The sequence below is a fragment of the Indicator indicator genome, chromosome 1, assembly GCF_027791375.1.
Source record: "Indicator indicator isolate 239-I01 chromosome 1, UM_Iind_1.1, whole genome shotgun sequence".
Taxonomy (NCBI): domain Eukaryota; kingdom Metazoa; phylum Chordata; class Aves; order Piciformes; family Indicatoridae; genus Indicator; species Indicator indicator.
This window is the reverse complement of record NC_072010.1, coordinates 91550889-91622977: the sequence shown is the minus strand read 5'-3', so window position 1 is coordinate 91622977 and position 72089 is coordinate 91550889. Positions and strand designations below refer to the sequence as shown.

General features: G+C 41.6%; 1 protein-coding gene across 1 annotated transcript; it reads right to left on the bottom strand.

The window, feature by feature from the left end:
• Window positions 1-11504: 11504 nt before the first annotated feature.
• Window positions 11505-55129, bottom strand: SLC22A15 (solute carrier family 22 member 15). Its single transcript, XM_054384278.1, has 12 exons — window positions 55043-55129; window positions 41697-41909; window positions 37654-37786; window positions 36293-36457; window positions 35136-35265; window positions 33094-33309; window positions 31115-31255; window positions 30208-30293; window positions 23736-23856; window positions 22720-22792; window positions 19305-19493; window positions 11505-11591 (listed from the first exon to the last, which is right to left on the bottom strand). The coding sequence occupies exons 1-12, from the start codon at window positions 55127-55129 to the stop codon at window positions 11505-11507; spliced, it is 1641 nt and encodes a 546-aa protein (XP_054240253.1).
• Window positions 55130-72089: the final 16960 nt, after the last annotated feature.

The window sequence follows — 72089 nt, the reverse complement described above, 5'->3', positions numbered from 1 at the left end:
TAAGATGGCTTCATTTTTCTTCACTGGTAAGCAATAGAAGAGCAAAGGATGACCTTTGCAGTGCTCTGTACCCAGGAAGTGTGAATAGGGAGTCTGGCTGGGCTATTGTTCTTACCTCCAATGCTGAAGAATAAAATCCAACACAACACAAGATCAGAGAATCACAAAACATTAGTCCTTCTGGAAGGGACTTCCAGAGATCACCGAGTCTGATGCCCCTGCCAAAGCAGGATCACTTAGGGCAGGCCACATAGGAACACATCCAGGTTGGCTTTGAAAATCTTCAGAGGAGACTCCACAACCTCTCTGGGCAGCCTGCTCCAGCGGTTCATCACTCTCACTGTAAAATAAGTTTCTCCTCATGTTGAGGTGGAACTTCCTTTGTTCTGGTACTACTGTCTATCATATGGACCAGCTACCTTCCTTAGTATGTACACTTCAAAAGCCCACAGTCACTTCCCCCAACCCCCCTCCCCCCAGATTCAGACAATATTTTGTCACTGGACAGGGGAGAGGAAATACAGTCTATATACTTACCACCTCACTTCCAGGTTAATGAAGACAAGCATTCAGATACTGCCATTCCCTGCCAAGGTGTTTCTGCAGAAGCCTTGAGGACAGTGACTATGTTTTTGTGTATTTGTATAGCACTTTAAAGAGAGGGGTGTTAAGTGCCAGGCTCATGCTGGTGGGAACTCCCCCAGTACAAATGTTACCAACACCACCACAGACATTTTGCTGTGCTAAACCCCTTAGAGTGTTTCCAGTCTTTCAACATCAATCAGTACAACTGAAGCCAGTAGTAAATTGATTCTCACATTCCACTGGTGCCGTTTTTTGTTAGAAATGATTTGTGATAGATATGGTGGAATATATTGATTAGTACTGACAGTCCCAGTTTCCCAGGCGCTTTGTAACACTGCCATTCCAAAATGACCTGCTTTCCACCTTGTCAATTTTCTTCTGCAGAGCCCGTTATAAATATCTATTCTATTATGAGAGCTTCAGCCCCCTCCAGGAAACAAAACAAAAGGGTCAGGCAAGTAAAAAAAACCAACAAAAAAAACAAACCACAAATTAAAATTATATTTAAAAAAAAAAAAATCAGTCCAATAAAATAGTGTTGCAGTGTTGCAAAAGAGCTTGCTTTTATTGAGAGATTGTGTCAGGGGAAGAAAAGGCACAAAATAAGTTACAAAGACATTGTAGGAACTGTATGAGTCAGAGGCAGTATCAGAGCTGTTACAAATCACCTAAAGGCTGGCTTTTTAACATAGGTTAGCTCCTACAGAAATCTTAAAAAAAAAAAACCCAACATATTTCAAATGATCAAGAATATTTCAAAACTAAGTGAGAATGTGAAGACCACCAATATGAACTTTGGATTAAATTCACCTGGGCTTACCACCATCACCCTCTCTCAGAAGACAGATATCACTGGAAAATAGGTAGCACTACAGAATTATTTTAAAAATTCATTCACATTTTATAAATTAAAGAACCTTTTGTACCTCCAGTGAAGTAGAAGCACGTACAGGTAAGGCAGTAAGTGTAGGAAATACAGTAGGAAAACAGAACAGGTAAGTGCAATTATTCAGAATATTTCACCATTTGTTAGCCCCCCAGACACACACCTATGGCAAAGAACATCTTAAAGAGATGGATCCAACAGCTGTTCACAGAACATATGAACATAACATATACCACCATAAAAGGGCTACTGCAGAAAAGCTTATGCTGTCTTCGTTTCTGACTTCTCAGATCAAGTATTCTAAAAGCAGACTTTTCAGCAGCACAGGAACACAATTCAAGAAGAGAAAGTACCGAAATATATTGGTCCTCATTTTAACATAGGAAGGCTCATAACACTCAGTATTCAAGTAATCCAAACGAAACATTTAAAAACGCACATACAAATTGCTTTGTTTGAAATAGTGAATCTGTTCTCCCCCCTTCCCCATTTCCCACTTGCCTGTTACTCAACTCTCCACTGGCAAGGACTTTGTTGGTTCAAATTAAAACTGGCGTAAGGAAATAATACAAAGTCTACAGCACAGAGACTATACAAAGATTTGTTTTCATGATGAAGGGTTGAGCAGAATGAAAGTAGTTTACCCCTTTGGCTGCTCCTCTGGTCAAGTGGAGATCTAAGTTCTGTCTCCTGAAATCAGCAAGGATGCAAATGTAACCAGACACAGAACTCAGCTGTAAATGTCTGATTATATCCTTAGGAGTTTCATTTACTTGACCCAAGACAACAGTACCACAAAGAAGGAACATGGGACCAACCACCACTAACAACAACTGCCAGCATGGACTGTAAGGGCTTGATTTGCAAGCAAATCCTGTACAGCTTAACTGTCAGGGCTTTGGCAGTGAGGGGGGCTGTAGGGTGCCTTCTGCAAGAAGAGGCCAGAGATGGCTCTGTGCTGGCCCCAGCCAGTTCAGCAACAGGCAGCACAGAAATCTTGGAATAGCTGAGGTCGGAATGAAGCTCTGGAGGTCATCTGGTCCAATCCCCTGGTTCACAGAATGTGAGAGGTTGGAAGGGACCTCCAGAGATCATCAAGTTCACCACCCCCTGCCAAAGCAGGATCACCTAGGGTAGTCAATACAGGAATGCATCCAGGTGGGTTTTGAAAGTCTCCTAAGGAGACTTCACAACCTCTCTGGGCAGCTGTTCCAGGGCTCTGTCACCCTCACTGTAAAGACATTTCTCCTCGTGTGAAAACCTTCTATGTTCAAGTTTGTAGCCACTGAAAAGAGATTGGCCCCCTCCACTTTTTTTTTTTTTGTTTGAGCAGGACCACCTGCTTAGACTGCCTAAGACTACATCCAGATAACTTTTCAGTATTTCCACACATGGAGACTCCACAATCTCTAAAAGAAACCTGTGCTAGTGCTTGATCACCCTCACAGTAAAAAAGTGCTTCCCTATGTTCAGGTGGATCCTACTGTGTGTTTCACTATCCATTGCCTCTGGAGCAAAGTGTGGGCACTGACCTGCTGCGCTCCAACACCATCTGAACTTTCTGGCACCTTAACCAAAAGCATGGTTAAGAAAAGGCAGTAAATGCCAAGAAAAAGATTACAGTGCTATAGCAGTAGGAGGGAAAAAAAAAAAAAAAGAAAAAAAAGGGTAAGACCGTGCCAGCACAAGAGGAGCTGAGAGACAGCTGAGTAGGAGGATGCCAAATGAAAATCATAGCCTGAGCAGAGGCTGAGAGTAGACTCAGGAGGAGCTACAACTCTAAAGGTACTGTGGCTGGTGAAGAAACCCACGTAAGAGCAGCTGAGCAAGAAACAAGGAGAGTGAAACAACAGCAAAACACAACAGACTGATCCCAATCTCTTGTGCTGCCTGCTGCCTTGCTGAAGGGACTGAGCATAACATACAGGCAAGGAATTGAAGACCACTGTGAGATGAAGAATGGCATGGAGGGGACAAAGGGAAAAAAGAAGCAGTGTTTTCCCTAAGTGTTTTATTTACTTTTAATACCAAACCCAGTAACTAAAAGCTCTTTAATTGACAATAAATTAAATAGATTAAAAACTCCCCAACTCAAAACTGGAAACATCACATCCTCAACCCCTCAAAGGTTTCTGGCTCTTCTAAAAGCAAACAGTACATCCAAGAGAACCCATGGTCTAAGTGTGCAATTATTCTCCTCCTTCAAAAGCTTAAGTCATTACTAAATTTAAAAGGCTTTTAAGAAAAACTTTATAAAGAAGGAGGATCAAGTCACAGATTCCTACATAAACAAAAGGAAACCTTTTTCAGTTTCTTAAAAAAAAAATGAAATATAAAAGTGATAGAAGTCTCAACATAAAGAGGCAGCTTAAAAAATATCCAAGTATTAGACTCAAGAAAGACAAGTAGTGCAATAAACGTATCCATATGAAAATCATACTTCAAATTCCTAAATGACTTACCCAAAAGTTAACAGGAACAAAATAAAAATTGTTAGACTTCGGAGAGTGACAAGAATCAAATACTCAAAAGCAGACTTTTAGAAGCATACTTGAAATCACAGCAACCTCATTGAATTCTTTTCTCATAAATCACCCAGTGGTTGTCTGCTGTATAACAATTTTCATCACTGTCTGCAGTGCTGATATACCAAGTTTTTCTCCCTACAAATGAAGATCAAAAAGCCCATCTCCCAATCAAGTTTCCATAATTCAAAACCGTTTTGCTTGAAAAGCGATGTGCCAGATACCTCTCATGGGACATCTCAAAATAAATAGAACTATCAATATTGGCAAAGTTTCTCTTACTGCAATACTTTTTGCCTGCCTCCCGATAAAGCAGGTATAAAGGAGCACCTCAGAGATGTTGGTGGGAAGTAGTAACATGTGCTCTACAAATCTTTTGTAAATGAGGGTAGGAAAGAACTTATTTTAACATATTCCATTCTGCAAGGTTGCTGTATACGAGAGGACCCTGACATTCCAAGTCCCATTTCTTTCTCCATACCTGCCTGGAGAAAGATTATTTCTTCTCAGAAGTCCTTTTAAACCATTCTTCTGGGGGCAGCCAGCTCTTGCTGCACAAACTTTTAGCCACTTGCCTATTTCCTAGCAAGCAAGCAGCTATGACAGCACTGACTTGCAGTGAGCTGTAGTGCAATAGGGATTTAAACTCCAGACATTATTATTTAACAATCCCTCAGACTGCATTTCATATAGAAATATGCCATATCCCACAAAGCTGCAAGGCAAGCTGTTGTTAGCAATGCCAGTTTGTAAGGCTGATGAATGAACTGAAATTCTGACGTGGGAGTTTCCAGCCAGGTTTTATCAGTCTTAGAGTAAGCTTTGATATTTGCAACACAAAAGCAAACAAGCCCTTCAGATTCCTCCACATTGGCTACATGGTATGCATTCTCTGTGGTCTATAAAACCTGCACTTTCTATTAAATCCTTCTTTTAATTTCTTTGGTTTCTCATAAACAAAAGGTACTTAAGTGAACTGAGCAATGAAAGACAAGCAAAAGTAACTCTTTCTGTTCCCTAAAGCTTTGGAGATGTTTCTAAATACCAGTTTTAGCAGGTTGCATGGAAGAATTCCAAATGAATGCAGCTAGAACCAGTTTTTGACTACTGCTTTCCAGCGAAAACTGTCTTTGGCACTTACATAACCTAATTTTATGATGTTACTTTACACACAGTCCCATATCACACTGACTGAGGAAATTAAAAGACAACACTTGCACAAAACAGGCACTTCAAATTAAAACAGAAAAAACTGCTCCCCACTGGGCAACACAGGAGCTTTCCTTTTTCTTTCCTGGAATGACAGAAATAGCGAGTAGCACCAAAAACAACATGAGAAATTTCAGCAGATTCAGTCAGGGTCAACAATTTACTCAGCTCTGTTAAGACTTAAATGACAGCAGGACCTGGAAAACCTGAAGGATACAATAGACATGCACAAGGCATAGAAAAAATGTCTACAAATCTGCTCACCCTCAGATTCTACATTTAGATCTATCACAGAATTTTTCTTATGTAGAATAGAATCATAGAATAGAATCAAGAAGGTTGGAAGAGACCTCAAAGATGTAGGTGTCTTTCTTCCACTTAGTACTTCTTGTATTATGATACAAGCAATAAGACTCAAAATACAGCTATAAACTAAGTCTCCTGTTTGGTAAATGGTTGAATACAGACATTTTTGACAGAGACATGAAGTGTGTCAGGCCAGACTCACTTCTATCATCAAATGACAGCACTGCTTTTGGGCTTTTCTGACATCTTTACTGCAAGGCTCACAACTTGCATACACAGATGTCTAGAATGAGCTATGTCAAAGAGCATGATCAAAAAACTTTAACAGACTGGGAAAAAAGCACAACATCCTTCAGCTACAACAAAACAATACTGACCAAATCTGCAGTCAGAGATTATGCAGACAACTTGAGAACAAAAGACTTATCTCAAATGTTTCTATTACCACACTCCACGAGAAGTAAGTTTTTGCCTCAAATTCCCCCTTTCCTCAGTACAACAAAAACATTCTCCTGCAAACTGCATTTATCTGCTTTGGTGAAATAGGCTGGAAAGCATATGGCTCCACTCTATGCCCCACAGTTCTGCAAAGGCTCTTCTGCTATCATCAGTTCATCCATACAGACTGGAAACTCTGTCATGGAATGTGCACTGTGAGCAGAGAAGCATGTAGCTGCAATCCCTAGAGCCTTGACTGTAACAAAGGTGGCAACTAGTTACAACCTGCTCCATGTTAATGAGATTCTCTAGAAAGGTGTGGACATGTTCTTCACTTGGCACCCTGACCTGAACAGGGAGCCACCTGTGGCCTTCATTTTAACACAGAGATTCTAAGTTTCTGGTATGTTGGGGAGTGTCTGTACAGCACATTCGCAATCCCTAAATGGAAAGCACTGTCTTTGTTTTTAGAGAAAGTAGTTTTAAAAAAATAAACTTGTAAAATTACTTCCCTATTCTATATTAAAATTAGCCAGGTAGTAAAATCCCTCTAGAAGGAAGGCTGAAGTTCCTTAACTTCATCAAACAAGAAGTTCTGTAGCCAAAATGCATCGAGTAATTATGATCTCTTTCTAAAGGGAAATTGGTAAATTAAGTGACGAGCAGTTACACAGCACTCTCCAAAAGAAGGCTTTACAAACTGTAATGATTCCAGTGACATAGAGAAGCTGAGACCAAAAGAAAACTGAAGCATGCCATACTTAGTACTGATTCAAAGAAATGTTTCATCACTAAAGCCACAGAGCTGAACAAAGCTGACATGAAAAAGGAAATCATGAAAAAGGGAATCATGAAACTAGTGTCCCCATTCGCACGTTCTGAAACCAATGCTAGCTCTGAAAAGAGAAGCTTCAAGTCAACAAAAGCAGCAAGAAGCGTATTTCCACCCAATGGCCCTAAAACATTTGAACCCTCTATTCCTTCAACTTCCATCAGGTAATTCTCTCCCATGCTTTCTCACATGACCAGTAACTGTCTTTCAATCCCAGATGTATTGAAGTATCAAGCTGTATTCTGCCATCAAGACAGCGTAAGCCAAAACATACCTCACATGAGACCTCATTGCTGTCTACAACTACCTGACGGGAGGTTGTAGCCAGGAGGGGTTTGGTCTCTTCTCCCAGGCAATCAGTACCAGAACAAGAGGACACAGTCTCAAGCTGTCCCAGGGGAGGTTTAGGCTAGAGGTGAGGAGAAAGTTCTTCACAGAGAGAGTTGTTGGCCGTTGGAATGTGCTGCCCAGGGAGGTGGTAGAGTCGCCATCCCTGGAGGTGTTCAAGAGGGGATTGGACGTGGCACTTGGTGACATGATTTAGAAGTCATGAGGTCTTGGGTGACAGGTTGGACTTAGATGATCCTTGAGGTCTTTTCCAACCTTGTTGATTCTGTGATTCTGTGAATATTAAGATCTGACTAATAAGCACCATGGGACATAATGTGTCTTAGCACAGATGTAGTGCTGAGGGACGTGGTTTAGCACCGCGCTTGGTAGAGCTAGATAATGGTTGGGACTCAATGATCTTAAAGGTCTTTTCCAACCAAAACAATTCTATGGTTCTATGATAACCCCACAAAGTAAGCTGTCTGAAAAAAGTGAGCACTACAAAACCAAAGGATTACAAGAAAGGAATTCCTGTCTTGGGACAGATATCCTAGTGCGGGCAGAACACAAAAACCAGTTAAGAGTGCAGGCTGCTTACTATACAAAGATACTCTAACAAAACATGTAGGGTAAGGATGTCACACTTCACTCAGCTATAATAAGAATACTTGGCCTGAGACTCTTAGTGTTACAATATCATAGAACCATTAAGGTTGGAAAAGACCTCTCAAATGAAGTCCAACTGTTAACCCAACATCACCATGCCCAGTGCCATGTTGTCCCAGTTTAGGCTGGGTGCCTGTAAAAAGAAACCACAAAGCATATCTAGTTCAATGCCTGACTACTCCTTCAGTAAATATTTTCTTCCTAATACCCAAACTAAACCTCCCGTGGTGCAACTTGAGGCCACTTCCTCTTGTCCTCCAGGTTACTTGGGAGAAGAGACCAACCCCTACCTCACTACGGCCATCTTTCAGGTAGCTGTAGAGAACAATAAGGTCTCTCCTCAACCTCCTTTTCTCCAGAGTAACCAATACCCTCAGCCACTCCTCATACATCTTGTTCTCTAGACACTTCACCAGCTTCATTGTCTTTCTCTGAACATGCTCCAGCAGCTCAATATGATTATCTATTTTTGTATCAGACGCTGCTCTTCAAGTAGCTACTCAGGGCAGACTTTCTGCCCACACATTGAGATTTATTAATTGAGCCTATCCAGACTGCTTACACATAACTTCAAAGTTAGAAGTTCTCTCTGACCTTCTGACTTGGACTTTCAATGAACATGGTTGTGAGACTTATAACAGCAGGCACTGTTCAACTGAAGAATCTGTGCTTAGCAATAATCATAGAATAACGCTTCATCTAGATACAGAAAAATGCTGACCACAGAGGCTACAAAGCACTGTGCAGCATCCCTCCCCAGTGAATGCTACTTATATCACAAGTATCTCAATATTATTAAGCACTATACTCTGAGTAAAAAAAAAAAAAAAACGTGATCCTACAGGTTTCTGTACATGAAGCAAACCTCTCTTGAAAGAAACAATGCACCCAATGAATTCAGATTTCAAAATACAAAGAAGGACAGCAAGTAATTGTAAGAAGCCTGGTACTCCATTGCTGAGTACCTCACCAATCATCCTGAAGAGATTCTTTTCTGTAAAACTTCTTGATTAACTGGCCAAGGAAAGTAACAATAGACAGTTCCTATGGTTGACACAAAAAAAAAAAAAAAGATGCTGTCCTTTAAAATACCAAAGGTGCAAACACAGGATAGATTTAAGGTTAAAAGAGAACAGCAACTTTCAGAGAAAAAACCCCAGCACACACACAAAAAAACCAACAAAAAACCAAAACGAACAATCCCAGACGAAAAACAACCTGCTGGTGTTTTCTTTACTCTTGGTTTTTTGTTTTTTTTTTTTTTTTTTTTTTTAATTACTTTTACATGTATATACTTATCAAAAGTGCATGCATGGAAAGGTAAGTTTAATTGTAAGTTAAGGACCATCTCAAACTTCAGTTCAGGTCCTACAAAGCAGGAATCTCCTCCACCTGAACCATTACAGCATCCTACTCTTGTAATAAAAATTATGTTGAGGTGTCCTGAGGCATGACCCAGGTTGCCAGTAGCAGATAATGACAGTAAAACTATGGGAGGAAGAAGGCTAACAGTTCCTTTCTGCCTCTCAGGTGACTTACTCCATCTACTGTCCAAAGAGGGATAGAGGCAGCCAAACACCTAAAAAGGAAGTTGTGGGGTCTTGGCAGGTTTACTGTTTGCTTCCAAGTAAGCAAATTTTATTTATTTACAACCCATCGGCAACAAAGTCATTTTTTTCAGCTGTCCATAAACACCAAATGTGAATGTAAAACAAAAAAAATACTTGAACAAACAGATTCAAGCTTTCCAAGTATTTCCAAGTGCCGTTTTTGGAGCAATTTTCTTGCATACAAAAAGCCCAATAAAGCAGAAAGCCTGTCCAGCTGTGGTTAAAGGTGTCCTGCCATATGTACAACAACTATTCAATGGTTTGGAAAACAACAAAGCCAAGCCTGCAGGCTGGATTTCTTCTAGTGAAGCTCATGACACAGGCAAAACCCACAACCCTGACACATGGTCCACAGGGACTAAAGTTCCCAACTTCACTCTCAGTCAGTGTCTGGATCAAGTTCAGGCCAAGTGGGAGCACTGCCTGAGTAAACCCACAAACTCTGAGCTGCCCTCTGCACCAAGCAGAGTAGCTGTACTTTGCTTAGTGTTAAGAGTTCCTAGTGATCGAAGTTCAAGCAGCTAAGCTACAAACTTCAAATGCTCTTTATTTTCACTTCCTTTCAGAATAAGGGAGCTTACTAATTTAACCAGGAAATATTTTGTAGTCAGCTTTTTGATTTCTTGAAATCCTTTTTTTTTTTTTCAGTCTAATATCCACAAAAAACAGCTAGCAAGCCTGACAACATACTTGCTGCCATTGTGTGACACCTTGCTATGAACTCCAAATATAAAGACTAACAAAAATTTTACAGAAATCAACCTTAATAGGAAAGCCACAGCTTAGAAGATGAAGATGACAGTGTAATCAAGAAAACTGAATCCTTGTAAGGCCTCATCCTTGTAGCTGGAACATTTTGTATGTTCATGTTTCTTATTACAAGATTCCATACCCTTCTAATGAAGCACTTACACAAAGTTCAGTGTAAACAGGAGACTAAAATTGTCTTCCTTAACAAGGTCAAGTAACTAAATGCTTGAGCAAGCATCTGTTTAAGAAACAACATCAAGTAACTAAAACCAAAGAGGTTTGGCACCACCCCCTTTTTTTTTTTTTCTCCCCTCTTTTAATAAATAAGAACTTTATCTACACACAAGATTTTAAAATAAATACTAGCAGCTTCCTGGCAATAATCCTCAAAATGTAACAGCAACTCATAGTTCCTCTTACCATTTAAGTTTCTTCCAGAAATAAGATAGGTCCACAAAAATTAGCTATATGTTCTAACATGTACCTCAGACTCACAGTAGGCGATAAAGACCTCATTTATGTCCCACCCATGAAATGATATCCTTCACAGAATTATTTCCTTCATAGAGGAGTTGCTCTTCTTTGATATTTGTGGCAAAGTGAAGACAAGGAGAAAGTAGGCAAAGCTATAAACAGCAGTGCTGAACATGTGGCAAAGACAGCCCAAAACACTTGGGTGGTAGATGAAAAGTAAAAAAAAAAAAAAAAGTCACTAATGTCTTTTACTTCTGCAGACTTTGTGGTTGCTCTTTTCTGCAGTTTTTTTCTCTTGGCCTTCCATTATCATTAAGTTAGTGCACAGCTCATGACCAACCAGCTGCACCCTCCAACTCTCTACCAGGTTTCCATGTCCAGAGATAGAAACCCGTTCACCGTTTCCTCTCCCCTATTCAATATGCAGAAGGCGTTTTAACATACAATGGAGTAGCACACAGCAGCACATCCTGTGACCACTTCCAGCCTACAGAAAACAGTGAATTTTTTCAAGTTTATCAATTTATACTGAATCAAAATTGACCACCTGGAAAATAAAATACAAACATGTGCGCTGATGAGCTGTCCACATTTGCCCAAGTCTAGGTAATTTCCTAGGGTTCAGAAACACATCATTCCATCCTTGCTCTCTCACCTGCTTCCATGCGTTGTCCCTCTGAACCACAAGAATTTGAACAGCTGTCTCATACAGAAAGCATCAGTGGTGTAATTAGTCCACACAGTACTCAAACCCCTCTCCCCTAGTCAGGAAAAACACAGGCATTTGCCCAATTACATTCCCTGACGTGTGAAGTCCACGGTACTCATCTTACAGATGGATTGACTGTACAAGTAATAAAAGGCATAAAATAGGCCAGTGTTTCTTCTTTTCATTATTTGATCATATGAGTCTCTTCATCAGCATCATAAAACTCTTCATCTTCACTTCCACTCCCCGCAGAACTGTCTTTGTCTCCAGACTAGAAACAAAAACGAAACTGGTTAGCACAGAAGCCACTGGAGCAATCCCAAAATACATCAGCAGGAACATCTCTTATAAAGGTGGCAGGGTGGGAAAGAGAGACATGTCAAGTGACTGTATTAAAACCCTGTGAAAGACTTTATTCACAGATTCATGGATTGCATCAGGTCGGAAGGGACCCTCAAAGGTCATTTTGTCCTATCCCTTTGCAGTGAGCAGGGACATCTCCAATTAGATCAGGCTGCCCAGGGCCAACACTGAATCTGATTTTAAATGTCTTCAGGGATGGGGCCTCAACTTTATCTCTGGGTAATCTGTGCCAGTATTTTACCACTCTCATTGTAAAGAACTTCTTCCTTATGTCCAACCTAAATCTACCCTGCTCCAGTTTCCAACCATTGCCCCTCATCCTATTGCTACAAGCCTTTTAGAACAGTCCTTCCCCAGCCTTCCCGTAGGTCCCCTTCAGATACTGAAACATAGTTGAAGTATTAAACTCTGGGGAGACCTTACAAGTACAAAGAGTCTGACTTGATATGGGGATTTCTATTGTTCTTCTGAGGAATGATTTTTTTTGTGGGTTCACTAATACCTCTTTAAAAGTGATGGGCTTCTAATGGATGGGCTTTCTCTGCTTCATCAGTACACTAGTGAGTATGTGCAGGTGGGAGGATGGCTAGAATGGTTCTGAAGGAATAATCTACTCAGCCTTCTTAAATCTGAGGTCCCTGCTCTGTGTTGAGGTACTGGAAACAGAGACTTAGAACACACAGATTACTTGATTAGGCAAGAGCTTCTCCATCCCAGATTATTCAATGTGCAGCATGGGCATTTTTCTACGCAAGTTTAATTAAAAAGATTCCCCTGCAGCACTAACTAAAGGTCTTATGGAAAAGGAAAAAAGCATTACCACTTCATACATTCTGAAAGAAAACTCCAGCCACAGTCCTTTTAACAACAGGATTTATGTCACATACCCAAGCTAAACTCAGCTACTACAGCGAATTGATTTTTATCTGGCCAGTGTTGTATTTTTCCACAGAACTGATACAAATTATATCAGTTGAAAAAAGGTTCTCTTGCTAGTATAAACTCCACCCAGATAAAAGATTTAGAATATTTTTCCCCACAGTATGCTTGCAGGCACCCTAAGACTTCTGCCTGCCTAGTCATATGCAGTGAAGGGTGAGAGAGAGGGTGAAAAAGAGAAACGAAAATCATGTTCCTGACAGTACCATGCAAGAAAAATCTGTAGCTTTAGATCTGTCTTCAGAGGAGTTTTGCTACAGCAATGTGCGTTAACTGCAAAGGAATTTCAAGCAGTTTGAGCACTAAGACCTGTCAGAAGACATAAAGGGAATCATGTTATGCCTTTTTTCTAGATTTCTAGAATTATTTGAGAAAAGTCAGGCTCTTATTGGATGCTGTCCAACTTGAATATCACATTCTTGTACGTTAACAGGGACAAAACCTCCATTCTGGGCAACGAGAACACGTTATCTTCAAAGTGGTACAAAAGGACAATGGATTTCACAGGAGGAATTCAGGGTATGCCAAATAAATTTTATGTCTTTCTTACAGAAGCTTCGTAAGACCTCTCCATGGCCTTTTCAAATAGGAGTACAACAATGTGCCCTGGAACAACAATGTGATCTTGTGGTCAAGAGAGCAAATGGGATCCATCAAGAAAGGTGTGTCCAACAGGTCTAGGGAAGTTCTACCTCTCTACTCTGCCCTGGTGAGACCACACCTGCAATGCTGTGTCCAGTTTTGGGCTCCCCAGTTCAAGAGAGCCAGAGAACTGCTGGAGAGAATCCAACAGAGAGCCACAAGGATGATTAGGGGACTTGAGCATCTCCTCTATGAAGGGAGACTGAGATCCCTGGGGCTGTTTAGTCTTTAGAAGACTGAGAGGGGATCCATCAATGTGTATAGATATCTGAGGGGTGGGTGTCAAGTGGAGGGGACCAGGCTCCTTTTCAGTGGTTCACAGTGGTAAGACAAGGAACAATGGGTTCAAACTTGAACATAGAAGATTTCACCTCAATATGAGGAGAAACTTCCTTATGGTGAGGGTGACGGAGCACTGGAACAGGCTGCCCAGGGGGTTGTGGAATCTCCTTCTCTGGAGACTTTCAAAACCCACCTGGATGCGTTCCTGTGTGGACTACCCTAAGTGATCCTGCTCTGGCAGGGGGATTGGACCTGATGATCTCTTGAGGTCCCTTCCAACCTCCGATATACTGTGATACTGGGTAACGTTTATCAGCTTTCCATTTTATCAGTGCTTTCTTTGTGAGCTTTAAAATAAACCCATAAGGTGTCCATAATCATTCTGGATACAACCTCACTGAAGTTACAGTATTACCTCAGGCTTGAACAAACAACTTGTTTTGGTTTGGGTTTTTCTTTTTTTGTTTGGTTGGGGGTGGGGTGGTGTTTGTTCGGTGGTTTGTTTTTTAGGATTCATTAGTTTTCATCCACCTGGGGCAAGGTGTTCTTGAAGAAAGTTCTCTAATTTATCTTTTTCGTGGATCCATTTCAGGTTAGGATTTTAACGAAACCTGCAGAAATGCAAGCAGGGAAGATTTAAACCTAAGAAGACTGCTTGAAGTAAGTGAACCAAGTTATGAAAATACTGATGGACAGATAATACTCATCGTCCCAATGGGCAATACTGGTCTTACCTGGGTTAGAAAGGAAAACAAAAATGTGACTTCCTGACTTTCTCCCCCATTAAGCTGTACCACCTGCACTGTTTGCTACAATTGGCTTTTGTTAGGAAGCCATCTGCACAGCTAAGATGTAATAATGTTGTAATTATCAAAATAACAGCTGGCATAAACTTGATGTATATGATGGAATTGTGTAATAGAAGATATGTGGTGCTGTAACGTGTTACCCAGTATGGTTAAAAACGTTTATAAAGTCTGCATGTAACAGAACTGTTGCAAGGCTGCCTCTTTCAAGCCTTCTTCAAGGGTGCTTTTGTCACCTATGCTGTCTTCTCAAGAATTATTACAGCTAAAATTGGTAGACAAGGAAATATGTTGAAGCCTTTGAAAGAAAGTAACTGTTCTCCCCGTAGCCATAAACGTTACCCTGCCTCCTGATTGCTGTGAAATTAAGTTTGACTACCTGTGAATCTCAGGTAGTCAATTTTGCTTGACCAAAAATTAACCAAATTAAAGTAAAAGGTGTTAAAAGGATCCCATCTTATCTCAGCCTAAAGGGAGAACTAACACTTTCTTATGAGCAGCCCTCCAAGTCTTCTGATCACTTACCCAATTTTTATTAGTCCATCAATAACTTCAAATGTGGGGGTTTAAACATAACACCTTAATCAAAATCAAACACTCTCCTCCAGCTCTTTATCTGGTTCTCTCTAATCCAACCCTGCTCACAGAGGAGCAGACACAAAAAAACCCAAACCCACACAGCACTGGCAGATGTGCAGATCAAGAGGTGTTCAATAGGTTGACAAAAATGAAGTAAAAATTGGTATGGAAAAACAACATTGAATGAAACCTCACTGAAAAAACTGGTATTAACAAACAAAGAAGGACTGGTTGTAGATGTTGGGGGTAATCTTGGTTGCAGAGACCATGACATGTTAGAGTTCAATATCAACAGATAAAGAAGCAGGGTGGTAAGTGCCCTGAAGGGTCAAACCCCCAAGCATGCCCTAGCCCAGACAATGAGCTAAGCACCTGCAAATGTGCAAACGTGGACACTTCCTGGGGTCCAGATGGTCAAGGTAAAAGTATAGCACATGTGATTAACATTGTAAGCACCTGTGAATGTAGGTGCCCCTGGACAGGTTGGGATATGCCCCATCCCATAGGTCCAGTTATCAGGGTTCTGTGTTACCAAAGGGCATTAATTGTCTTGGGATAGTATTTAAACCAGCCAAGAAGTCAGGCAAATTTTGCCTTGTTCTCACCCAGACAGCAACAAGAGCCAAGTGCTGCCCGAGTAGCAGCTGACAGATCTGCTCTAGCAGACCAACAACTTCACCCAGGCCTTGCAGACCAAGGCAGAAAGAGGAAAAGCTCCAAGGGAATTGAATCTCAGAAGAGGCTGCAGCCCAGTGAGGGAGCACACAAGAGAGGCCCCCCAGCCCTCTCTGAGCCAAGGACTGCTCGAATTACAGCCACGGCATCTGGGAAGATACCAAACAGAGGAGCAAGCCAAATTTGTGAGAACCCCACAGATCACAGCACCTGTATTTCCAAATTTGAATTGCTGTATTGGAAATGTTAGATCTGTGCTTAAATCATTTAACTGCCTTTATATGCAGAGTGTAAAACCCATGACCGAATAACTGAACCTGTGAATACATTCTGTAAATAAGTTATGGCTGTATTGTACCACTGCCCAAGATATTAATTATAAAATATATAAAAATAATATTTTTATCACAATAAGTCAAATTTCAACCCTGGACTTTCAGAGGGCCAACTTTCACCTCTTCAAGACTCTACTTAGAAACATCCAGTGGATTAGGGCTCTGGAAGGAAGGGGGCCCCAAGAGAGCTGGTTAATATTCCTCCAACCTCAAGAGAAATGTATTCCCTTGAAAACAAAAAAACAAAAAAAATCCAAGTAAGGCAAGCAGAAGACCTGCATGGATAACAAGGAACTCTTAGTAAAACTCAAAAAGAAAAAGGTTTACAATATGTGGATGAAAGGACTAGTTAATTGGGAGGATTATAGAGATACAGCCAGAGAATGTAGAGATGCAACAAGGAAGGCCAAGGCCCACCTGGAACTAAATCTCGCCAGAGAGGTGAAGGTGAATAAGAAGAGTTTTTTCAAATACATCAATGATAAAAGGAAGAGCAGGCAAAAGGTGGGCCCACTGCTGAATGAGATGGGAGATATGGGAATTGATGATGCAGAGATGGCAGAGTTGCTGAATGCCTTGTCTCAGACTATACTCCTAAGACCAGCTCTCAGGAACCTCAGTCTCTAGAAGCAAGGAGCAGAACTGGAGAGATGTGGACATTCCACTGGTCGGTCAGGACTGGATTAGAGATCTCTTCTACCAACTAAAGACAAACAAGTCCATGGGCCCTGATGGGATGCATCCACGAGTGCTGAGAGAGCTGGCTGATAGTGTTGCTGAAGCTCTCTCCATCATCTTTGAAAAGTCCTGGAGAACAGGACTGGAAGAAAGCAAATGTCACTCCAGTCTTCAAAAAACGCAAAAAGGAGGACCCAGGCAACTACAGACCAGGCAGCCTCACCTCCATCCATGGAAAGATGATGGAGCAGCTCATTCTGGAGGTCATCTCTAACCACATGGAAGACAAGAAGGTTATCAGGAGTAGCCAGCATGGATTTACCAAGGGGAGATCCTGTCTGACTAATCTGATAGCCTTCTATGAAGTTATGATCAAGTGGGTAGATGAGGGAAGAGCAGTGGATGTCATATACCTTGACTTCAGTAAAGCTTTTGATACTCTCTCCCATAACATCCTCATAGAAAAGCTCAGGAGATATGGCATAGATGGCTGGTCAGTGACGTAGATTGCAAACTGGCTCCACAACAGAGTTCAGAGGGTCATCATCAGTGGCACAGAGTCAACTTGGAGGCCTGTGGCCAGTGGTGTTCCCCAGGGATCAGTGCTGGGTCCAGTTTTGTTCAATGTCTTTATCAACAACCTGGATGAGGGGATTGAGAGTACCCTCAGCAAGTTCACTGATGATACAAAACTGGGGGGGTTGGCTGACACCCCATCAGGCTGTGCTGCCATCCAACATGACCTGGAGAGGCTGGAGAGCTGGGTGCAGGCAAACCTCATGAAATTTAATGAGGACAAGCACAGGATCCTGCACCTGGAGAGGAATAACAGCAGGCACCAGTACAGGTTAGGGGTTGCCCTGCTGGAAAGCAGCTCCACAGAGAAAGACCTTGGAGTGCTGGTGGACAGCAAGTTCTCCATAGAACAACAATGTGCCCTTGTGGCCAAGACAGCCTAGGATGCATCAAGAAAAGTGTGTCCAGCAGGTCTAGGGAAGTTCTTCTACCTACCTACTCTGCCCTGATGAGACCACACCTGGAATACTGCATCCAGTGTTGGGCTCCCCAGTTTAAGACAGACAACTGCTGGAGAGAATCCAACGGAGAGCCACAAGCTTGTTTAGGGGACTTGAGTATCTCCCCTGTGAAGAGAGACTGAGATCCCTGGGGCTGTTTGGTCTTGAGAAGACTTAGAGGGGATCCATCAATGTGTATAGATATCTGAGGGTGGGTGTCAAGTGGAGGGGACCAGGCTCTTTTTGGTGGTGCACAGTGTTAAGACAAGGAACAATGGGTTCAAACTAACACAGAAGATTCCACCTCAACATGAGGAGAAACTTCTTAACAGTGAGAGTGGCAGAGCACTGAACAGGCTGCCCAGGGAGGTTGTGGAGTCTCCTTCTCTGGGTGCATTCCTGTGCAGACTACCCTAAGTGGTCCTGCTTTGACAGGGAGGTTGGACCTGATGATCTCTTGAGGTTCCTTCCTACCTCTAATATACTGTGATGCTGTGAAAAACCTCTGCCACATTTATGGCTATGATTGGGAATTTTGTAGTTCCAATGTTTCCAACAAATCTCATTTCACAGAATCAGTGGGACAGATCCCAGAGGCTGGTCTAGCTTTATCCCATTTAAAGACTGAGATAGACTTATGTGGCAGTTTAGGCTGGGTGCCCCCTGCCACTGCTACATGAGATACACCTCTGGTGTCCCAGGTGCCCACACATAGGGGTGGACACAGGAAACGACGTATTTCTACCCATAAGTCCTGCGCCCTATAAGGCCATCTGCAGAGTCATTCTCTTCCTCTTTCTTCCTTCTCTGCTCCCCTGGGAGATGTCCTCTCTTATCGGGTAATGCCGGGAGGGTATCCTCAAGGCCTCTTAGGCCTGTCTAGGCCTAATGCCAGAAGGAGAAGGGGGGGGGGGGGGGGGGGGGCAGTCTCACACCTGGCCAGCCTGAGACTTGCCTAGCAGCGGGAGGGGGAAGAAAGAGCCCTGGGGGGTTTGGGTTTACCCTCAGGTAGGAAGAAGGGAAGAACTGGGAAGCTTTGGGAATTATGTGAGGGGTTCTGTACGCTTTGGGATACTCTCTGTCACTATGCTTTGTAGTTCTCTGTAGCTTCACCAATTGCTTTTCCATTTAAACTTTCCATCACTCTCCAATCCGTTTGTGTGAGTCTCATTCTTTTGTCCCTTTCGGGGCAAGAGACGATCTGTCTGGCGCCAAACCAGCACAACTTAACAATTGACACTGCAGGACAGAGAGCGCAGGTCAGGGCAGGAGTACAGCGTGCTGCCTTCAAGAACAGCCCTTCACAAACAGCCTTCTGTTTTCTTTAATATCTAAGGCTTCTGAGACTCTGCTTTGCATGAAGCATACTGCAGCAATCTGTCTCTCAGATTACAGAGGCACAGACACCATCAAGTCCTCTATCCCAAAGGAAAAGACTGCAAGCTTTTGGCCTTGAAGGGATGAATTAACCTAGCTATATTTCAGCCTGCATTTCGAGACAACATTTCAGACACGATGGTAAGGTTACTAAACTATCTTCTGTATCTCCTTAGGGCCTATCCTCCACAAGCCAAGAATTACTATCCTGATCTGCTTAGAGCGCATATTTAAGCTGACAGCTGAAATAAACCCAACAGAAAAGTATTAGGAAAATAGAAAAAGAATATACCTGTGAGCCATCTAGGGCTTGCAATGACATAGCTTCATCACCCAGCCTCCAGTACGAGCATACCTGCAGGTCTGAAATAGTTTCTAGCAAAGGGCTGTTTAAGGTCTCTGGCAACAACAAACTTAAAAGCCCAGACAAAAGACCTGTTGCTCCGAACACAATGTAAGGCAGAGACCACTGTACAGATTTCTAGGAAAAAAAAAAAAAAAGAACAATGAACAGAGAGAGTTAGGTTAAACTGGTTTCCTCTAGCTCATAACACAGATTAAAACACTTACCCTTCACCACCATTCTCACCTGGCAAGTCTTTGTTTTCATAATCAGCATGGAAGTTACCAATCCTACTGTTTGGGGATGTTTTTAACCAATATTGACAATTGTGTCTTGTCAATACTATTTGATCCACACAAATTTTAGCATGGACTCTAAAAGAATGTCTTACTGCTGAATTTATATTTGTTCTTCTCCATAACATATGTACTTCTTGATAAACATTACTTTGTAGTCAGGAAGAGATCAGAGAATCACAGACATTGTGGTTGGAAGGGATGTCTTAGGGTCATCTAGGCCAACCACCTACTCTAAGCATGACTACAGCCAGCATTAGACCAGGTCAATATTAGCTTTGTGTAACCAAGTATTGAAAAAACTCCAAGGATGTAGATTCCTCCTCCAGTTTGACTGTTCCAGAGCTACATAAAAGCCTCCCAGATTTTTCAAAATTTTTATTTAATCCCCATCCCACTTGCAGCCATTGAACCCCTTCTCAAACATTCCATGCTGCTGGGAAGATCAAAGGTGCAATATTCACACAAGCTTTCATTCCAAGCCAGGTGTTCTAGGCTCCTGACCATCTTGGTTACCCTTTAATAGACTCTTCCTGTATTTTTCAACATCCCTTTGGAACTGGGAGGGAACTTAATCTGCAGGCCACATACTGAGTTAAGACTGATGTAGCTCAGTGTGAACTTTGCCTGTTTATGACAAGAGAGCACTGCTAGGTCCCTTTTAATTTGTCATCTATTGTTGTACCCAGGTCTTTTCCAGCAAGTTGCTACTCAGCCAGTTGGTTCCCAGCCTGTAGTGACCATGTCCACACCATAAACGTCATTTTATATTCTTCTTGTTGGCCTCCATGAGATTTTTATTGGCTCAAAAGGTTTCACTGGACTCAAGAACTACTACTTCCTATGCAAATCACTCCTTCTTATTTTGCATCCTCTAAAAATAAGAGGATGTATTGTTTTATCTTTCACTTGTCACCAGCCATCAAATATCAAGCCTGTCACTATCCTGGTGGTACATGCAGCATTCAAGCCTAATATTCTTCTCATCCAGGACTCACTTCCACAGCTTCCAAACACAAATGCTGTGGGACAGTGTCAAAAGCCACACAAAAAGCCTTCCTTGCTCTCCTCCCTTTCTTCATCCATATTGCCTTCTGTGATGAAATGACCAATAATCAAACTGCCTGAGAATGAACTGTCCTTAGTAAAGCCAAGTTCAGCAACCTTGATTATCTTCTTGGCCTCCACATGCTCAGAAAGACTGTAAGAGGTAATGACCCATGACTTTCCCAGAGACTGAGAACTGGATCCCTGGATCCATTTTTTGATCCTAAAGATGAACATAGCATTAACTTTTTTCCCCCAACTGTTATCAGCAACCTTTCTTTACAGCAATTGTTTACCACAGATGATGGACAGTTGCCTCACTATCACAGCCAGGTCTTTCACCATCTCTTAGGGATTCTTATCCCATAGAATGGAAAGCTTTCAACTTGAACCTACTGCTCCTCCACTGTTTGCTGGCCCTCTGCTTCCTCAAGTGTGCTGATATGCACAGAGTCTTAGGGTCAGGCTTTGCCTATGAAGACTAAAGCATAAGTATGAAGAATTTGAGCTTATTCCATCTTATCCACCAACAGGATGTCCATCCCATTCAATAACAGGATAAACGTTTTCTCTAAATTTCTTTACCTGATGGAGTTCCTATTTATGCTACTTGCTCTGTACTCCTCCTTCGATACTGTCTCTGTTTTCACATGGCTTGTTACAAGTCCAACTACACTGGGAAAGGTGTGCACAAAAATGACCAGAAAAGTAGGCTCATTAAAAAAAAAAAAAGGCATGAGTTTAGCTGTTTGTTTCAAAACCTCACTTTGTACGGCAAAGAGCAATTCTAAATTGAGAAAAGGCTGTGATCAAATATTAGAGCAACAGTTAATTCTTTACCTCAGCAATGAAATTTTTCATTCCCCTCTTTTTTGTAAGTTCCCCAGACAAAGAATACTGACAACGCATCAAAATAGTCAAGGCAATTTCAAACCACAAAATCCCTTAATTTGTTCCTCAACCCAGTATTCACTTGTTATTTAAAGAGAGCTATTTTCACTTTCATGGGACCCCTTCAAACTTGATTATCCAAGCTTTGTCTCCTGCAGTGCCAAATCTCTGCTAGACAGACTACAGTGGATCTCCCAGTTGTTACCTTAAAGCTGCCTATTAAATCTACATGGGAGACCTGCACCAGTCTTGGCTTTGCCTGCTGTACCCTAGAGGTGCTCAAGCTCTCACCTATCCAGTGTTTCATTCTGCAGATTAAAAGGCTTGCTGTGCGTATCTGCCCTTTTGCTAGCCTTCTGCCTGACATAACAAGATGGCAAATGGCAGAGAGGGGAGGTTATTCCAGATGAAATCTGTCACATTAAAGACATTGTCACTTGCCCTCAGCAAGCAGTTTGTGTGGAAAAACTGGCACGCTCCTTAACCTGCATACACAGAAGACTATGAACACAGAAGAAAATAACAGTATCATCCTCACATTTTGTTCTTCATAATTTTTCTTTGCTGTGACACACTGCTGTGAAGTGTGTGCTTAAAAGCTTTGCCAGTATATCAGGCCTCTATACCATCATAATCATCATCATCTTCATTTATTGAAAGAGACCACTTTGCTGATAATTATACTCCATGGATATTCTGTGCATGGATTAGTAAGTGCACTGAATTTATTCTCAAAATTATGAGTTATTGAGCCCATATATTTTATATTGGATGCAGCAGAGATTTTACCTATCTGGTAAAATAGGTTTTGCTATTGCTTGCTTAAGGTTTGAAATGGAGTATTCACCATCTTGGTATTTTGAAATCAGTATATTGCTAAAGTCCACTTGCTAAGTCTTAGAGTTCTTACAGGGCTAAAATATTTTCTGAACTAAACGTTGAGGGTTTGTTCTCAACCCACAGGTTGTATTGCAATGCTCTTGGTTTACCCAATACTGTTAAAGACACACAACCTACGTGTCTTAGCTAATGTACATCATTTACCTAAAATATTCCCACATCTCTAAGCCTCTGATACATCAGAGCCACACAAAGAAAAATATACATAACAGTGAGAAGTTCAGACAAACCAATGAAGGGACGAAAGGAGCAATGATTCCACCAACACGGGAAAACATGGAGCAGGCACCCATTCCAACATTTCTACAAAGAAAACAAAAGTCATTCATCAGTGACATTTGCATAGAAGAAATTATGACTTTTGAAACAGTGCCAGAGAAGGAGAAAAACAGCCTCAGCCATGACTGACAAAAGTGTAACTGAATGCATCCCAAGATAGGGATTAGAACGTGCTTTGTGCTTAAGAGAAGCAAAAATCCCCTGCATGTTCAGCACACATATAGAGAGGTGAAGCAAAAAAAAGTGTGATTTCACTTAATACATCTTGTTCCTGCTCTAAACTTTAGCTAAATTCCTTTATCCAAATGCTATTTTACCAGCAGACTTTGCCCATCCACGAAAAACACCACGGTATATTTTCACTAGTTGTTGACCATCAATAATAACACCTGGTTAAAATATCTATTTAAAATTGCATCCGTATGAGAGATGCTTTTGTATGCTCTGTCAGCACAAACACAGGGTACTTCTGCCTCTACTGAGTGAAAAACTTTACTGTTGCTTACAGATAGCCCATGGAGCATCAAGTTACTTTTGCAAAATTTACTGACCAGTCAACTTCAGTCTTGCTAGTTAAGCAAGTATGAACATTTAATAGAGTTGTCTGGTCCATAAAGCACTGAAAAAGTTACAGATATCACTCATTAAAAAGATCAACAGTACTATTGTGATCCTCGTCAGTGGAGAGAGGGCTGTGGCCATAACAAGCAGCTATTTTACCAAGGACTATTTTACTTTTATATAAATAATATGGTTAGTCTAAAGTAACCACTGCAAATTTCAGGGAAGAAGTAGTGAAAAGGAGATAAGAGAACAAGTTTAGCATATAAAGCTATAGTCGGTTACTGTATGCAACTGAAAATCTCAAACAAAAAGGTACAGTTAATAGAAAAAAGTAATAGAGAAGTAAAAAGTGCTCAGGAAAAAGAACCAGGAAAACTAAGAGCTTAACATTAACTTGTGTTACCTTATCACTGTGGGGTAAAGTTCTGATGTGTAGATGTAGACAATGTTAAATGCAGCACTGATTGTCAGTTTCCCCAACAAAGACAGAGAGCGACTGTTCACCACTGAAAACACTCCAGTATCTGACAGAGAAAACATGACCCTGGTAAGGCTTTCAAGCACTCAAATTCACTTCTGTAAATCATTTCAATCACAAACCAGTATGGAGCGAAAAATCAATCCACTCAAGAATTTGCTATGACAGCCAAGTGTTTTTCTGTCAAAGGAAACAATATGTACCTTCAGGAGAGCTCTCAAAACTCAAGAGAATTTAAGGAGCTTTCTTCTAGGCAGCAATGGCGTAAACCATGCAACGTAATTTACATCTTTTTGTGTACTCATTTATTACCTTCATCTGTGCAATGCAATTTGTACAAGGAGGAAAACTCTCCAGTCCTATAAATACTGGAAAAAAAAAAAACAACCCTGAAAAAGGAGAATTTCAATCTCATGGCATACTTGCTACTAGCCCCAAATAATTTCCATTCTATTAAATAAAACAGACTATCAGAAGACTAGATTACATGATTGAACAGTCCCAATAGGTACAGAATGGAACTACTGCTCAGTAACTGAAAAAGGGAATATGAGTTTTCCTTTCCTTGTCCTCAGTGTTAGAATAGGTGATGTATTTAAAGCACTGAAATCTTGCATCAGGGCTCTACCTGAGCACCAGATTTTACAAATGTAAGATAAAATCCTGTAACATAGTAAAAGCAGAAACCAAAATTCAACATTTTCTCTGTCTACCACTAATAAAATGCTATTCTGTCAGTAAGTTGATGAAAAGAATAATGGATGTATTTTTCAAAAGTGAGCAAGTTTTTTTAGTTAAAAATGTCCTATTCAGTGCCAATTCCATAGCATAATAATACGCTTCTAACTTTTATCACTTTGTAAGTAAAACAAAAGATAGGAAGATCATAAAACAATTTGGGTGGGAAGGGACCCTAAAGATCACGTTGTTCCCACCACCCTGCCACGGGCAAGGACACCTTCCACTAGGCCAGGTTGTTCAAGGCCTTGTCTAACCTGTCCTTGAACATCTCCAGGAAGGGGACATCTGAAGGAATTGATTTAGGGACCAGAACCCCAGACACTGTCTTATTGATAGAAGGAGATGCTTTAACCCTGATGGGTGGCAAACCCTGGGAACAGAGTGCAGCTAGAAAGGAAAACATAGATAGGTTGACTCCCAGTAGTCACTGTGACCTAGGGAGTTATGCAGGGACCTGATAACAAGAACAAAGCAAAACTTAGGACAGAATTATGGAGTCCCCTTATCTCTTGCTTGACAGTTGCTTAAGCCTTGGAAAAAATACATGCATTCGTGTGATACTTTCTCTCTGTAACCAATCATGAATTTACAACTGTAGTATGGACATACCAATGACCAATTACAAGGTGCCTACTGATGTTATGTTAACCTATATAAAGAAAAAGCTTTGTACAATAAATCGACACTTGGCTTGCATCAGGCCTTGTCCCATCTCTCACAACGCAGCATAATGGTGACCCTTGATGTGATGAGGAGATAACCACTACACAGTGGCCTGCTGCGACATCCCACAGAACTTAAGTGAGCTGCTGAAAGGAAGCAGGACGCCGGCCAGCAACATATCATCCCCCCAGGAAGTGAGGTGAGCTGTGGGAAACTAAATGGGGAATCAAGAGTTGTCCCCAGTATATGAACTAATTAATGCACTCCTTAAAAAGCATGGCAAAGTTATTTCTGGCCATGATCTTGGAGTAGCACTAAAGTGGGTGCAAGAAAAAAATCCCCACAGTTACAGCACGGACAGCGGTATGGGGCAGCGGGAGCAGGAGGAGATGGCCCCTGGCTGGGCCATCACGAGTCTCAGAGCGGCGGTGCCAGCCACAGCAGGGAGCCAAGCGGCGACCCCCGCGCTGGCTCTGGCTTGTCCCGTGGAGGAGGCGGCGGCTGCGGCTCCCATCGCTCTCGTCTATCAGCAGCGGCAATAGCGTTCACAGACCTTGATTCCTTAAAGAAACGTCACAGTTTTTTCATCAAGAAATTAGCGAAAAAGCAACTTTGGAGCTGAAGGCAGTGCTCATGCAGTCAGAACCTTCACTTCAAAGCTGGAAAATCTGCACATTTCTGAAGACAACAGCATGTGAACAATGAACAGAAAAAAAGAAAAAAGTGTCTTCTCTACTGCTGTTTGCCACCCCCCCCTCTTACCCCCCTTCCTTCTCCCTCCTTATCTCACTCCCTTGTTTCACTCCCTGTTGAAGGTCTGCAGAAACCTGTGTTCTGATTTTAAAGTAACAGTGTTAAGTTTTGTTAAGAAAGGTATTTCACCATTTCATGAATGCAACTGATATCTATGTATTGCTTTTATCATTACTTCTGATTGTAAGTGATTTGAGCTTATAAGTTTTTAGTGATTATGTTAAAGTATTTTTCCTAATCAACAAGCATACACACCGTGTAAGTGCTACTGGTTTTATGAGTTTATAGGTTAAGGTTTCTTTTTTCCTTTTTTTCTGGTTCGAACCTCTTTTTTTTTTTTGAGTGTGCTGGCAATTTCAAAAAGAGCTCTATATACATATGGTAAATAAGTTTTCATTTTGAAAAGTGCGCTTTACATAATATAACATCTTTTCTGTTGTTTTCTTTCACATTACTTTGATAATTTAATTTTCACATAGTTCTTTACGTTTTTAGGATGCCTTTTTGGCAGGATTTAAGAGCTCATTTTAGAAACATTATAGAATGTTGTTTTGGTCTTTGTGTTTATAAAGGTTTTAAGATAACGTTGTATTTCTGATGCCAGCATGGCAGAACACCAGACTCAACGGATAGGACAAACAGCAGTGTCTGTGAAGCTGACAATCAGCTGACCACTGAGTCTGACCACAGTGCCTGTTTAACTGAGATCAGAAGCACCGATCTGAAGATGACTGCATGAGTGTCCCTGGAGGAAACATTTCATTTGGGACTGAATGTTTCAATGCCTTAATGTTATGTAATTAGGGAATATGTTTATGTAGATTTATATGTTAACTCACCAGAATGTTATAGTTAAACAGTGGTTACCCAAGAATAGACAAATAGCCCAGCCTATGTAACTGGTAAAATTAATTCATTCTTGCAGTTGTGGGGTATCGCTCATGTTCCCTGTATTCCTTATTCCCTCACACAGTACACTGAAGTGACTTTTGCAAAAACTAAAGAGGGGGAATGGTCATTTCAATTCTTTGACTACCATCAGTGCATTAATAACCTCGGGTGGAGGATATGCTTATGTCTAAACAGGTTTTGGACCATATTGGGTCCCAGTGCTTTCATCATCCTTTGGATGCTGACTGCAGCAGCAGCCTTGCAGATCCCAAAGCAACCACATCAAAATGTGTGGATCACGCTTGCCAAGGCCATAGGACGAGACATGCTGTGCCTCTCCATATCAACAACTGCCAATCCCTTCAGCACCTGTCTGGTGGGCATATCAGTGAATGGGTGAAAGGATATCAGTGAAAAAACTGAACCACTGAACTTGTAAAGATCATTCTACATGTGCTTCCTGGCACACTTAAAAGCTTTCATAGTTTTGGGTGTAAAGGATTTGAAAAGACAAATCTGACTAGCCTCAAGAGATAAGTATGTTAGGATTGGTAAGAATGGATTACTGTGTTGTGTTTAATTCTACATCAGACAAGGCCACAGATATTCAGGATGTTACTCCAGCAGGGAAGAGGTACAGAAATTATACTGCATGGTGCAATCGAACTGAATTCATAGAAGTGAAAAGACATTCCCATCCTCCTTATCTGCCTGCAGGTGTTTTCCTTGTTTGTGGGGATAGAGCCTGGCCAGCTCTGCCCTCACAAATCAGAGGAAGACTTTGCAGTCTCGGTCATTTAACCATTTCTGGATGACTTCATAGTCTTGCTAAAACAATCATTTATGCTTTTGCTGTTTTGCTTTTTTTATTGCTTTTTTACCCTGTATATTGCAATGTTTGTAAGGTTTAATTAATCGATCACTCAAGAGAGTCCCTTATCGTTCAACAGGGAGGGGGCATCTGAAGGAATTGATTTAGGGTCCAGAACCCCAGACACTGTCTTATTGATAGAAGGAGATGCTTTAACCCTGATGGGTGGCAAACCCTGGGAACAGAGTGCAGCTAGAAAGGAAAACATAGATAGGTTGACTCCCAGTAGTCACTGTGACCTAGGGAGTTATGCAGGGACCTGATAACAAGAACAAAGCAAAACTTAGGACAGAATTATGGAGTCCCCTTATCTCTTGCTTGACAGTTGCTTAAGCCTTGGAAAAAACATATGCGTTCGTGTGATACTTTCTCTCTGTAACCAATCATGAATTTACAACTGTAGTATGGACATACCAATGACCAATTACAAGGTGCCTACTGATGTTATGTTAACCTATATAAAGAAAAAGCTTTGTACAATAAATCGACACTTGGCTTGCATCAGGCCTTGTCCCATCTCTCACATCGCAGCAGGCATCCACAACCTCCCTGGGCAAGCTGTTCCAGACTCTCACCACCCTCACTGTAATGAATGTCTTTACAATATCCAGTCTAAATCTCCCCTCCTCAAGCTTCAATCCATTCCCTCTCATCCTATCACAACAAGCCCTTGTAAAAAGTCCCTTCCCAGATTTCTTGTAGGCCCCCTTCAGGTACTAGAAAGCTGCTATGTTGCCTCTCTAGAACCTTCTCCAGGCTGAACAGCCCCAACTCTTGCAGCCTGTCCCCATAGGGGAGGTGCTCCAGCCCTCTGATCATCTTTGTGGCCCTCCTCTGGACCAACTCCAGCAGCTTGATGTCCTTCTCGTGCTGACAGGCACCAGAATTGGATGCAGCACTCCATGTGGGGGTCTCACAAGAGCAGAGTAGAGGGGAATAGAGTCACTTCACTGATTCTGCTAGTCATGCTTCTTTTGATGCAGCCCAGGACACTGTTACCTTGTGTGCCGCAAGCACACATTTCTGGCTCATGTTGAGTTTGTCAATGGAAACCCTGCCAAGTCCTTCTCCTCAAGACCGCTCTCAAGCCACTCCTTGCTCAGCCTATATTTGTGCTTGAGATTGCCCTGACCCAGATGTAGGACCTTGCACTTGGCCTCGTTGAACTTCATGAGGCTGGCTTGGGCCCACCTCTCAAACCTGTCCAAGTCACTCTGGATGGCATCCCTTCCCCACAGCATGTCAGCCAGACCACACAGCTTGGTGTCATCTGCAAACTTGCTGAGGGTGCACTCAATTCCACTGTAAAGAACCATACCATACAACCCACCCAAGCTTGATTCTGTCAGAACAGCCACAGCTCATTAGCTTATACCAAGCATATCAGAACACACTGAAATGCCTACTAAGGAAGGCTACAGCATAAGCCGTTACTGCTTTGCACAGATCATGCTCATTAGAGACGGGTGCTTGCTTCTGGCCAGTTAGCCATTCCACTTCGTAAAGCTCCTGGATGACTTTGGCAGTTCAGCACACAGACGATTTCCCAGGGCACTGCAGTTCTATTCTCTAAAAATCTCTCTTTTCACATGTTACACTTGGACTGACATGCAAAAACCAACTGATGACTGGTACCAGCCTAAGTGAGTATCCAGGCTCTAGCATCTGCAACACTTCTGGAAACTTGAGTTGGAAAAAAAACCCAACTAAAAAAAACAAAACCAAAACAAACAAACAAAAAAACAGAAGCGCTTTTTTTTGTCTCCTTACTACAGGTGTTGCACATGCACAAATCTTACAAACTGTGATGAATTTATGTACCTAGCTTTAAAAAGAAAATTTGTTCACTGTACAGTATTATTTTTATCATTTTGAAAAGCATACAGAAATGAAGAAGTTAATGTTAGAACATGTTTACAAGAAAAAAAAAAAAAACAAACCAGGCATTTCACATTTCTTGAAAAGCCTTTGCTTCACAATATTTTCAGATTGCTCTCTGAAGTGAAAGTTATCTGGCCACATTAGAAATACCCCAATTACAACAGTCTTGAAGAACACAGAGCAGGAAGAAGATGAACGTTTGCCCCAAGACTCAGTTCTTAGGCACCAGTCTTTCACTTTGAGACACACATACAAGTTGCATGAGTATTACTTACACTGACATATTATTTGATTAACAGAGAGAATCCCAAAGAACAATGCTTCTTGGGGTAAGCCAGAAATATTAGAAAGGCATAACTGATGTGATCAGAAGGGCTGAAACCTACAAAGGTTCAAATCCAAGTATTTCCAACAAGCTTTCCTTCAGGTTCTAAGAAGGTTGATGTTTAACATTTTTGCAAGTTAGTGTCTCTGACTTCAAAACTTGAGACTTGTGTGTGGTACGAGTCTAATCTGCTGGCAAAAAATTCTTAGGCTGTAGGATGCTGCAACTACCTATTCTTACCACATACTTCAGAGAGAAAAGGAAATATTTACCTTTCTTTTTAGGAAGAAACATGACAATAAGACAAGCCAGTCCTCCCAGGAACAGAAACGCACTCAGTGTCCGCTTCCGACCAAACCTGATGCACAAGGATAACAAAGCTTTATTCTGCATTAGATCTGTAGTTCAGAGCAATGAGTCCTCTACATTTACATTTTTCCTATTTGCAGCTGGAAATTCTGAATGCCATCTCCCACAAACACTTCCTCTCACACCGTTTTTTGTACAAGCTTCTGCTACACTCTTAATAAAAGGATCATCATGAAGTCTTTGTGCAGTGGCTGACAATTTCTAGTACTTATTGCTTCCCCCTGCATGTGCATGTTTGCAAAGCTCCTCAGGAGATGTGCAGAGAAGAAATTTGAGATGTGAATTCTATAAAAACAGAGTATTTTGGCTAGAAAAAGTCTAAATACCTGAATCAACATCTCTGCTCACATACTAGTGCACACAGCAACTCCCACACGAAACCACACATCGGCTTCACCTGAGTTTAGTTGAAATGGCTTTGACATAACAGAGAAAATGAAAAAGACAGAGGTGGGATGACTGCCACCTCGTGTTAGCACACAGTCAGCACACCTAGGCTCGACCAAGCTAGGGCATCAGCCTCACCGCCAAGCCAAATTGAGATAGCTCATTAAGTCATCAGCTACAGTACAGTGGTCAAACTTACCAGAAATAAAGCTGTATCAACAGCACTTTCAAAATGAAATGAGAATCCCCACAGAGCAGATATAATAGGAGATGCATATATATGCAGATATAGAGGAGATGCAATGCACATGTATGCAATATATATATGCAGATATATAGGAGATACAATGCACATGTAATCTATCTTTGAGAAAAACCGTAATCAAAAAACCTCTGGAACCGGTTAAATAATGTCATACTTACCATTTTTGGTTAATCAAGTAAATACAGATTGGGTATGCTGGGATTTCTATCAACCCTGAAAGGGCTAAATTGGCATAAATGCTTCCACCTAAGTCACCCACATTAAGGGTAAGACCATAGTAAACCAAGCTGCACACAAACCTGCAAAAGACAGAAAGAGTAAAATCAGAACTGTCATTTTGCCTGTGAATTCAAAGCACTGGTCTAGCACAAAACACTAAACTCCAGTGTTTCAGCAGGTAGGTCTAAAATGTTTCTCTATAAACGTATGATGCTCTTCAGGTAAAGAAAACATTTTGTGCCTGTACAGACACAGTTCTTAACTTATGAGTCAGTTAAACTTAAGGCTTCACTTAAAAGAAAAATGCACATAAACCAAAATAAAGTTAAGATATAATAATGATTACATTATTTGACTTCAGAAATTATGTCTCTGTCCTTTTTGATTTTATCAGGTTTTACTTCTGGCCATACTTTTCCAACTGCATTTAAACGCTTTCCCAAACAGTTCAGATCACAGAATGGTAGGGGTTGAATGGGACCTCTGGAGATCATCTGGTCCAACCCCCTGCCAAAGCAGGTTCACCTAGGGTAGGCCACATTGGCATATGGCCAGGTGGGTTTTGAAAGTCTCGAGAGAAGGAGACTCCACACCCTCTCTGGGTAGCCTATTCCAGTGCTCTGGCACCTTCAAAGGAAAGATTCCTCCACACAGCCCTCCACTGGACCCTCACCAGTAGCTCCGTCTCTCTTGAACTGGGGAGCCCAGAACTGGACACAGTATGACATTTCCATCTTCTTTTAATTTCTCCACCCTGGCCCAGTATTATTCATTCTCCAATTCTGGTTTGTTTTTTTTTTTTTTTTTTCAGTTTTCTTTTGTCAACATAACTGGCTGTCATTTTTACAGAGAGGAAAGGAATAGGCCACTAATTTGTTCTGCAAGAAACCAGTAATTTTTCATTTAAGGAACAGAAAACCCAACTACGCTGAAATAAGTATTTGGGAGAGTAACAGCAATACAGCTCTGTGTTATCTGCTAACAAGATAATTCTATTTAAGTTTTTTCTTAATCAATAATTCTTCACCAAATACATGCATTATAAAAGCAACTCTATGAAGACTTACACCAGAGGACTCACATGCCATATCAGACATAAGGTTTACTTTGAAGACAAGGCAGGCTACCCACCTGCTGATGGGCTCCTTACACACAAAACAAAGAAAAATCCATGTGATTTAAAGTACTGACACAACTCTGGGCCAAAGAGGAATATAGTATGCCAAAGCTCAGCAGCCTTTGAGGGTCAGACAGGAAGAGGTAGTTCTCAACTATTTCAAGGCTCAAAACACATGACAAGAATGCAAAGACAGAAACACCTCAGAACCAGACTGCGAAAATGGCTTCATGTTAGAACTATGCTAAGGAAACGTGCTCAGTGCTGGTGAGGCCACACCTTGAGTACCAGGTTTGCTTTTGGGGCTCTCGCTACAAAGAAGACATTGAGGTGCTGGAGTGGATCCAAAGAAGGGCAATGAAGCTGGTGAAGGGTCTGGAGAATAGGTCTTGTGAGAAGCAGATGAAGGAACTGGGGTTGTTTAGGGTGAGGGTTGGGTATTAGAAGGAACTGCTTGACTGAAAAGGTTATCAAAGACTGGAACAGGCTCCTCAGGAAGGTAGTTAAATCCCCATCCCTGGAGGTGTTTAAAAAAGGCAGATATGGTGCTAAGGGCTATGGTTTAGCACTAGATTTGCTAAAGTTAGATAATGGTTGGACTCAATCTTAAAGGTCTTTTCCAAGAGAAATGACTCTATGAAATACTGTAACACAGAGATCCTTCTTAGGCACAGCATCCCTAGTGATACAGGCTGAGACGAAGTACAGTCTGAAGGATGAGCTAATTCTCAGCAGTGTGTCCTCTGAAAGACCTAAAGAGAGAACAAGAGCCCACCCAGGTATACAAAGTATTTCAGGTACCAGGTAAACATCATGATCAAGGTGCGTCCCAAGAGAATCTTGTATCGGAACAGATCGAGGAAGCTGCCAGCCTCTCTGGAGCTCCTCTCTGCTGGGAGCTTTAATGAAAAAGTGCACTTCTGCTTGCGGTTCCTCTTCGCAATGAGGTAGAGGGCATCTTCTGCTTCGTTCAGCCGGCCTTGGGAATAGAGCCAGCGGGGAGACTCTGGAATGAATCTGAAACACACACACACACACACATATATATATACACACACAGAGAGAAAGCTTTAGGGCTTTTCTTTTCTACAAGGCTGGACTTGTCTATGGAAATAAGGCTGAAATACATTTCAGTATAACAACGAATTTTTATAACAACCCTGAAGGTTTAAACCCTGCTTTTTGAAAGAGAGACAAAGCATGTTTAAAGAGAACAGAATATAAGTCATATGTGACTTGGATACCAAGTACTTTTATTTGGCATACACATACACTCATACACACACACAATACTGCGAATCTCAGCGTCATTAGAACCCTATCTAATTAAGAAGGCATCACCTTACTACAAGTAGCACAGGATGTTTGTGTAACACCAACCAGTTGTCCTCCAGTCCTCATTTGCCAACTTTTTCCAAAATTCTCTCCTGTAGACAGCAGCAGAGGCTTGTACAAAGGTCATGCTCTTGCTCCTCATGTGTACTGTTCACCCCAAAGTTCTGTAACTCTTAACACAGCCTACAAAACAAATCTTCCTCCGTTATGTTCCAATTCCCAGAACTAATTCAAACTCTAGTCTTTTGCGAGAAGCTGTTTAAGATTTTTGCCTCTGACCGGAAGTGACAATTTTCCTTTAAATTTAAAAGGAAAGTGATTCTGTGCTTTTATAAAAGAACTTTAAAAAGGAACATATTTTCTTCCCCATAATAAAAATAAAAATTAAAAAAAAAAAAATCTACTAGTGTTTTCTGCACAGAGTAACTTTTAAGCAATGTGGGAGGGAGACTGTGAAATCTGGCATAACAAAATATAAATCCTTTCTTATAGTAAGGTAGGCCTCTGACCACAGCTCTGAAGTCCCAAGGAAAAAGCACTTCCAAAAAACTGTACATATTAGTCTGAAAGTTTGTGGGTTTGTCTGTTAGTTTTTCTCCTTTCTTTTTTTTTCCCCAATGATCCCAGACATCACTATGTTTTGAAGTATCAAGTGTCATCTCTGCCTTTCACCTCATGAACAGTCTAGAAGACCTTTCCCTGAGCTCTCCTGCTCACCTTTGAAAGGGGGTGTTGACTTTTTAGGAAAGAGTTTTAATAAAAAAGTTAGTTACTGAAGTTAAATTGATGTTGAAAAGAAAAAAATTCAGTTTAAACAGCAGCTAAAGTTATTTCTTCTTTCAGTTATGGAGATTCTGCTGTCAGTAAGTATATCTAAGAAGAGTACACTGCATGATACAGCTTTCAGTACTGAAGTCCACAAACACAAACCCCCTACTATCTTAATAAAGCCACCTTCTTTCTATTCTTTCCTAATCCCCTTCAATAAATACAAGGAAGCTGTTCGTTTTTACTTTTGCATGTCTTTAAGAGTGCATGTGCAAGCAATTTTGATGCTGTTCTTCCCGTGCAAACATAAGAAGAGAAACATCATGTTACCACACACCCACAAAAACATTTCTCTATCTTTTAACATGTGCCTGTAGTGTCCTGTGGCATACCAAACAAATACCAGTTAAAGAATAGGATGAGATGCGCTTCTACACCAGTCTAGAGACCATTCCCATCTACAGTGATAATGTATCTACAACAAACACATCTCTAAACAAGAGAGCTGTAGTATTTGAAGAAAGCACAGAATAAGGGGTGGTAAAGCTTGAGAGAAATAGCTTAGTTACCCTATTTTATGCTATCCTAGAAAGGTGCTTTGATTTAGTTGTTCGGTTTGTTCTTTGGGTTTGTGTGTTGGCTTTTTTGTTGTTTTGTTTCTTTGTTTTTGGAGTTTTTTTTGGTTGTTGTTATTTTTTGACATCTTTCCTGATGAAAATCAGTTTGAAAAAATAACTTACAGAGAGAGAAGAAAGACGACTGTTCCTTCCAGGTTAACCACAACAGCCAGAGTCCTCCAGGAACGAATGAAGTACCCTAACAAAGCATACTGGGCAATTCCCACAGCAAAGAACAAGCCACCAATAGATCCTAATGTACAATTAAAAGATACAAAACAAAACGTTATGACTCCCTTAAAGGAACATTAACAACTCTCAACACATAGGACCAGACAAACTAACACTTCATTACAAAAAACTCACTCAGCAATACAGGCAAAACCACAGCTATTTAACCAAAGAATAGCCTCGTCCTTCACACACGTAGAAGTATTAGATCTAATTGCAAAGACAAATACAAGTACAAAAAGCACTCTTTTACATCCTTCTCATCCAACAAACTCCCATAAGCAACTAAGTCTTGTAATAACCTATGTTTCCACTATCTACGTCTAGAAATAAGTATTACAAACCATTGAAATACTGATCTTTTTAGGAATGCATAGTATTCACTTGTAGCTCTCATGATTTGTAAGACATCCTGTTTTAGAACAGTCTCATCATAGCACTTCTTTGGCACTTGTCACAGACTAGGTCAGGCCCCAGAGCTGTAATGGTACAATTTATATACATCATAGCTGAAGGACAGCGTCAACAGAAGACAGTTAAGGGTCTCTGTATCTTTTGTTCTAAATTCAAGGTTGATTGTCACATAGGACAACACTTTTTTTTTTTTTTAACATATAAACATTTGTCTCAACTTCCCATTATATAAAATATACTTCTGATTTCTTTTTGAGAATTTCCAGGAGCAAAATAAGTGATCTTTAGTATATTGAGCATATAGACATTAAGCTCATTATAGCAGAGTTCAAAATTACGATGGATTGAGATCAGGTATCATGAACATTGGATGCATATTTAGCTGTGTAACGTTCATAGGGGATGTTTCAGATGGACCTTTGTCTACTTGAGCGAAGCAGAAATCTGAATGGCCCCAAGTCATCTATTGTGCTTGTCTAAGGTTTGTACTAAACAAAGCAGAGCTCAGGACTGTGGTCACACAGATGCTCAAGTGGAGCTAAATTTGTCACTGCTATGATGCTAGCATTGCAAACAGTCTGCAAGACTGCAATCTGTAAGTTCTATCAATAAAGACATTGGCACTCAAACTGTACCTGCTAATGCCCAGTAGGCAGTACCCACACACTCATTCAGCAGAACAAAGGCCACCAGTGACATCCCACCATTCATCATTCCTACCAAGAAGCGAGAGATGGCAAAGAATTCATATGAGGGTGAGAATCCATTTGCAATGGCAAACAAGATGTCAAGAGCAAAACCTGGAAAACAAGGCAAAAGGTTTAATTTCAGAAGAGTACCTAAAGCAAAACAGAAGCACTTATCAGCGTCTTTTCTTGATGTTCAGTGGCATCTGTCCCAAGTAATCAGTCAACAACAGCACCATTACAGGTAGAAATTTAAGGACCTAAAGTCACCATCATGAAAGGAGGGAAAGACAGGAGAAGGAGGATGTAGTTTCTGATACAAAAAAAAAAAAAAAAAAAAAAAAAATCAGTATCATAAAAGGAGGGAAGGACAGGACAAAAAGGAATGGTTCCTGATGCACAATTTGCAGTATTACACCTTCAAATTGAGTTCACGGAAAACAATTTTTTCATATACTCAGAACTACTTCCCGGCTCCAGTTAAGATAGGTTGACATTTATCCCCACAGACAAGCCACTGTTCAAGTATCTCCCCTCATTCTTGGAAAGTAGTGCTCAGAAACTAGAGAAATGTTACCACGGGGCAGTATTATGGGGAGTTTGCATTAAACAGGTTAACTTTTATTTACTTTGAGTGAAGCTCTTCTTTTTAAAATAAAAATCTAGTTTTCAATTCTACAATCTTATCCATTGACACAACACTTCATATCTACACACACAAGACATGAAATTTTAAATGCTGCTTGATCAGGGGGCACTATAAAAGCTCATGAGCTTTAAAACATGACGACGATCACAAATACATAAAAAATTACATCATGCAGACAGAAGAGAAAACGTTCAGATTCCTAGAACATTATATATATGTTAAGAACATTGCTAGCCAATTAATAAAAATGTTAGCTGAAGCCTGTGGAGATCCCATGAGAGTGACACGCATGAGTATGAGCCCTTACGATTTCTAAATCCAGAACATCTCCCAAATATTCAGATGGTGATTGAATAATCAAATATTAATTTCTTGTCCTTACTTATATTCATGAAGTACACTGGAAGGGCAAACAAAAAAAATAACCACAGCACAAAATTCACTGCTGCCTGTCAATGCAAAGATGTGCTGAAGAACATGGTTCAGCACCAGACTTGGTAGTTAGCTAATGGTTGGGCTTGATGATCTAAAGGTCTCCTCCAAACAAAATGATTCTGTGATTCTATGCAATCAAACTCTAAGCAGAAGCTGAGCTCTTGCCACTGATCTTCAGAAACACAACATCTCCACTTCATTCATTTTGTTAGGTGGCAGTGGTTACCTGTGAGATAAACTTTCTTCCTCCCAAAGCGATCTGAGAATTGGCCAAAGGAGATTGCTCCAACAAACACACCACTGAAGTAGAAAGAACTGGCAGCGCTGACTTTGTACGATGTGTTACCAATTAAAAACCACTAGATGGAGAAGAAAAAAAAGAAAAAAATGCAAATTAAACCGAACTCAAGTAATTCAGCAGTTCACTAAAAGCTAACAGTTGGAGAAGGGTGGTACATACTTTAAGGAAGATCAAACTGCATCACATTCAGTAAGTTATCAGATAGCACTTGTTTTGTGGTGACTATCTCCCAGACTCACTGGGTGGAACTAACCAACTGCACAGTTCCCCCAAATCACATGCAGTGCTTGATTTTGCAATCAAGGACAGATCCCTCAGAATATTGTAATTTTTGCAATCTTCTCCCACTCTCCCTCTCATTGCGTTTTCTCACATAAATCTATTAGCTTAAATAGACACAGCCCTACCTCTTGACCTAAGTTGCTGCAGCCTATAGGGACACTATGCAAAAATAAAAACCATGGTTTAGGTCTAGAAATAAATCCTGCATATGCCCCTCCTTATGAACAGTCTTGTCACTGAGAAATGCTTTTGACAGGTTTTCTGGTATTAAAAGCACCTTTTTCCAGTGTGTCATTTACTGTGTGTCATTTCCAGTTCTCCTCAATTCCAAATACGAACCAAATTGTCGTACGTTTGATTTTTACAAACTTAATGTCTCAGGTTAAACCTGAGAGGAAATTCTTTCTCCCACAAAACTGAGAATGAAAATATGCCATTCTTTTATGGTTCAGAAGTAATTTCCTTTTGTATTCTAAAAACTCTGCAGATTGTGTTCTTTTCTTTTTCTATTCCTCTTGCATTTGAGCTAATGTTTCCTCTTAGTGACACCTAACTTTTCTTCCTGTGGAGGTAAGCTGGTGATTATGTCATTATCCCTGCAATAACACACTAATCTTCTCCTCATAATCTTTTTCTTCCTCTATCAGAATCCCATTAGATATCCTTTCCAGCAAAGCTTATATTATTTCAAAGCTCAGTTATAAACTACCTCACCATGAGAACAGAGCCATACAATTAAACCTCACCAAGATTAGGAAGCTAACAAAACAAAATCATTCAGAAGCTCCAATAAAATAAATTCCTTACTCCTAATACATGCTTCATTTTGAACTGTCACTTTAATGGTGAGGTGCTCACTGATAGGTAATGTGCCCATGAAGCATCCAGACTGGCAAAATTCAATTCTAAAAATAACCACATGACCACAATTCAGCTTTTGAAGCTTCTTTAGATTTTAAAAACAAATCCAAGAAAATTACATTTGTATAATAATAGCACATGAGATTAATTCTGTCTTGAAATAACATGGTCAGTTTGTTTTGTAAGAGCTATAGAAATCACAGAATGATAGGGGTTGGAAGGGACCTCCAGAGATCACAGTCTAACCCTGCTGCCAAAGCAGGATCACCTAGGGCAGGTCCCACAGGAAAGCATCCAGATGGGTCCTGAAAGTCCCTAGAGAACACAACAACACCCCAACCTCTCTGAGCAGCCTGTTCTGGTGCTCTGACACCCTCACAGTAAACAAGTTTCTCCTCATGTTGAGGCAGAACTTTCTGTGCTCCAGTTTACATCCATTGCCCCTTGTCCTATCACTGAGCATCACTGAAGAGACTGTCCCCTTTTTCTTGACGCCCACCCTTCAGATACTTAAAACATTAATAAAATCTCCTCTCAGTCTTCTCTTTTCCAGACTAAATAGGCCTAGGTCTCTCAGACTTTCCTCATAAGAGAGGTGCTCCAGTCCATTAATTGTCCTTGTACCCTTCCTCTGCACACTCTCCAGTCCATACCTGTCCCTCTTGAACTGGGAAGCCTAGAACTGGACACAATCATGCCATAATTATTGGTATATTAAAAAAACAAACAATTCCCTCGATTTTGGTATAAAAATTTTAAAATCTGCCTGCACTGAAGCTCAGTGACAGTAGATGCTTTCTGAATCATTCAGGGTTTAAGGGATAATTTGGGTGCAAATCAAAACCTGGTTTGCAATTTAATCCCAAAAGCTAAGAAGCCCTTTAAAAGGCTCAAGGACTTTCTCTTTTACCAAAAACATGTTATGTATATATGCCTGATATTTATAAACCAAGCTTTTTACATCAGAATATTTTTTGTATATTTGCTGTGGCCATGTTATTAGTAAGGGATGCCACAAGAAAAGCATTAAAAACATCCTTCTCAAACGCAGAAAAAGCTTCTTTATACATCAGTAATGAAACTAGATATCCCTCAAGTAAATGTGCTCAAACTAAAACCTTTGGATTTGGTACATAGCTCAACTTCGAAATATATAACAGTCAGCTAACAAATTTGAAATTACTGTATTTTAACAGTGAGGAAACAGGAGAGGTAAAGTGAAGGCCCATGTATATAGATTCATAGAACACCAGGTTGGAAGGGACCTCAAAGATAATCTAGTCCAACCTTCCAGGGTAAGAATAGTTTAAATGAGATGGCTCAGCACCCTGCCAAGTTGGACATTGAAACTGTATAATGTAAAGCAATCCACCACCTCCCCTGAGAGTTTATTCCAATGTTTAACAGTTCAAATGATGAAAAAAAAACAAAAAACAAAAAACTTGCATCTAGTCTGAATATCCCCAGTAGCGACTTGTTCCCATTAAACCTTGTTTTTGCCATGTGACTCTTTGTAGAAAGAGTCACCCTCCTCATGATAGCCACCCTTTATCTACTTGTACATGGTTTTGAGGTCTCCCCTAAGCCGTCTCAAGCCTGAGCAAACCCAGTTCTCTCAGCCTAAATATGTAAAATAATTACAAAGCAGAATCTACATAAGTAGCCATGAGATTTTTCAAGTTTTGTATTTTTCAACTAAACTGTTCTTTACCTCCATGTCTTATTTATACACCTAAAATGCTTAAGAATTCCTGCAAGATTTATGTCCTAAAACACTGCTAGGCCCTGCAAACATATCTGCCTTGTCAGGTGTAAGAAAATAAGAGATTCTCACATAAATTTAAAAAACAATTTTAAAAAATCCACCATCCTTTAGGATTTTAATTTAGATAGTGGCCTAAATATTCATATCCTCTTTATTACCAGAGAAGCAATGCCTGTTGTACACAACTGCCTGGTATTATTCCAAAGCTGGCAGTTTTAATTAATATGCTCATAACCAATAAAGTTAAATGCTTTACAGGACTAATTCAGATAGCATTAGTGCCTCTGGACAACAGCCATGAATTATCAAGTGATACTATACTTGACTCAGCTGCACAGCTCTAAATCCAGGTCTTGTAACAGATGCATTCAGGTAGGGTTTTTGCACAGAGGGTTTTGACATTAACAAATACTGAAGTCCCCAGGAAGGATGAGTGTTGCACACGTCAGTGCAGAGTCTGGAATAATTTCTGTAGGGACTGCAGCTAGACCATGAAAGAAGACACGCAGAAAACACAGAGGCCACATCAATAAAGCTAAAGATTGTTTTGGGAAAGAATGGGAGGGAATTGCATTGTTCGCTTGACTTCTCACCGCCTACATCTTCTCTCCTATTTGGAGCTGCAAAAACTGCAGAAGCCACTTCCCCTCCACTTCCTTCCCTGCTTGCTAACTGCATCAGGAACACACTACATGCATTTGACCTTAAGGGAATCACAAGAGGTATCCAGAAAGAGCTCAGGGTCCATGAAGGATTATGAGCACACTAGTAAAACAAATGGCACAATTCCATCTCAGTTGTAGAACCAGGCTACATGATCCAATAAATAGCTTCCACACGGAAAAGGTGAGAAGTTTTTGAGCAGAACTTTGGTCAAGATCCACATGGTAAAGAAAGCTAGCTTTTCTTGCCAGTAAAGATGTTCTCTACCTGGAGGTAGTGCTTGTTTCATTTGCTAATCAAAACGTGCATTAGTAAGGAAGAAAGATGCTGCCCCCCACAACTGACCCACTAAGCTTTACCACTCATACAAAGGCAGCAAAACACATTTCAGTCTTACCTCAGAGACGATTGAAGTGAAACTGCTGCTGAAGTGTACGTGCTCGTGCACCTCGCTGCCATTGGCAGTCAGAAGCCATTCCCCAAAAGCTCTCTGTTCGCTCACTGACTGGTTGCTATGGCTCTGATTAGCTGAGAGCTCTTGGAGATCCCAGTGGTAGGGAGGAGTTGCACCCACCAATGCGATGAGGATGGCTTCAGTGGCTACATAGAGCTGCCATGAAAGACAAAAAAACCCATCAAAGATGCTAAACATATCCAAGCAATGTTTCTTCTGCAGCTGGATCACATCAGTCTAAAAATAATACTCCTACTTTATATTCTCCTTCTACCACTGTAAGCCCATCTACTAAATACCACAGATTAAATCACAACTCCAACACAGTGGTTCTTGCACTTTATTTGTCAATTGCTTGTCAGAGAAGGAATTCCTCTCCTGACACTCTTCACTTAGAGGACCCCCAACTCCCACATACAGCATACACCTCATGGATGTAAGAAAAATTGTTAGCAGTACCAAGGAGACAAAATAAAACTATTCTTTGATGCAAATATATTATTTTATAATATCTTCTCCTTCCACCTGTGCTGTCCATTCCTCTAATTTGATACTTGGAATACATCTCTTCCTCATATCTATTTTGCACCAGTTTCACCAAATTCTTCCCTAATTTTTAATCTTTTGTGAACCTGTTTTACTGTATGGACACACATGCATTTGTCTTATATCTACACCTTTATACAGACACACAAGTTCTAAATACACTGGTAAACAGCCGGCTTTGATCAAGGAAGAATAAAAATCACTGGAAACTCAGATATTTCAAGCCTAGCCTAGAGCCGGCTCACTGCTGCTTGCCCAAAAGAACACTGACGAGCCAATGTCTCAATAGGCTACATTACAGTTCTACCTTAAAACCCAGTGTTATTTGACCTGCTTAAACACAGAAGTGCCTCGATTCTTCAATAGAAGACAAATGATAACACCTTCTGAGAGACAAAAAAGATGACACCGGTAACAACATGAAGACCTTGCCTGTAAAACTGCCTCATTTCATGCCCTTACTGAGAAACAGTACCTCAGCACAGTTGCCCCTAAAAAAAAAAAAAGAGGAAGAACAAAAAAAAAAAAAAAAAAAAAACAACAAAAAAAAAAAAAACCCCCCCCCCCCCACGTAGATTTCGTTGCTTCTCCTGCCGACTTACACCCATAAAAAACCCTCAGCTATGCCACTCCATTCCTCAGGCTCCATTTAAGCTACCTCCTGAATACAGTTCTTGCTCTGCTCCCAGCATCTCCTCTCTATGTTCTTGGGAAGATGCATCTGACAAGAAGCGTGTTCTCTCAGAAGGCAGCTACACAATTCTCGGCATTAAAAAAAAAACTCAAAACAAACAAATAAAAAACCTCACAAAAGAACACAAATTAAAAAAAACAAACAAAACCAAACAAAAAACACCCCCACAAACATCTGACTACTTCTGAATTCCACAGCAGACAACACCAGGTAATCCTATTCTGTTCTCCTCAACATCTGAGCAGTCAGAGTTTTACCTAGATCTAAATGTGAATTGCTACTAAATTAACACAGAGTTATTACTTGGAAGCATTTTCTTTCCATCAGCTCCTTTTTGCACTATACATGATAAACTGCTATTCCAGTAGCAGGAGGTAAATACATTTAATTTTTTTTTTAAAAAAAGCACTATTTTTCCAATTTTTTTAAATATAAAATTATTGAAAGGAATTTGGGGGGGAGGCAAAAAAAAAAATCCCACCACAACAACAAAAACCCAAACCAACCACAAAACCAAAAAGCCAACCAAACCATAATCTATTAACTACATTGTGTTAAAAGCTAAAAAAATTCCAGACATACAACGATGGAAAGTAAAAAATACTCACCTGGGAAAAAAGCCAATGTGTAAGATTATATGGTAAAAGAGATGTTAAAGAGCTGAGCAGCCATGTTGCTAGGGATGTGTGGATACAGGAATCTCAAGAATAGTTGGAAATTACTAAGAAATGAGAATTACAGGTCAAGACCTATGGTACATCTCTATGCTCTGACTTGACTCACACAACTCCATGTCAGGACAAACTGACAATACCCTTGCTTTTGTCTTGTGAAATAAACATATTTTTTAAAGGAGATCAGAAAATGAAATTCTCAAGGCATTTGGTTTAGAGAAAGAAAGCAAAACGTCTTTACTTTTTGCTCTAGGTGGAACCCACCCCAATTACAGGAAACTAAATTGAAAAATCAGTGATTGCAGGCACATAAAGAACCACTACAGATCTCTTTACAGTAAAAAAAACCACATATATAAAAATTCAGCCTTAAACATCCTAGTGGGTGCAGCAAGCAAGGATATAAAATATATACAAATATAAACACTTCCAATTGATGTGTTGAATCAGAAAAGTGTATGAAAACTGACACATTCTGTTGTTATCAAATAGTATTGTTTTGCATTCAAGTTTGCTGGAGTCACTGCTGACACAACACTGTTTTTCCATCTGTCTTGTTCTTTGGTTTACAGGTATGGTAAACCCTCTTCATTTTATTGCAAAAACAAAACCAAAACAGAATCCAAATACACCCACTCCAAAACCCATTTATGATTCTGGAGACCAGAAACATTTTTCTAAAAGTAGTCTTAAAATATGACAACACCAACTCTGAAGTTAAAAGAAATTCAAAAGGCAGCTTTTATTGTTCAAGTAAGAGGAAGGATTTTGTGTGAATGAATCCAGAGATTCTCCCCTTATGAATTCTAAATGCATGCACTTAGGATTAACAGAGCTGTGCAGACTGGCGATCAACATAAAATGTTATCAAATCAAATAGAAACACAACAACTTTTATAGTGGATAAAAAGGCTATATTATATGCATTGTGACAAAGAAAACCCTCATTTTTTATCTGTTCTATAACCCCAGTCAAATTTATACATTTTAATGTAGACTTCCTATTCATAAAAATTTTCACTGTCTCCATATGGATGTTAACAGTTCCCTAACAAATTCCCTGCACTGATCTGGATTAAATCAAGACAAATACCAAGCACAGGGAAAAGGGGCAGCAACTTGTAGTCACTGATAATGAAATGGTGAGTTTTGTCAGTTTGGTTTAACTTGTCCTGTTTGTTTATATCCTCTGTAGATTACAATTTTATAGTCTGTCCAGATAAGAAGTCTATGGTGTAAGGAGATTTATTAAAAGGCAACCCCTTAATAACCTGGACGTTTTCATTTTCTGTGCTAAGAAATTTTATTTTGCCATTTATAACTATTTCATTAATAGATTTTGAGATTAACTTCAACTTAACATTTTGAAATTAATAGGAATGCCTGTGATGTGTTGATCAGCTTTCCTGGTGTTTTCATAATAAATTTCCAAGAAAAATATAGAGTTAAGACAAGCAAGATGCAGGAAGGAAGAATTTAAATAGTTTGAGTATAACAAAAACACACACACAAAAATAATTTAAGAAACTCTTTTAGACCTCATTTTACCGGCTGTGAAGCACAAATGAAAAACAAAAGGAAGATTTAAATTCTACTACGTGCTTTCAGTCCTTTTAATCAGCTCATCAGTAATTCACAATCAGTCTGGTCATTCTAGATATGTATCAGCTGAAGCACTCACTGCTAAACAAGATAATGAGTAAGCCACTAACTTCTGACCTTTCAAATATAGAAACATTAAAACTGCACCTTGAGGAAAGACAGAAACTAAGGAAGAACAACAAATAACTTAGCTCTGGTAGAAGCCCATAATAAAAAAGGAAATGGTTACATTTTAGGACTAGAGCAGTTTCTCCTGAATTCATGACAAGCAGCTGGAAAATTGAAGGGCTACCTTATTTCTGAAAGTCTGATGATCTCACCTGCTCTCAGTTATTTCAAAAGTGTGGTTTGCCTTTCAATTCACATGACTTTCCCTCTCCCCACTCCCCCCAACTCCAACTCCTATATGTAAAAAAAATTCTGAAATGTCTTCCTGATGCAAAATATCGTGTGCTGCTGACATGCTTCTATCAAAGTATCTTTCCCCTCTCTTTCCCCTCTTGGTAGGGCAGGAAGAGAGAACACCTTAATGACAGAAGGGAAGGCTGCTGTAGTTAGAGCAAACAATCACCATGTGCAGCACACATTGTAATCCCTCAAAGATTTAACAATCCCAACCCCATTCTGACAAGAAATATTACTCTCCGTGAACAATGGCACCACTGTTATTACCTATGCCAACTCTGTTGACACACAGTTCTTTACAAATGAAAGAACTTCGGGTTCCTGTAGAGCAACTAAGAAAACCTACCCAATTTAGTTTTTCAGCCTTGAAATGTAGGCCTTCAGAAGCCACAGGATAAAAGTCCAAAGTCTGTCCAAACTTATACATAACTTTATTCTAGAAATTCTTTAACATCCACATTGAAATGGAATTAAGATTGAAAAGACTTACAAGATCATCAAGTCCAACCATCAACCTAATACCACCATGCCCACTAAATATCCCAAAGCACCACATCTACATGTCTTTGAACACGTCCAGAGTGCTCAAATTATAACACTGTGCAGCAAGTCACAAGTCTCAGAGCTTCAGTTCCTACAGGTTCTCTAAGCTTCCCCTTCTTCTCTGTCCCAAACATCCAAACACACATATCTCAACTCTGTTTCATGCTCAGTATAATTTTGTTGGGCAACAGCAGTGCCTGACAGGTACACAGGAATGCTGCACACACCTTGAAGATGCGCTCTTGCCTACCCAATGATGACAAAAAAACAGTGATGGCATTAGTGACAGGACTGCAGGACACACACCTGTGCTCTCATCTCCTCAGCTCAAGTTGATTTAGTAATTTTGTAGTCTACAACAAGAAAACGAATCAACCCTTTTTCTGCCAACACACAGAAGTCATCCTTACCAGAAAGATGTAGTGCTTTAGCTCTGCCCTTTTGTCACTTATGCCATAACCATGAATGAATTTAATTCTGAATAGGCATAGTTCATTAAATTGTGCCAGTAGCGTTAGATTCTTCTACCTCTTCCACCAACATTCTCCCAAACACCAGAAAAAAAAACAAGTAAGAAAACCTACCACCAAAAGACAGGCTATTGCTACCTCCTGCAAGCTGGATCCTTCTGTAGTACTATAAATACAAGTACTTTGTTTGTTGTTGAGAAGTTAACTGCCAGTCTTGTGCTTGAAGCAAAACCTTGCAAGTCGAGCTCTCTTTAGTATCTATCAATGACCTGGATGAGGGGACTGAGTGCACCCTCAGTAAATTTGCAGATGACACTAAGCTCAGATGGAGGGTAGGAGAGGTCTACAGAGGGACCTGGATAGGCTGAGTTGATGGGCTGAGACTAACTCTATGAGATTCAACAAGGCCAAGCACCAGGTTCTGCATTTGGATCACAGCAGCTCTAGGCTTGGGGAAGAGTAGATGGAAGGCTGCCCAACAGAGAAAGGCCTGGGGGTGTTGACCAACAGCCAACTGAACATAACCCAGCATGTGCCTCAGTGGCTAAAAAGGCCAACAGTATTCCTGGCCTCTATCAGCAACACTGTGACCAGGGACCAAGGAAGTGATTGTTCCACTGTACTCATCACTGGTGGGGCCACACCTTAAGTACTGGGTTCAGTTTTGGGGCCCTCATTACAAGACAAACATTAAGGTGCTACAGAGGGTCCAGAGAAGGGCAATGAAGTTTGTGATGGGTCTGGAAAACAGATCTTCTAAGCAGTGATTGAAGATGCTGTGGTTGTTTAGCCTGGAGAAAAAGAAAGAGAATGAAGGCAGACCTTCTCCCTCTCTACAACTGCCTGAAAGCAGGTTGGAGCTCCACCTCTTCTGCCAAGTAACAAGTGTTAGGATGGGAGGATATGGCTTCAAGGTGCACGAGGGGAAGTTTAGACTGGATATTAGAAGAAACTTCTCCACTGAAAGGGTTCTCAAATGCTGGAACAGGCTTTCCAGGGAGGTGGCTGAATTCCCCATCCCTCAAGATGTTTAAAAGATGCAGAGGTATGGTGCTGAAGGACATGGTTTAGCATCAGACTTGGCAGAGTTAAATACTGGTTGCATTCAATGATTTTAAAGGTCTTTTCCAACAGAAATGATTCTATGATTGTATAATCTATGTCGTTTGCTCTGGAACAGATGAAAAAACTTCCAGGATTGAAGAGAGCTCAGTAGAATTCCTCTACTGTGGTTTACCAGTCTCTTGAACAAATTAATACCTAGCGTGCTACCTACCACAGAAACACTGCTTGCCACTGTTACAACTGGATCACCTCGAGCAAGGCAAATAAGGTCACCCCCACATCACAGGTTGACAGACCTCTCAACATGAATAAAGAAGTTGGAAGTATTGTTTTTCTACCTTTAAAAATAAAAGGCAGAAAGCAAGCTTAGGTACGTTGTTAAAACACCTACACAAACTTCCAGTTCCTCTGCCAAAAATGCTCACACAGTGGTAAGTTTGAGAACCAAGCCAATAAACAAAAGCAACAATTGAAATTACAAAAAGCATAAATATTACTTCTGCTTGAAGAGGGACATGCAAGAAAGTTGTGCGAGACACAAAGTTATGTGCTGGTGAGTTGAGCACCAGCTTGCAGTTCCATCAATACCATACTAAAGTGCCACTCCATTCTTCTCATGTAAAGAAACTTATAGAAGAAACAAAGCAAAATACTGCCAGAACTTCCTGTTCCAGTCTATGAATCAGCCCAGGACTGAACTGTCCCAATGGCATTATAAAGTAACATGGAAGTAAAAAACTAAAATCAGCAACTGCTGGCAAAACCAAAAAAGCCACAACAGGAATTGTGAGCTGACAAGTGCCAGGCAGTCCTGCTTCTATCAGCATGATTAATTATTCTTTTGTCTGCATTTCATCTTTGTCTTGCTTTCTCTCCACATCTTCCAGCCCACCTTGGCTATCAACACACCTGAGTCATGGCCAGTATTGTTAAGACAATGGCCGATGGTAAGTCCTCACCTTAGCATGCTGGTTTGGGACCCAGACAAAGAATACAGGGTGAGCACCTTGATCTCACAGAAGGAGTTCTGCCAAAACTGTAAGAGGAGCACATTCAGCTGTGCATGGACTTTCTCACTACCAAATGACCGAAGAATTTCACTTGGTACAAAGCCTACACTGATTACTTCAGAAGTTTCTGCTATTTAAGTAACCAGACTAAAGACATAGGTGGTATCTGTACAAGCTGCTTTCATTCATTTATTCATTTTAAGGACTTGCCTGAGGATAAGCAATTGGATCTACTGGTGTTTTGTCATTATGGTCTGTTGGGGTTTTTTATTAAAAAAAAAAAAAAAAAAAAAAGTCTTGTGTTTACTGCTATTTCAGAGCCACATGATGCTCCGGAAGTGAAAGAATTTTTTTTTCCCCAATTTTGTGGTGAAACTTACTAAAACACTGATTTTCAACTTACAGCCTACAGTCCCTGAATACTACTTAGAGTTCTAGGAAAAGATAATTAAGTAACACAAAGTTGTCAGCAGTCTTAAATTTACCATACAAGGACTGAACATCTTCAGTGGGAAGTCTGTAGAGGATCTGCAAACTGAAAGAGACTGAAGAGTTCTGGTCTTTTTCTAGATATATAGACAGTAAGTGAACAGCATACCAACATCAGAAAACTGGAACAAACAACACACAACTCCCTTCAGCTTTCCTTATGTGAGGATCATAAAAGCTTCACTGCACTTTCCAAGGCAAATTCTTAGCACCCTTTTCCCTGCAAGCTCACCAGGATTAGGAATTTGACCAGGTGACCACAAATACAATGTTTAACCAGGTTAAGGTCCACACCTTTATTCAGAGATCACATTGTAAACACACAAGACCTATAAAACAGATGCTGTTTTTCCAGAAGGACTCCAGTCCCACTGGGCTGGTACTTGCAAAAGGCAAGCAGAGGCTTCACCTAATGCAAACAACACAGGTGAAGCACTACATTAGCTATAAATAGAAGTAATTATATTAACTACTCCCATTTTAAAAAAAAGCATTTGAGAGCACAAAACTTGATTTGGGTCAGAAAGAAAGAGCAACGATCACATGCAAGTTGGAAACAATTATTTGGAATTAAATTACACACCTACTAGTTCTTTTACCCTAGAGAAAAGTAGAGTCCCTAAAATGGAAGAAGTGACAGCAAGGAGAGCCTTGATCATGTGGCTCACCAGTGGAAAAATACTGGCAATTTACTTCCTACAACACAGGAGAAGTTAGACTGTGTGTACACATGGGTAGGGAAGAAGGGAGGTAATTTGTCAGAATACAAATATTTATAATCCATAGTCTTTGGTATACAGTAGAATTATGCCTGTTACCTCCCAGGGTCACCTTCTGAAGGTGAGATGGGTGAGATGGATTGTTCCAAAAGTTCGCTAGGTTTAAAGCCATCTCGATTTATAGCAGAGGATAGGATTGCTTCAGCTTCCACCAAATCCACCATCCCATTGCACAAAATATTCTATATAATTCTGTTAAATCTCAAAACATCTCCCCATGTGTTTTATCTCCATTACTTATACAAGTGATAATCACCATTGCCATGGTGCCTCCCAGGCACCTTCCAGTCCCAGCTGTTAAAAAGGCATTGTAAAAGTAAGGCATGCAACCACAGCTAAAGCAAAGAGCCCCAGAAGGAGTTTCTTTTGACTTTACCCTTTACACAGCATGTCGCCTTTATATTTTTTTTTTAAACATTTCAGTTGTTGGGGGTTTGGGGTTGGGTTTTTTGTTGTTGTTTGGGGTTTGGTTTTTTGTTTGTTTTTCTGGTGGTGGTGGTTTGTGTTGTGGGATGTTTTTTGGTTGCTGCATTGCTTGGGTCAGGGATTTATGTTGGGCTGTGGTTTTGTTTGGTTGCTCTTTTGTTGGTGGTTTGGGAGGGGTTGTGGGGATTTAGTAGTTTTTAATTGTTTTTAAATAGGCAGAATAATCTGCTTGTCTCTGTTGCTAGGCTTTCAGCATATCTACTTCTCAGTGCTTCTCTAAAAACTCATGTTTCTTGCTCTGCCCAAGAGCAAGATAAGGTCTTTACAAGAGCACATTGAACAGGCATCTTCTAGGATTGAACTGCACAGTCTGAACCCTGTCATTTCAGGGTTTCTGCAGAACATAGCCCAATATCTACACCAGCTGCATTGATGATTTTAAGGTTATAATATCAGAAAAGATAAGTGATTGTTTCTTTTAAGGAACAGTTAAGAATCTGAAAGAACTTAACTACAGAAAGACAGCCCACACTGACTGTATTTCTGGCAGCTATTTTTTATTCACAGAAGAGCTCTAAAGGACCAAGAAGTCTTGGCTAAAGTCTAAATCACTGAAATGAAATGTGACACAACCAAAGAAAGTTCCCCTCCACTCCCATCCAATGGGAACAACTGGTAAACTTGGTGTTAGAAGTTCCACCAGTTAGAAATATTTTTCACTAAATGAGCAGCAGCATATCTTTCTGTGTGATTAGTTTACATACTTATGCCCATCCAGTTAATTTCTCTCCCATGCAGGAATAAGCTATGTCATAACAAGGAATTACATTCAATGATGCAACTACTCTAAAAAGCCTTCATTACTTCAATGAAAGCAAAACTATCCTTTAGAGTAACCATGTTCTGAGCAAGATACAATATACAAAAAAATTGCAGGAATAAGAATCTTACCTCAAGAAATAAAAACTTAGGCCTCTACTTTTTAGGTTTGCATTCAGCTGTGCAAACATAACTTCCTTTTTAAACTCTAACATGTTTTAATTGAGATATATTAGGAACACACTTCCATTCTCAGATTTCTGCAGGTTCAGTCTGGACTTGGGCAATCCTGTAGCTCATGTTCACTGGCAAGGACAAAACTCTTTCAACCATATATGTTGAGTCACAAGAGACCAAGAAACCCTTCTCATTTAGCACACTAAACTACCAAGATACCATTCTTTATTAATGCTTCCATATAATTTCTTCCAAAGACAGTGAGTACCTTTAGTAATCAATAGGTGTCAAGCAATTAGTTTTAGTTCAAAGTCTTAAGTATTTTAAGAGTTATAGCTCCATTTAAGTTCTTTACTATGAGGGTGGCAAGACAAAGGTTGCCCTGAAGTGTTTTAAGACCAAACTGGATGAGGCTTTGAGCAGCCTGGTCTAGTGAAAGGTGTTTCTGCCCATGGCAGGGAGGTTAGAACTAGATGATCTTTAAGGTCCCTTCCAAGTCAAGCCATTCTACAATTATGATTCTAAGATCTTCATTCACCCCTCACTCTCTTACTGGAGATTCTAGATTAATCAGGCCTCAAATTTACATTATTAGTGTATCCCCATGTTCCTCGTGTAAGGTTTGGGTAATTCCATAGCTTTTGGAAAAAACGTTTCCCTACTTTAGCTGTTGTCACTCCATTATAAAGTTAGCAACCACTGCTACAGAACATTACTGAAAAATTTTTTGATTTCCTATTAAGATGCAGTGAACAAGGCAGCCAGGCAGACTTTAGTACAGTAATAGCTCAACGAGTTCATTAGTAACAGCAGCAGGTAGAAGAAGAATACAAATCAGCAATGAAATGAAGATGATGAAAGAAGCAGCCCACAACACTTACACTTAATCTAGTATTACACCAGACATACAAAATCATTTTTTGGATTACAAGCAACCCAGAGCATGGTCACTCCACAGGACCTGTTTGCTCAAGCCCACTTGAAAATTGACTATCATGTGGAAAGTCTTATCCAAACCTTAAGTGCTTGGTACAACTTGTCTTCAAAGAAGTTGTGCGAGCTAAACTACATTTGTAATTTGAATTTAGAGACCAGATATTTTGTCTTAATCAGTAAGGCTATGTAGTAGATGCAGTTTACTGTAGAAATTTATATGAGAAGAAAAGTACTAAGATGAGGGAAAAATAACTATAAAGTATGGAACTCAAGAGATTAGAAACATGCAGCGATTACAAAGCACAAAAGCCTACAAGCAAAGGAAGAACATGTGCTAGGAATCTTCTGGGGCAGGGAGCTTAAGCACAGCAAGAGACACGAAGACACTTAACACAGACAAAAACAGTTTTCATTCATGGGGTTTTCTTACCTTTAAGAATTTGAAAGTATTTTTCATGCCAGTATGTCAATGTGAAAACACAAGTCAACTGAGGGAGCATGTGGGAAGCAACACCAAAATAACCAATAAAATGGAATAATCAGTCCATGCCAAAGCTGGTGACACAGACTAACAGTTCCCATTCTGCAGCCAGATGCTGCACCTAATTGACTAAAGGAACCCATGAATACTTAAATCTACTTCACACGTACCAGATACATTACTTACCTTTGGATCCATCCTCCAAACAAAAGACTAACACCAGTCATGGAACCTGCCTTCAGTCTTGCTCTTGCATCCCAGTGGCACATTATGTAACTTGGCACCAATAAAGGAACACAGAAAGCAATCAACCACCCAATCAGGAACCAGTTGTCTAGGTCCAAATCTATTCATGGACTGAAAGACAAGCTTCACATCTAAATCTCTTACAAACTCCTGCACCAGGCACAATCTGAAGCACAGAAAACCCATCAGTCAGGGGATGATCCTCATTGGTAAAGTTCAAGAATTAAAGATAACATGAGAAGAAAAGCAAAACAACCCAGAAACAGACCTGCGAAACTCCTACCTTTTTCTTTAGTCTGAATTAGTTCCAGGGTTTGTAAAGATCTCTCTGTTTACTTCTCCCATGAGAAATGCAAGTTAATCCATTAAAAAGTAAAATAAACAAGAGCATTATAAAACAGCTGACCTGTACTACTTAAAACTCTTGGAATACAGAGCACTTGCTGTGGCTACACAGTTCATTCCAGAACATGCCTAGGACTGGAAAGAAAAATAACTATTACTTTCTTAATCCCTAACCTTTAGTGAATTTCCATATTTTCTAGCCATCAGCTGGCAGAACAAGCTATAAACCACAGCTGATTTTAAAGGATTATTCAGATAAATCAGTTAAAAAAAAAAACAAAGAAGAGAGAGCAATAGTGCAAGAAAACAAACATACAAAGCCTTTGCTGCTCATGATCACAGCTTTGCAACCAAGAAAAGCTGATAAGACTGAACACCTGAATATTCTCTAGTCGCCTCATAAAGCTTCTTAATATTTCTTAGTCCCCTAGCTGCCAAGAGAAGATGCCTTCAGACTCACAGTTCATGACCGGAAGTTCCTGAATACTGCAAAGTACTGGGCAGCAGAGGTGGGATAACATTTAATTCCCTTTCTTCCCTCCTGTACCTGGTAAGAGATCACAATGGCAGTAGTCCACCACATGTCAAGCCTAGCTGAATTCACTACAATTAGGTTTTTGAAGAGTTAACATGAAATAAACCAAAATTCCATCACATTCAAACTATACTTTATGCCTAGGCTTGACTGTGAAGGTGCACATTATTATCCTTATCTCCCCTCCCCACCACCAGAGGAAGAAGCACAAAGATGAAGTAAAGCTGGAAGCAATGACAAACTTGGTTGCAGAGCACATCAGTTGGCCATGCGGTCTCTGAATGACATTACAGCACTCCACTGTTACCACAAATCTTAAAAAGAGCTCCAGTTTTTTATTTCACACAGTACAAGCCTGATTTTCCCAAAATGCAGAGCCTCATCCAAATACCTAACACAGTCATTGCACCTACATTCAAGGAGTCAAGTCAAAGCACTATAAACGGTCATAGCTTATCAGCTGATGAGATGAGAGCTTCTGAACACAGAAGTATCAGTGACCACCTGTAGCTTCTCAAACATTTCCACCACAAACAAGCCATATACAACGTAGAAACCACTAGCCTAGGCCATTAACTCTAGGCTGTGGAGGATTCCCAGCACAGTCTCCAACAGAAGTTACTGTCTTCCAGTCTAGCTCATGGAAATATTTAATTTCACTTCAACCAGACCTTCACCTGACAAACAGCATGCTCCCAATGTGCTCCCCAAGTCACTCGAGGTATAACTCCCAGGCAACGCAGCACAGGCAGCACCAGCCATTTGCAACAAACCCACTGTGTAGAAGCCCACTGCCTTTGGACAGAGGTCACTTCTGCACGCAGGTACACAGCAACTTACTGCTACTAAACCCAAAGCGAAAGACCAGTTACTGCTACCGCCAATCTTCACAGACCTCCAACACCCACCTTGACACCCCACTGCGCTCACCACAAACACATCCACCCAAAAGCTTGAGAGGACAGCTACCCACAGCGCCCACACCGTGTGTGTGGGGACATCCCCCGCTCAGCTCAGCCTCCCCCACGGGCGCTCCCAGCCTCTCACCTGGAGGAACACAGCCAGCAGCACGCACAGATACACCTGGTAAGGCCCCATCTGCCCCACCAGCGGGAACGCCTCCTCCACCTCCATCCCGCTCCCCGCCAGCCACGCAGCCCCTACGAGCGGCCGCCGAGCAGCGCATCCCCGAGCCCGGGGCGGAGCGGGAGCGACAGCTGGGCCCTCGCCGAGGAGAAGGAGGAGGAGAAGTAGGAGGTGGAGGAGGAAAGGGCGGGAGATGCGAGGTGGCTGTCATGCGCAGCGGCGGGGAGAGCAGCCGGCGAGCGGCCCGCCCAGGGAAGCGGAAACGCTGCAGCTCCGTATTGCCGATGCAGGGATTAGCGCAGGCGCACCCTCCTAATTTAAATGGGAAAAGGGGGGAATGGGGAGGCGAAATGATTGTGGAAGGTATAGGAGGGATGAGCGACGGGACTGTGAGGGGGTCGGGAGGGGTGCGTGAGGTGGAGTGTGAGAGACTTGGCTGTGTGAAAGGAGTCTGAGGGGACGTGAAAGGGCCGCGAGAGGTCTGAAGGGGTGTATGAGGTGGGACGTGAGGGTCGCGAGAGGGTTTGTAAGGGATGTAAGAGGTCTGCAGGGGTATAGGATGTGGGGTGAGAAACCTAAGCAGTGTGTGAAGGTCTTGAGGGTGGAAGGGGTGTGAGAGGACTTGGGATTTCTGAAGGGAAGGCAGTAAGGTAGTGCAGAGGTGGCTTACACCACAACTGAGTGGGTTGCTGCAAGTGGGCCCAATACTAAAGAAGTGAGTGCTGGCCGTGGTGTTCCTCATGCAGCAGCTCTGGTCATAGGTGTTTAGAAGGGAAGGGGGCAAGAGGCTTTTCCTCTGGACCCTTGGTCAGACCAATGGAGCATGCTGGCCCTGTAAGCTTTGCAAGAAGGCTGCTCTGTGTCCATGCTAGTGAGGTAGCATAGCTCTGATTCTGTTTCATCACAAGAGAACAGCTAAGTTGCAGTCTGCACTCCATGGGTTTGGACCTATATTGAACAGTGTTAGCCCACTGTCTGGAAGCTGTACCTGTATAGTGCACACTGACTAAGTTTTGTAAATTTGTGCAGGACCCCTAAATATTAACATACTTCAGCAGTGTGATCTGTAATTATACTTTGTAGTACACCTGTTTGAGAAAGAAACAAACTTGCTTTGAGACAGTTATGTAGGTGCCACCAGAATACAGTTCTGGACTTGCACAAATCTTGCTGTTCTTGATTTAATGCCTAGTGAGGACACACCTCCCTGTTACAGCAGTCTTCATGTAATGTATTTTATGAAAAATGTTTGCTCTTTCTTTGGAGAGCCTTCATTGTGAACATGTACAATTCTCACTTAGAAGTAATGAGGCTGGTTTGTGAAGGAATGTGAACTCTACTGTGAGTAGGAAGGGAAATGTTTTATTTTCATTCCATCTTTACAATAAAGCTCCAAGACTGAAACAACTTACACTGCTCATTTTTTTTCTTCTTTTTTACTTGGTGGTACCAAAAAGCTGCAGCATCTTTATGCTTGTAGCTTTTACAAGTGGAGAGAAAGGAAGAGAATTGTGTCACAAGATGTGACCTTTAGGACCATGCCAGAAGCCTGGGAAATACTACCATTTCCTTGCTGTAAAAATCTTGGCAAATTGACAAGCATCAAAGCAATTTACTATTAATATGAAATTCACCTTTGCCCTAAGCACTTCTTTTCACATTTGAGGCTTAGTACAGATTGATTAAAGGCAAAACAGCAAAGGATTTCTGAAATGTCAGGACCTTTCTGGTGCTCACCCAACTGCACTTGTCTCATTTTATTACTCAGCTAAGATGCAGAGGCGGTGTCCTGCTGCTCAGGACACTCCATGTTCTTCTCCCCTGTATTATTCCCACTCTTCCAGTCAGTTCAGTCACTCTCTCTAGCAACCACAGCTTCCTTCCAGCTTGGCCAGCATTAGGGTGGGCTGTTGAGTTTGTCATCAGCTCTCAGATGAGTGTTGATACCGTCTCCAAGTAACAAGTGATAGGATGCAAGGAAATGGCCTCAAGTTGCACCAGGGGAGGTTTAGATTTGACATCGGGAAAAATTTCTTCACCAAAAGGGTTGTCAAGTGTTGGAACAGACTGTCCAGAGAATTCATAGAATCAGTCAGGGCTGGAAGAGACCGCAAGGATCATCTAGTTCCAATCCCCCTGCCATGGGCAGGGACACCTCACACTAGATCAGGCTGGCCAGAGCCTCATCCAGCCTGGCCTTAAACATCTCCAAGGATGGGGCCTCAACCACCTTCCTGGACAACCCATTCCATGGTATCACCACTCTCATGGGGAAGAACTTCTTTACATCCAGCCTGAATCTACACACTTCCAGCTTTGTTCATTCCCCCTAGTCCTATCATTACCTGATATCCTAAAAAGTCCCTCCCCAGCTTTCTTGTAGGCCCCCTTAAGATACTGGAAGGCCACAATAAGGTCACCTCAGAGCCTTCTCCTCTCCAGACTGAACAGCCCTAACTCTCTCAGTCTCTCCTCATAGGAGAGGTGCTCCAGCCCTCTGATTATCCTCATGGCCCTTCTCTGGAATTGAGGTTGGATTAATGATCTTATGGGTTTTTCCCAACCTAAATGATTCCAATGGCCCTGGAATCAAGGTAAGCAGAGTTAGGGGAAGGTGATGGTACTTTGCTCCCTGTCAGGAGGGTACTATCTCACAAATTATAGTTCCCATTTCAACCCCCAAAGCTCTTCTCCTCCACTCCCTCTTACATGGGACTCCAGCTTAGGAGTTTTCCTCCCTATTATTCCCTGCTTCCTTACAGCCAACCATGCTGCAGACTTCCAGTGGCATGGGAAGCGGTTAGAACTGGCAGCTTTCTGCTGTACTCACCTCTGTCTGGTGTTGCCTTCCTGACTGTGCTTTTGCTCTTCTCCTGCCATGGCTCCACTGAGATAATACCTCTGACTTGCCCAACCTCCAGTCCCGGCTACCAAAGTTAACACGTTGGATTTAGGTATGTCCACACCACACAGCAATGCCCTATGCCTGTGGAAAACAGCAACCAGGGAGCTGTCTCCTCTTGTGTAGTCTGCAAAACAGAGGCCAGTAGAGGTCCGTAAAGATGATGAAGGAACTGGAGCATTGACAGGATGCCAGGACTGGTCAGCCTGGAGAAAAGAAGGCTCAGGGAAGAGCCTCCCAATGTGAGTAAATATCTGATGCTTGGGAAGGAAGAGGAGGAGCACAGGCTGTTCTCAGTGGTTCCCAGAAACAGGACAAGAGGCAATGGGCACAAGTTAAAAAACAAACAAACAAAAAATGCACACACAAAAAAACAAACCACCAAAACAACAACCAAAAAATCAATCTGAATTCAATAATGTTATCTACTACGGTGGAAGTGCTCAAACACTGGAATTACATTGCCTAGATATATTATGGAGTGTCATCTGTGGAGGTATTCAACATCTAACTCAACATGGTCCTGGTTAACCTGCTCTAGCTGAACTTATGCTTAAGTAGAGATGTGGACTGGATCTCCAAAGGTCCCTTCCAACCTCAACTATTCTATGATTCTGAAGTTTGCATGTCTGCTCTATGACTGAGCATCTCATATTCCAACTTCTTTCTGAACCACACAGATTTTGGTCACAGCACCTAAAATGCCTGATTTTAGTAGGGGATTTGCTTTTCATTTTTTTGCAGTGAAACCTGAGTGTTGGCAGAAGGAGTGTTGTTTCAAGGTTGGCCTGATGTTTGGGACTTTGCAGGAGTTTATCTATGGGACCTCGACCAGAGGTACTGAAGCAAGGAACAGAGGTGGAAGTAGGGGAAGGAATGGAAGAGCTGGCTGAATGAAATAAAATACCCATTAGCCCTAAACCCCAAACATACCTGTGGGTCACCTCATGTCACGCTCTATAATGACCATATGGTGATTTTAGAGGAAAACAGACTTTTTCATCTTCCTGATTGTCACTGACAGCAAAAGGGGTCTACCCCATGAAGCCAGTGGGAAGGACTGGTTCAGTGTTCAAGGGTTTCACTGTTCTGTTGACATAGTGGTAGCACTGCACTCCAATTTGATCAATGATCTCTGTGCACCAGAACTCTCAGATCTTCCCAGAGAGTTATTGTCTGTGAAGTTCATTAATGTGCAATTTGTTCCCTCCTCCTCCTCCTCATTAATAACTGTGTCAGATAAGAATAGTCTTAACAATCCTGTCTGTGGGGAATTTTTCTTTTAATGAGAGTGATTCAGGCTTCTTACTCAGACATAAATATGGTATTCCCTAGGTTTTCCCACATGGGTCCCAACTCCCACTCTGTCACTACTGCTTCATGAGTTGGTTGCTCTTTAGATGCTTGCATGTCAAATTGGCATGGGCACCCCAAAACTGAGACAGCTGCATGGCTTCTTTTTCAGCTTTTCCGACATAATAATTCCTTAGATGTTCAGCCCTTATTTGTCCATATCTAATGATGACCTAGAGCATTCAAAGCACTAGATATGTGTAAATGCAAAAGGATAACCCTAAGCTAAGTTCTAATCTCTCCCTCTCAAAAAAAAAGAAAAAAAAATTAATCAGTTATCTTAGAGCTAAAAATTCATTCTGGTTCATTGTCATTGTGTTTCTGGATTTGTGGCATTCATTTGTAGTATTCTGACAAGGCTGTTAATTTTGCCTTGGAAGCAGGCAATAATAGTTTGAAAAAAAGATCTTAAAAGAACTATTAATGTTCCCACCTTCTAGGTGGGAATTTCTCACACTTAGCACAGCTAAGATCTAAATAAGTCCTGTTTCTGGTGGAGGAAGTTTCAGCTTGTCCCATCAGTGGATGTGGTGACTAAGATGTGAAACTCCTTAGCCCAGGCTGTCATGGCTGCCAGAAGATTAAGTGCATTCAAGAGAAGGCTCAACAAGTTCACAGAAGGAAAGTCCACTGGGGTTTATCTAATGCAAAAAAGAGACACCTCTGGGTCTGGGAAGTCCCCAAGAGACAAATTGTTTAAGGCTGGTATCTGGAGGAAATACTTGCTTACCCTCTCTTTTATTCCTGCCTAGGCATCAGCTTTTGGCCACAGCAGGAAATAGGATTTGGGGCAAAAAGGACATTTTCTCTCTTGCTGCACAGCCACTTTTGTGATCTCACACTTCATCAGGTTCTCATCCCCTCCTGACCTCCATCCCCCTAACTCACAGGAGGTTTCCAACACATCAGCTGAGCTGAATGACTGAGCTCTGACTGAGGCAAAAAGAACGGCAGCTGCAGGAAGATGGGGTGGAATCCTCTTCCATAAGAACGTGAAAGGTATGGTTCATGAAAATAGTTAATATAAAACAAGCCTAGCCAGGACAAAAGTAAAGCAGAGGTTCTCTTGCTCTCTAAGTTCATCAGATCCACTCAAGGTGACAGGAGCAGTCAAAGGGGTTGATGGTACCTGCCAGAATGCTTGCCTTTGCTGGCCTCCTGTTATGGAAAAAGAAGATTTTTCCAACCAGATTCATCAGCCACACGTTGCAGCTGGCTTACTCCATAATACTATGCAGAGCTAGCATATGGCTCATTACAATGTACCCTGACTGAGTGTTCAGCCAAACAATCCACCAAGGCATTCCTGCTTCTCTGAAGTGCCGTTTGCACTTTTTGCAAACAAAGCAACAAACAATTCCTTTGGAAGCACTTTTCCATTTTAGATGAGGCTTGGGGATTCCTGGCTGTACTGTGAATGCTGCTACAAGCTGATTCCCCATCATTTTGCTAGATAGACAGTTGTCTTACAAACCAGCTCCAGTTCAGTTTCCAAAGAGATCTGAGCTTCCTCAAATTATCTACCTCTGTCAGTGGATACTTGCTCTCAAGCTGTCTCCCCTGTTCCTGTCCCAAAGTGCACATCTGCATCCAACACCCTTCTTGGCATCTTTAAGTATTGCCCTGATCCTGTTTGGTTTCCTGTCACTTAGACATTACCTGCAGTGTCCACCCTGGTGTGGGAGTTCTGGTTTCACCACAGACACCCTGGGGGTTTCAGGCTGAGCAAAGGAATTCATGACCCAGGTTTGCACTTAAACATATTAAAAACTTAAGACAATAAAATAAAAGACAAAATAATGTAGTTCTAAGAGGTAGGATTAGTCATTGCGGTCTCCCAGCAAATGACTGAGAGATGACAATGTTGAACACAAAGGTGAGTGCCTGTATCTTCATAGGCTGTTTTCTTCCCAAAGAGTCATCATTTAGCCATAGTACTGCTCATCATCTTGACATTTATGCCCTCTCAGTCTCTGGCTTATCACCATCATATAGAAGACTTGTTTGGATCATGTCTCTTGCTCTGGAGACTGCCAAACAGTTCACAGAAGTAGACAGAAACAACAGCATTCTGGATGTGGAGGCAGAGATGACACTTGGCAGGTGGTAAATCTTCCTTATAATGCCTTCAAAAATGCAAAAATCCAATGGATTTCATCAGCTATTCCTACCTAGGTGTGCCATGGAATGCAGCACTGGTATTCTGCTCAGTGTCTTTGCCTTCCATTACATTTCTTAATCATTACTGCTGCAGGTTATCACAGGAGCAACTCGTCCTTCAATAGCAACTCCAAACTGCAAAATAAGGCTTTTGGTCATGTCCTGCCCTTGAAAAACTAGTGAGATAACTTAGGAAAACCCCTTATAAGTGAAGATGTAAAGACAGCCAGACATCAAACGGGTGCTTCTGAGGGTCAGGTAGAAGATCACAGTCAAAGTTAGCAAAGTCTGGGAATCTGAGGGCACTGTGGCAGCAACATGGAAAGTCTCATGAGGCCCTAATTGTCTGACCTGATAAGTTGGCCCAAAGTGTGCTATATGGATTGCCAGGCACTGTCTGGCACCAGCTCAAGGTTATCTGAAGTATGATCTATTGAACTGTGTAGACAAACATTAGGTTCTGCACAAAAAGAGAAAGCATCCATGAGTGATGGGATTCTACATTTTTAGCTCTAGACATAGGAGGTAGGGGCTACTGATTGTCAATTAGGATGCCACAGGGAGGTTTTTCTATAGGTAGTGGCAGACCATTTCTCCAGCAAACAGATTGGCACCTTGCGGCAGTTCCAAGATCTGGTGGACTTTGTTTCTCCAAAGAGCTGTAGCTCTCAATGTGATCTTGGGATCCTGTAAGAGCCAAGATCCTGTAAGGCCATCTACAAAGGATATCTGCTAGAGAAGACTGTCACTCAAAAACACCAGGAAGGAGCAGTATATACAATGAGAGTTTTGCAGCAATTAACACTGTCAAAGTTTGTGCAGCAAGGCAGTAGAAAAGGAGACTTTCATGTGCTTCCCATTATCTGAGGAACCATGAGGTTTCAAGTTATCTTTACATTCAGATATTCTACTTGATATGTGGAAGAAAGAATGAATACATGAGTCATCTGGCTGCAGAAAACATGGAGACAATGGGGTTTGCCACAGAGGTAAACGACACAATACAAATGAGTTAAATGCGCTAGCACCTAACTGCCCATTACAGCTAATATGTGCTGGCAGATTTCCACAGGCACTCATGTACAAGGAGGCCCTGAGGAAGGCTTTCCAGTGGAGTGGATTTGGAATATATGGGGTTTCTCCAGCAGAGGCAATGGCAAGGGACATTACATATCCCGGATGTGAAAGTGCAGATAATGTGACAGCTGATAGTACAGTGCCCTGACAGCAGGAAAGATGCTTGACCACCTCTATACTAAGGTCTTCAGGAAGCCTGGAGTTCTCATCGGGGACCTTCCCATATATTTGGTTCAGGACAACCCACAAACCATGATTGTTCCCCCATACTCAGAACTGTTGAGGCCATACCTTGACTATTGTGTTCAGATTTGGGGCCCTCAGTACAAGAAAGACATTGAAGTGCTGGGATGCATCCAGAGAAGAGCAACAAAGCTGGTGAAGGGTCTGGAGAACAGGTCTGGTGAGAAGCAGCTGAGGGAACTGGGGTTATTTAATCTGGGGAAAATGAGGCTGTGGGGAGACCTTCTCACTCTCCCCAACTCCCTGAAAGAAGGCTGTGATGATATGGGTGTTGGTCTCTTCTCCCTAGTAACAACTGATAGGATAGAGGAAATGGCCTCAACTTGCACCAGGGGAAGTTTAGATTGGCTCTTACAAGAAACTTCCTCACTGAGAAGGTTCTCAAAGTCTGGAATAGGCTGCCCAGGGAGGTGGTTGAATCCCCAGCTCTGGAGATGTTTAAAAGATACATGGATGTGGTGCTGAGGGAAATGGTTTATCACCAGACTTGGTAGAGTTAGATAATGGTTGGACTCAGTCGTTTCCAACTGAAATGATTCTGTGATTCTATGACATCCATCTGGGAACAAAACATTCAGCTGTACAAAGAAACAACATGGCTACATCTGAATTTTGGAGAAGGCCAGATCTGTACCAAGGGTGGCTGTTGCACTACTCACAGTCTGAACATTAGTGGCCATTTGGTGAGTCTAGAAAGGACCTTCTGGATTCAAAACACTTCAGTCTCACCTCTTTTTAACTACGCAGTTACAGCCAGCTTTAACACAAGTCTAAATCACCCAGACACCAAAGTAGTTCATAAGATAGAATCAGAGAATCACAGATTTTGCGTTGGAAAATACTTTTAAGAGTCCAACCATTATGTAACTCTACCAAGCGTTACGCTAAACCCCCAAAACAGGGCCTTGCAGCCCAGCTGGGCAGGATAGTGACTTCGCGTGTGTGTGTGTGTCTGTGTGCGCGCGCGTGTGTGTGTGTACAGGGCACAGTTTCTCAGCATCCTCAGCACTTGGTGCTTCTGGAAAGTGCAGGGTGGGAGGAAAGCAAAGAGGGTCTTGATGGGGTGAGGCTTTCTCTGAGACCCAGCACTTGCCCAATGCAGCGAGGGAACAAAAGGACCGCGCGGGGAAACGAGAAGGTGCTAAAGTCGCTTTTCAGGACGGGGAAAAAAGAAAAACAAAACCCCGACCATAAATCAACATCAGTGCGTGGCTCCCTCTGCGCTGGGAACAAAGAATGCCTGCGGCGCCGGCCGGAGCCAGCAGAGAGCGACCGAGCGCTGCCGCGCCCGCAGGGGCCCGCGCCGGGGCCCTCGCCTCCGGGCCCTCAGCTGAATTCTGCCCGCGGCAATGAGAGGGCCGCCGGGGACTGAGCTGGACCCGTGACACCTGGGCCGCCGGCCCCAGCCTTGGGGTGGTCAGAAGGATGGTTGCGGATGTAAATGTCGCCCCAGCGCCGTGTCAGGTTTTCTCTCACCCAGTACCTTTTCTGCATGTGCTGGAGTTAAGCCCTGAACCGAGGGAAAGGGCGAGGGGGGGAAGTCCTGAGTGCTGTAGCCTGGTTCAATCTTTGTCAGAATATGAAGGCAGTCTTATCAGACGTTTCTGGCAAAAGTCTGGCAAATTTGCTATTTGGACTTGTAAAAAATCTAGTTCTTCTATTACCATCAATCACTGTGCCCATTACTGTACCACACTATACATGCATGGAGCTATAATATACAACGAAAGCCAAAGAACATTTTTCTATCAGAATTGAGGGAAGCTGCTGCTCTGTAAAGGACTTTCTTAACACAGCAAGGCTGAGTACCAAGCTTACCAGCATATTGGTCACTTGGCTGTGATGGGCACATTTTTCAGACTTCTGGGGAGTATTAAATTGCTATAATGGATACAGAATAACTAAAAAAAAATTGTTTATGGTGGCAAAACATGGGGGAGAGATGGAGAGAAAATATGGCCATTCCAAATCTAAATCCCATAGCTGAACTCCTGGAGGTGAATGCATGCTCTATTCTCATACCTGTTTGAAGCCTCTGGACTGTAACACAGAAGCAAATGATGTGGGTTTCTGGGGAGAAATCTTTCCAGAAAACTGAAAGGATAGAATCCAAGCCTTGTGCAGCAAAGGTAAAGACTTTTTTGAAAATCTGGACAATGCTGAAATCTTAGAGAGTGATACTATCCTCCAAAAGGAGAAGGGTGTCTCTCCGTTAAAAATACATGCTCTTCTGATACAATGCATTCTAGAGGAACTTAAAACACATTTATCAAGAGGCAACCAAATGTTTTATCTTTCTGGACTTATATGAAAAAGGAATAGGAGATCTTAACTCCTTTTTCATCCTGGATAACAATAGTCAGTTCCCTGAACAAATCTGGTGAGTGCTGCATGCATTCTAGGCCACATTCTGTTCTGTGCAGGTCTGTTGAAAATGTGGATGGCCTCTCCTAAAGATAGTGTTTCTGTTATGGGTGGATTTCAGTAAAAGTTCTTGCATAGCGCTATGGGAGTGGGTTTGGATGTCCCCCTCAATCTAGAGTCAAAGACCATGAATGCCTTATGGCTGCAGGAAAGGCATACTCTACTCCTTTTAGCAGAGTGGACTTGGAAATGAGCTCATTCTAGGACCTACCTAGTCTTGTTAACCCTTACTACTATTATTACTGTGTACTTCATAAGAAAGTATCTTTACTGGGTCTAACCAAAGATCAGTATTGTTTCCACCACTGGCCAGTGGCAGATGACAGTTTAGGGAAGAAGAAAAGCATATCCCAAGACTTCCCAGTCCCCTTTCCCAGTCTTCTTGCAATGTGTGGTTGGTTCAGCCACAGCTGATGCCTGTGTGCTTAGTAGGTTTGGACAAGATTTTTCCATTGCCAAATCCCTTTTGGAAGTCCTGTCAACTCTTCCATTCACTGTATCCCATGGCAAGGATTTCCACTGTGTAACTGTGTGTTCTGTGAAAGAGAACCTCCTTTTGTTGTCCTGGAACCTTCCACCTGCCAATGCCATGTTCTTCATTTGGTGAAATGGAGGAGATTTCACATCCTCCATGCAACTTGCAGTTTTATAAACTTTGATGGGCACGGTTAGATCTTCCACTGTTCTTCTGGAACAATGCACAAAGAACTTCCTCAGGAAAGCTTCTTTGCTGGAAAATCAGGGAGAAAGTGCATGTTGGATGCATGATTTTCTGTGACCGGCTCCCAGATAGTTTTGTTTAGTGCAAAGCTGGCCATTTGGAGCAATCTAAGACTGTTGCTATAAATGAAATAGAAACTGGAGGGCACTTTTGCTGCTAAAGGTGATGGTGCTGCTGACTCCAAGCTAAACACAGATTTCATATCTACAGAGTTCCCAGTGAAGGTTGCAGGCAGTGCTCCTGCTTTCTCCTGGGAGCTCTAGATTGTGAGAACAGCCAATCTAACCAAGTTTGTTTTCCCAATCTGATTCTTTCTGAGAGTAGCAAGCAGGTAGAGAAGGTAGGGTATATATTCCTCTCAAAGAAAATCTGAGCATCCACAAGTTGTACTTGTCGGCCAACCCCAGACTTTGCAGTTTTTCATGGAACTGTTCTGCCCATCTACCTCCAGACCTGTCTCTGGATCTGCGTGGAGCCAAGGGAAGAATCACAGAATCAAAGAATCATTAAGGTTGGAAAAGACCTTTAAGATCATGGAGTCAACCACAACCCAGCTAACATGACCACAGAGGCAATTCACACAGGATTCCGGTGACAAGCAGCTTTAGTAGGAACCAACATCAACTCCAGGCCTCAGCAGGCAGCAGCAATAGAAACCTTCCCTTCTGCTGTTTCCACTCCTGCTGATCGGGGCCTGAGGCCTCCTTTTGTAGACTGGGTTCATTCTTCATCACTTAGCTCCTCGTTGACTCGAACTGCCAAAGAGGACATCTGGTAGCAAATAGAGCTGGTGCTTTTTCTGAGGCAGAAAGGCAGTATCTTTATTAGCAGCTGTGTTTAGACCTCTAACTAATTTCATCTAGGCCACTGAACAGTTGGAGGATGACAGCAACTCCACTGAGTTTTGAGGGTACAAGTGTACCTAAAGGCTTCAGCTGTATTAACATGTTTGGCTACTGTGTGACAGATCTGCCGTCGGGTATGAATTCAGGGATGGCATTCTAAGAGGAGCTGGCATTTTTGATCGGTTCGCTGGTCATGACACCTGAGGCAGGAGTTTGCATAAGTCTCAGACCCTATTTCCAACGCCTTTAATGATTGCAGTCACTGAAGTGAATTGTGTTGAGGGGCAAAGGCTCCGTTAGGAGGGATAGAGGAAGCACAAGTGTGAACAGCTGCGTTACTCTTTGCTGGGGCTGGGATATCTGTCCTGACCCCAGGGTGGGTAAGAGAAAGGGCTCCAAGCTTCTCAGCATAGATTTACTTCCTCACTGCTTCATAGTTTATTTTAAAAAATGGTGTGTGGGGGTATTTGGAACTGAATCCCATGCTAGATTACCAGTTCTTCCAAGGGGTGAAGTGGGAGCAAGAATTTAGAAATCAGTGTAGGAGGCTTCAGGAAATGGACATCATGAGCTAAATTGATTTAGTAAGCTTCTGAGATGTGCAGGGAACCAGCAACAGTCCTGGTAGATGTTAAAAGGTATTTTTCCGTATGTCCACATGTGTAGTGGACTGCCACTATCCCTGTCTTGTTGCAAACTGAAAGAGTGAACAAAGAAACAGAAATTTGATGAGAAAGGACCAGAGCATAGCATGCTCTGAGCTGGCAATCTTCCAGCAGGGAAGCAGCAAAAGGTAGAAAACTCCCAATAAGGGCAGACACAGTAGGACAACAGGGATCTAGGAGGATAAAATAAGGTCTCTACAGGGATTTAGATTTTAAATAATGTATGAGATGCATAGGAAGCCAGAAGGGTTTTAAACAGGGATTTCAGGGACAAATTCATTGCTCAAGCAAAGAGAATCCAGGTCTAGTTGATGCTTCAAACACATGCTGCATTTTTTTATAGTGAGTGGAAAAAGGAACCTGGCTTCTTGGACCTGATTTGCTTTGTTTCCTCTGTAATGTGCTTCTAAGGATCAGTTTGTGGAGCTGAAACAGATGCATGGGACATGAGTGGAGCATGTTGTTATGATGTTAACACACCGCAAAATTTTTAGTTTCCTGAATCAAATACCTCAGTGTGGCCCTGTGTGGGCCTAGCAGCTTGTTAGCAACCAACTTACAACTCTTAACCATGACATCCACTTGTATAGCAGATTCAACCAGTTTGGACTTGTTGAGAGGGTCTGGCTTTTTATTTCTTCACTGGACATTTTTCTCTAGTGAGAAAGTCCATGTCACTTCAACCCTGTTCTGTTCAAGTTATAGAATCAGAGAATCATGAAGGATGGAAAAGACCTTTTAGTCCATCAAGTTCAACCTTTGACCTAACACCACCATGCCCACTAAACATGTCCCAAAGTGCCATGTCTACACATTTTTTAAAATGCCTCTAGGGATGGTGACTCTACCACTTCCCTGGGCACCCTGATCCAATGCCTGACCATTCTTTCAGTAAAGAAAATTCTCCTGATATTCAGTCTAACACATGCCCACCCCCAGCACAACTTGAGGCCATTTCCTCTTGTTCTTTTGCTAGTTACTTGGAAGAAGAGACCAACACCCACCTCACTGCAGCCTCCTTTTGGGTAGTTGTAGAGAGCAAGAAGGTCTCTCCTCAGCCTCCTCTTCTCCAGACTAAACATTCCCACAGCTGCTCCCCATAAGATTTGTTCTCCATTCCCTACAGCAGTGGTGGGAGAGGGAAAGCTATGAATGTTTGCTTCCTGTACCAAGAACAATAATGTTGAAAGCACTAATGAAGAGTAGGAAGGGTGTTTTCATAGAAAACATGTTTCATCTGAGAATGCGAAAAGAAAAAAAAAAAATAAAAACCACCTGTGTTTGCCAGCTCTAAACTTGACAGGTTGCTGCCAAAACAGAAGCACTGCCAATAAAAGCAAGGAAAGATTTGTTAAGAATACGAGCAGAGCTGCCTTTGGCTCCTTGTGAGTGGAGAATAGTTGGAAAGTGGTTAGTCTACAGTGCCACTCAAAGCAACTTTATCCTATGTGTCATATGGACTGCAATCCTAACTTCTCTACAGTTTAATATTTTCTAATAAAGAAAGAAGCAGAAGTTAATTGAAAAAAGTTACATATATGTCTATGTAGACTTGAAAGGGAAAAAGTGAAAATGGAAATGGAGAGTCTTTCTTTGGCAGGGATGCACTGCTAGCCTTAACAAGCAAACAGTCAAGAAGTGGGATCCCCAGATTTGAATATGAGGAGGAGAGAAGACCTAGCAACCAGCCAGCATGAATGGTACAGCTTCTGGGAAAGGGAATGCAGCACTTAAGGTAGAACTGAACAGCCCCTTCTCCAAAACCCACTGTGATTTTAGTGGTCTGAGCTGCGTCCTCTGTTCCCTTCTGGCAAGTTCTGACCCATCTTGACCACTGCTTAAGTTGTATTCCTAATGCAGAAAGAGGAACCACACTCTGTAATTTGGATGGGGATCTAGTTTTTCAACTCTTTGATAGTCAACTGAGACTTGTCAGCTGAATCTGTTGAGAGCTGTGATCAGAGCCAGGTCAATCCTATGCAGAAACCACAGCACCTGAGGAAGTCACTTCCCATGTTTTCAGGTGAGGAGGATCAGACTTTTCCCTAAACCAGAAAACAAGTGGATTTGTATAGTTTAAGGCTGTATTGGTTTAAGCTGACTTGGCCCCACTAGAAGGGATGACAGATGGGACTACCCCCGTTGCAGTGGCACAGTGCAAGCTGGATTATATGTTCTACACCATGCTAATGTCATGCTCACTGCATGACAGGAAGGGGTTGTCTGGGGATTATGGGACTTGAAGTATATGTACAGCTTGCAAAGATTCCTGTTCCAGGGTTTTTGTGGCCTTTTCCCCATCTTCTGTGCAGGGGTGCATCCCTTTTTTCTGGTTTCAGTTCCCCTGTTGCTGCATACACCTGTATTTCTGTTTTCTTTTGTGTAATCTAATAACCCTGCAACAGGGTAGTAAATTGTCTGTATCTCAGATAATATCTCTACATCTCAGGCCCTTTTCCTCTTTGCCCACCCAGAGTGGGGAGGGGAGAGGAGAAATCCCTCTGACAAGAACCTCCAAGAAAGCTGGTGAAGGACTTTTTAGGCTGTTGGGTAGTGATAGGACTAGGGGGAATGGATCCAAGCTAGAGGAGGGTAATTTAGATTGGACCTGCTGCCACCCCATCCATCCATCATTATTGCCTCAAAGTGGGACTTTTTAAGTATACACTCATTAATTGTTGATTTCTTTTGAATTCCAGTTGGGCTCGCTGATTTAGTTTATATTCCATTTCCAATTATCTGTAAATAAAACATAGCAGCTACACAGACACCAGAGGAGAGGGAAGGCAGAAATAGAAGAGAGAATAGTGAAGGGAGCTATTTGGATTCAATTAAAAGAAGTTTGTCCTTAATTTGTGCTGTACCAAATCCATATGAGGCTTCGGGATGTTTCTGGATGGAAAAGTTTCTTGAAGTGATTTGAATTTGCACTTTGAAGTTTAGCCCATTTCAGATCAACTAAACATCCTTGCTCCACAGTCAGTACTTCCTAAAACACTTACTGTCAATCTTGGAATTATCCAAGCAGCAGCAGACATTCCCCTCCATTCCCTCACAAAGGAAACAGAATGTTCTTCTCACCTACATGCCAGGATTTTCCAGAACCTGCATATTTCCTTATTTTGGCATTGCTCCAAAAGCTACTTAAGGTCAGTGCAAAGATTTTGACTGATTTCCCTAGGCTTCACCTTAGTTAATAAATATGGTCTGAAGTCTTTGGACAAATAGCACTGAAGAAATGCACTGTTAGCACTAACGCATCTTACACCCTTCAGTCAGTTCTTTGGCTGGTAATATTCCCATGGAAGACAGAGTGAGTGAAAAGCAAGAGCCAAGCTCCAGATTTCACCCATTGCCTTCTAAAACAACTGACTCATAATGCAGATTGTTCTGCTTTGTCAGGAATCAAGTGTAGTGACTCGCCAGAAGTATTTATTCCCAGGGACAATCCTTGCTAGGCAAGATACATTACACCCAGGTAGGGAAATCTATCATATTTTTGTTACATCCTAGGCAGTGCAAGCCCAAAGAGACCTTTCCAAGTAGGGAAGCAGAGGCAAATGAGTTTAAAGCCAAGCTCCCGGCAGATAACAGGAAACCTTCCATTAGCCTCAGAAGTGCCCAGAGCTATGTAATGAGTTGGGAACACAGACAAGAACTGACCCAAACCTCACTGAGCAGCGGTAGTTTTGCCCAATGATTGCTCCTTCTTTTAGTGTTGTCTAAACTCCTTGCATTCATTCAGCTGTGTTGATGTATGGCTGTAAGCTTTGGCTGTGTGCTAATGCTGGGAAACTGTGGAGACACTTCTGGCCTTTTAGTTCCCATTTGGTGTAATACTGATCTGCTAAGGTCTCTGTTTAGCGCTTCAGACCTTGAAAGGAAATCACATCCAGCACTAGTTAATACTGGAAAAGAATCTTGCCAGACAGAAATCTTGCGTTTCCTCAGTGTCTCTCAGGCTACAAAGGTTTACCTCTTAACAAGATCACTGGGATGAACAGATGCATCATGACCTGAAAATTCTCAGGATTTTGATCAGTGTATTAACACAGAACACTTTAGTTGTCAAAATAATTTACACCTCCAAACACGTTCCTTTGCCAGTCAGTTGGAAGAACTGTGTTGAATGTCTGAACAAAGGCTTTGACCTAGATGTGCAACGCAGCTAGCTCTTTGGATTGTACATCCTGTAGCTTTGCTTGTCAAAGCAGGACAGAGATAGCAGTCCCCAAGTCTGAACTGCAACTGTGGAGTCACACCAGCGATGACATACATTTCCTTCTGGCCTAGAAGAGGTGCCGCATGCAGAGAATCCCCTGTAAGCTTTCAGTGGTTCCACTCCCACAAGTGCACCTTGTCAAATGGGTAAGCAGGGAAAGTTAATCATGCTGCTTCTCACCAGCTGCTTCCTGGGGCTGGGCAAGAGGGGCAGCATTTATGGTCAGATAGAAGTCAGGAATCAGTAGTTTTCAGGGCACATTTTGATGATCTGTTAATAAGCAAGTTCATCTTAAGGTCCTGTCACAAAAATCTGCTGCAGCATTCATCTTCAGGGGCTGCCTTTGAAGAGCAGGTGTTGAAGATTTCAGTTTCCGAAACCTAGCATGTCTTTGAG

Bases quoted from the DNA above. Each gene is read 5' to 3' on its own strand.
- SLC22A15 (XM_054384278.1), bottom strand. From the start codon at position 55,129: ATGGAGGTGGAGGAGGCGTTCCCGCTGGTGGGGCAGATGGGGCCTTAC. The intron at 31,256-33,093 runs GTACCTGAAATA...TGTCTTTTGCAG, and splicing joins TTGATCATGATGTTTACCTG to GTTTGTGTGCAGCTTGGTTT. The intron at 22,793-23,735 runs GTAACACAAGTT...TTTTCTTTGTAG, and splicing joins CTTTACCCCACAGTGATAAG to AAATGTTGGAATGGGTGCCT.